This window comes from Amblyomma mixtum, chromosome 5 (genome assembly GCF_055824585.1).
Source record: "Amblyomma mixtum isolate Tamu chromosome 5, ASM5582458v1, whole genome shotgun sequence".
Classification (NCBI taxonomy): Eukaryota; Metazoa; Arthropoda; class Arachnida; order Ixodida; family Ixodidae; genus Amblyomma; species Amblyomma mixtum.
Genome location: NC_143016.1, coordinates 166,381,787 through 166,453,875, shown reverse-complemented (window position 1 = coordinate 166,453,875; position 72,089 = coordinate 166,381,787). Strand labels below are relative to the sequence as shown.

The 72,089-nt window shown below is 47.4% G+C and overlaps 1 long non-coding RNA gene across 1 annotated transcript; it reads right to left on the bottom strand.

The window, feature by feature from the left end:
* Nucleotides 1-33,791: 33,791 nt before the first annotated feature.
* Nucleotides 33,792-42,031, bottom strand: LOC149344514 (uncharacterized). Its single transcript, XR_016283205.1, has 4 exons — nt 41,807-42,031; nt 40,840-40,933; nt 40,219-40,294; nt 33,792-33,907 (listed from the first exon to the last, which is right to left on the bottom strand). It is a non-coding gene; the product is annotated as an uncharacterized LOC149344514 (long non-coding RNA).
* Nucleotides 42,032-72,089: the final 30,058 nt, after the last annotated feature.

Genomic DNA, 72,089 nt, shown 5'->3' with positions numbered 1-72,089 from the left:
CTTTATTTACTGCCTGGTCGCCGCTCGCATAGCTGGCATTTGCTAGCTCCGCTGGCGTCGCGGAAATCGTGCATATCTATTTTATTATGGGACAGGTTCACAGTTAAAGGGGTGACGAGAGTAGTACCTTTTACAGCGCTGACCAGTTCCGAAGCTCCCTCAGCTGCGGTATCGATAGTATCGATGCAAAACCAGGTAGGCTTAGCGACGACCAGGGCCGCCGGCAAGCCTCGATCGCAGCTAGCTTCATCGCCCGGCGCGTCCGCAGGCGGCGTTGTTTCCGAAAGCTCGGCATGCTGCCACTGCTCGAATATAACAGGCAGCCTTTCTGATAGCATGGCGCTGTTCTGTCTTTTCTGGTGCGAATGTGAAATACAGCGGCTGCAGGCCGGCCGGCAAACCTGGATCCCGTCCGCTGGCGTGATAAAAATGAGCTAAATATTTTTCTTCATGTAAATAATAAACTTTGGGAGCAAGAAGTGTGGAAAATAGATCATTTTTGAGGATCGTTGTACAATGCCGAGTTGCTGGTAGAAGCAGCAACTGTAATACGAGCAAATTTGTTGCCACAACCGCCGCTCAGCTGCCGCTGCCTGCGGCCGTTGCGGTCCGGCTTGCGCGCCTGGCGTCCGCTATAAAGCTCCGCTGCCGAGCGCACCGCAACAATGACCATATGTTTTGTTGTGAGACGATGCTGTTGACAGTAAAGCGATGCCAAAAGCAGGCATTTTATAGTAACCCAGGCTATTTCCGAAGCGCTGTCCACCGCGGCTTCGGTGCGAAACAGGCCTAGCGACGACCAGGGCAGCCAGAGAACAGTGCAGTTCGTCGCCCGGCGCGCCCGCGTCCAGCGCCGTTGCCGAAAGCGCGCTACGTGGGCAGGATTGCTTTGTGGCCGCCCGAGTACAGCCGGCAGTCTTTCTGATAACATCGCTATTTTGTCTTTTCTGGTGCGAACTTCAGTAGCCAAGCAGCGCGCAGGCGCTGGTGTGCGGTGGCAAAGTGTTACACCGGATGTGGGCCGGGCATGAGTCAAGTGGCGCAAAGATGCTTGCCGCTCCGTGTCCCTGCTTGCTGTAGGCGGCAGTTCGCAAGCGGCGACTGGTGCGGCGCGCCGTCCAAGTTTTCGCGCATGTGTCAGCTTGAGAGCTAGCAGACTCCATTCTGAGCAGACGACGGTGCCACATTCGAGTCAATATGCGTGCTGTAACCTCGGTCAACTATGGCTAAGCAGGCCTCGCTAAGCCGCCATGTTGTGTTGACGACAGAAGCCTCTGATTGGCTTCTTAAAATGACGTTTTCTGTGAGTTGAGGGGGACGCGCGCTGGGAAACCGAAATTTAGTTTTTTTCGCTATTCAATCAACACAGACGATAAAACGAACCAAAGTATACTATAGAATGAAGGGTCAGAATTCCAAATACACACGTCGTTCAAAATTTTCGGAAAACGTTTCACGACCCCTTTAAGAACAACGCAGCGAGCTATGGATAGAAAAATGATAGGTGTAACGATAAGAGATCGAAAGCGAGCGGAGTGGGTGAGGGAACAAACGCGGGTTAATGATATCTTAGTTGAAATCAAGAAGAAGAAATGGGCTTGGGCAGGGCATGTAATGCGAAGGCAAGATAACCGCTGGTCCTTAAGGGTAACGGAGTAGGTTCCAAGAGAAAGCAAACGTAGCAGGGGACGGCAGAAAGCTAGGTGGGCGGATGAGATTAAGTTTGCGGGTATACAGTGGCGGCAACTGACAAAGGAAAGGGTTAATTGGAGAGACATTGGAGAAGCCTTTGCCCTGCAGTGGGTGTAGTCAGGCTGATGATGATGATGATGAAAGTAGTAACCACCACCACCATGTTTTCGCTTCATTTGTGCTGCAAATTTTTCTACACTAATTCTAGGTGATAAAGGTGCAGAAAATGCGAAAGGGTCACAGAAAGATGGCCCCGGGCGTCGGGAAATAACCCGTCATTGCGTCCCTCCCAATTCAGCTTGCCACTCGCTCTAAGAAGTCATCTTTCACGCGCAGGGGCTCACTGAGCCTGTGTGAAGGTGGCTTAAAGTCATCTCTACAGACAAATGAAAATTCAAGCTAGCTACGGCAAACACGACAGTAACTTTGCGCAATATTCATTGCCGCGGTCAGATAGGACGACATCGTGAGTTCCAAAAGGAAAACTAATGCGTACAGTCACCCACAGACTGAACACGAATAACGGAATGCGTGGCCCGGACTGCCGTCAGCGCCCCGAAGAGATAGTCATCGGTGCGGGATAATGCTCCCTGTATGTTTACGGTGGCTGACGACTGCCGGGAGGAAGACCAGAGATAGGTGGGCGTTCAGTACACGCACATACTCAGCACGCGCTGATCTTACGATGCTGTACAATGAACCATGTCACAGCACAAATAAATGAGTGAATAAACGATGCCGTCACGCGCGGCGACTGTAGTGAGTGGGCGAAAATTGGAACCGGAAGTAGCTGGCAGACTATTTTCCCGTGATTACTTGCGTTCACTCCAATAACGCCCCTCAACCATTTCGCGCGTTACTCATTCATGAGACATCGTCCGGCCAGCGTCCCGCTCCAGTCGCCATCCCCTCATCAAGCCAGTACAAAGTCGGTGTTCGCGCAGCGCGGGCACGAAGAGGAGCTTCGCGAGGAGGACGCTCAGCTCAAGTCCAGATGTGGTAAGCCGATGGTTCTGTCCAATACACTATTTCATTCTTATGCAGTGTTCTAAAGACAAAAGTAGCTGTTCTCCCACAACTTCGAGATCAAGTACGTTTGCACCCACAACTTTGTTGACGGCTACCTCGTTGTAAACAAACTGAATGCGCGTGGAACTGCGATTTCACTACAAAATTACTGTTCCTGCGCTTCAATCACCTTTGGGGCAGTCATTACCAGCGGTATAAGCTGTATTTTATTTCCTAAGCACGCGGCTAATCAAGTAAGGTTCACGCCTCGTATTAATGACTCGTGTCCTGACCGTTACTAAACCGCTTTCTCATTTTTCGGGGTTCAAAGTTCTCTCCGTAGAAATACTGTATTTCTCAGCGTGTAAGACGCCCTAAGAACCCCAGATTTCATTTTGTTAGTGTTGACTTCCGTGTGCTGTTTACGACTGCAGTCTTAAGCAGCTCGAGGGAGCGTGCGCCGTCGTGCAGTCGGATGTCGCACTCCGGCTCAGATTCGAAAAGCCGCGGGCGTATTGGTCGCGTGGTAGAGCCGCCCACTGACTTAACGCGAATGACGGAACGCATGGCCTGGTCTGAAGTCAGCGGCTCGGAGTGATAGTAATCTGGTGCGAGATAATACTGTCGGTAAGTTTACTGTGGCTGACGATAGCTGGTGCGAACCGCGGCAGCATAGCGCGCAATTTTTGGTACCGGCGAAGAGCAAACTGCAAAGAGCGTTGCGGGTCGTGGAGGCCGTGTCGGCGAGCAAAAACGGCAGAAACGCCCCCGTGACGAACGCGCTGTCCTCGCGGCGATCAGGCAGAATCGAAAAAGCAGTCAAAGCGAGCTGCGCACCAGCTGACGTCAGCCACCGCGAACATACAGAGAGCATTATCCCGCACCGATGACTAACTCTTCGGAGCGCCGACGGCAGTCCGGACCACGCGTTCCGTAATTCGTGTTCAGTCTGTGGTTGACTGTACGTATAGCGTTTGCGGTTTGAACTCATGACCTCGTCAAATTGGACCGCGGAAATCAATCTTGCGCAAAGTTACTGTCGTGTTTGCCGTAGCTGCCTTGAATTTTCAGTTGTCGGTAGAGATGACTTTAAGCCGGCTTCACGCAGGCTCAGTGAGCCCCTGCGCGTGGAAGATGACTTCTTAGAGCGAGTGGCAAGCTGAAGTAGGACTGATGCAATATTTCTATGGGAAAACTTGGCCCTTTCAGATTTTCTGCATCTTCATCACCTAAATTAGTATAGAAAAATTCGCAGCACAAATGAAGCGCAAACGTGGGGGGGTTACAACTTTACTGCCACAAAAGGGAAGGGATTAGTTGCTGCTGGAGCCAGTACAGGTTGGCCTCCAGTCGGGGGCGACCTCTTGACCTTGAGTGATGAGGGATAGTGGGGTTGTTTTTCTTGAACTGACCGAGAACCTGCCCCCATTCGTCTGCTGAGGGAGCTGGCAAAAGTGTCGTCGGATGGGGTTTGCTAGCGCATTTTCATAAAATATGGTCTTGGGTAGTGTGCATCCCGCCACCGCAGTGCGTACATACAGGATCATATTCACCGTTAGTGATTAGACATAATCGGTAGGGGCTAAGAATTACTTTTTTTAGGCGTCTGAATGTCGGGGCTTGCGCCCTGTCCAGGTCAGGGTGAGGGGCGGGGTACGTGCATCTTTGCTCGCGATAAGAGTCTGTAACCTCCGCGTACGAACAAGGCGCCTCGGCGGGGGCGTCCGTTCCCGAGATGTATCCCTTCCTCCGGTTGGTTAAACCTTGGGCTAGACAGTCGACTGTCTCTTTTCTGGAGTTAACCGCGTGAGCCGCAACCCATACGAGATTGATGTGATTTAGAGTCCGGTTGCGCAGAATTCGCATTGCGAGCGCGCTTAATTGTTTTTGGCGAAATTTTGAAAGGCGCCCTTAAGGCCGTTGTACGATCGCTTTTGAGCCGATCCGCCAGGCAGGCGGACTGGCGGACCGAACGACCAGACAATAGGCATTCGCCCCGTTCGGCAGGCGAAAGGAAAGTTGGTGAACTTCAACTTTGGGGCGGACGAGCGAACCGCCCGGCGACCGAATTGCAGCGATTGGCTGCTTTTTACGTGACGTAGGCATCCGCTCCTGCCGGGGCGAGATGGCCGTCCGTCGACTGAAGTGGGGAGCGAGGCATAGGTCGTGGCTGTAGAGATGGCACCTATGCCTCGAGGCATACTATATTGACCACATGTTGATATTACGAGTGTTCAGAGCGACTGCGAACTTCTCCGCGTGCAGCAGCGGCGAGCAGCGACAGTTTCCCGAGTTGAAATCGACGCTGATGTAGTCGACAGAGCGCCTCTTCAAACAGACGCAAGACCTACGTGTTGGCGGTGTCACGAAGTGTTTATATGGAGCTGTTTGTGGTTGCTGCAAGCGTTCCTAATTCCTGCGAGGATCATCACGCACATCGGCGAGCAAAAGCTGCTCACGGTGAACTTCTGTGCGTGCATGAGCTGCCTAGCACAGTGACTAGTGTCCGCGTAGTGAAAGTGATTGCGATCGAAGCGAGTGCTTTTACGTCAAGGCAGTGAAATGTGCACCTTCGAGAGCTCACTACGCACGCCGTGCTTTCCGAATGCTGAAATGAACGTGGCGTTGTGCAGCTAGTCGCATTCGTTGCGATGGTTGCAGTGATCGCGACCGAAGCGTGCACACGACGTTGTTGCTGGCTACGCATTCGTTACCATTTTGTTCACGATTCGTGTTGGCACTGTGCTTGAGAATTACCATGTGTGCGACGTGACGCGACGCGAGCTTGGCTGCACGGCCGTAGGACTGTTTTGCGGCGACAACAGCGATGTCGCCATCGTTCTGCGCTTTGGTGCTCCATTCAGTACGTTTTGTGATGATGGGTGCTCGGGTTACGACTCGCCGGAGAAACTGTGTAACCTGTGTTAAAACATCGGCGCAGTGCAAATGTATCTTCGGGAGCGTCATTTCTTTTTATATCCTGCCGGCTGTGCGCACATTTGCCTGCAATAAACATATCGGCGTGATGAATGGGTGACTGAACACTTCCGCTAGCCATTTCGGTTTAGGTTGTAACAACATGGAAACAAGAATCATTGCCGCTTTTGAATCACGACTGATTGACAGTGTACAAATCTCTAATATGTGCCAACTCATCAGTCTGTTTTTCATGAGCATTTCAATTGATGTAGCGCAGAAAAAAAAAGTGTGGCAGCAGCTTATGCAATCAAAACTGACCACAGAGCAAGTTGAGCATAACGAGTCTTGATGAAAAAGAAGAAAAAATATTGAGGAAACCTTTGCCATTGCTTTTTTTCTCTTTTTGCTTGGCAGTGTTAAGTCAATATTGACGAATGCTTGGCAGTATTCAGTTTAAGTGGGATGTTGGTTTTCACTGCAATCAGAAAAATACAGTGGTCTTGAAGCACCTCATAGGCAATGACAGTGTCTGTTGTTGATTTTGCTCATGGTCCTTTTCGATCCGGGGATCAGTGGTACGAAACTGGATGTGTTCGCAATGCTATTGTTGCAGAGCTGCTTGCGAAATCGGCCTTATTGGTGTTAAGTGGTTGTTCAGTGGTGCTTCCTGGGTCAGCCGCAGCACTTTGTTTAACAAGCCATTCTCGAAGCTTTGAGAAGATCTCGTCGATGCACTTGCATATGTCTGTCTGCTACCACCTTCATTTGCCTGTGACTGCTTGCTACAGACATGACTACTTGCAGACTGCAAAATAAGCCCTGTGGAGCTGGTAAAGCTACGCTAGGAACAAAGGCGATGGTAACAACATCACTGCACAGGGTAGCAATTCTTGCTCTGTTGTCGTCCCTTAGCACAGTTTCGACATGCCAACTTGCCACCGGTGCACCCCACAGTACGCTATGATCAAGTTCTGTGAAATTTACAGAAAGCAACAACGGGAGAGGAAGTAGGTTGTATAGGCATATCTAGTGCATGCTGTACAGATAGCTTCCTGCCTTATTATAGCCTGGCCCCTCTGTTTTTAATCCTTCATCACCCAGCACCTATGGCCCTATTTGTGTTATTGGCATGTGCTGCAAATCACCAAACACATTTCATACTCTTGACCCTGCTAGATTGTTTTGGCCCATTAAGTTGTTTGATTCAAATCGGCAAGCTTTTAGAAGACATTTCTGCAATAGCCAACTTTTTCTTGTTCTTCACGACATGCACCTTGACTGCAACATCCCCCTATGATGCTTTTGTTCTTTCCCTATTTATGTGAGGCTGGTTTTCTCGTGCTTTAACTTGCATCCAATAGCTCTAAACTGGATCCAAGCTTACAGCTAGCCTTCGGCAGATTTCCCTTGCCAATTCTTATGTATCTTGCCTTTTCCTGCAATCTCGGACGTCCGCCAAGGCACTCCTTTGGGCCTCAGCTTCTCATTACTTGCATTATTACCGTCCCTTCAGTGTTTTGTCATATGCCTTTACTGACAGCCATATGGTGTGTGCCATATTGCAATCAATACCAGCATTTCAGTTGTTCAAAACAACAATTAGCATGCCCTGGATTGTCCTGTTTGCTAATGTTACTAAGAATGCAGTAATATTGTTTTTTATTGTCAGCATTACATTTTGCCAACTTATAAGGCCTTCCGATAAAGGTATATTCACTGTATACTGGTTCAAATACCTAATAATCCTCATACACCCACCCACAACCTAGGATATTTACACCATGACGTGTTGTTAGTATCACCGTCTTCCAAGTTACTTGCATTCAATTCCCCTGTGTGTCATCAACTTGGGTATTCTAATGGCACATGGCACAAATCTAACTTAACTAGAATCCTTGAATTAGTTCAGTCCTGAGCCGCTTGTTTTATTTTCTCAGGCCATTTTTGAAGGTCCAGTGTGACAGCACCAAAAGTGCATATTTGAATGTCTTCATCTTATGCAGGTTTTTTTTTTGCTCCTTACCAACACGTACCCAACTAATCAGTTCCAACTTGTAGTCTCTCGTGCACTAGGTGCACTAACACTCTTGTGCCTCGTTTAGCTCATATGCCACTGAATTTCAAGATTCGTTTTTGTTCGTGCCACAGAAGGCTGTAACGGTCTTGCATCCCACAAGGCTGTGTATCTTACTGTCCTTCGAAGTGGTTACTACAGAAATCATGCTATAAATTACGAACTCACTGAGCTCCTACCTGGCACACCATTTTAAAGCTCGCTACTAAAGTAACGTCATTTAGGACCACTGAGGTGTGATAAATATCAAAACAAATAGATCTGATATAGTGCTCAGTCACTCGGTCACCTCGGCAAGCCAGTACAATGCTCTCTTATGCATAACGTGTTCATTGAGAACTTTGTTCATAATTTATTTCAAACTATATCGGGGCAGATTTACACAATAGTAGCATTTGGGCTAACATTGCACAAGCTAGCTCTAGCTACCTACATTCGCCGACTGCAAAGCTAAACATGCATTAGTGCACCCACCTGTTGTTGACCAGGCTTCTCTTTGTGCTTGTCTGTTCTGCTCAGCTGAGCAACACACTGACTTCATGATGTGGCTCAGTGAGAATTCTACATGTGTATGCTTATGCATGTAACTTGTATATAGTCACATGTACTAAGGATAGTATTAACTGGGCAATTGGTTCAGCTTAAAAGCTCTCATCATCAGATTGCAGCAAAGAGATAGCAATAAAAGACAAAAGTCATCACTGCCTTTCTGTTTTTCTTCGTCATACTTCGGCCTGACTTCAACTTGGTTTTTTTCCAACTTCCTTATGACTACTGATGGCTCAGTTAATTCGTTTCCTTGCAACCCAGACTGGCAGTGGAATAAGGATATTTTGCTAAGAAATTGGTAATTAGTAACTAGTACGACATTATTCTATATATAACAAGTGGTGCGGATATCGATCAACAAATACAGATTCTCTCTTTTGCTTGCTGCTTTGGGAATCGGAGTTGCCCTTAAAATTTCTCATATTATTTTTTACTGATCAGAAAGGATGTACCTTCAAGATTGCTGTAGAGCTTTACTGGAGAACTTAAGCATCTATGGCCCGCACATACTTCAATGGCTTATTTTTCAATTCATTCTGTCCTGAGACATCATAGCTCTTATTTCTGAAAATTAACTTTTTTGCATTCTGCTTGATATGATTGTGTTTGTTTGAGGTAACTGCAAAATTTGAAGCAGTTCCCGTTCCATTGACTATACAAAGCATTCTATCCTAGTCTCCGCCAATATTTGCTATGTAAACTTTCCAAATCGGTTCTTGCATTTCCTTAACCTCTAGGCCAGTGTACTTACTCCCTTATCTAATTATGTATGGATTAATGAGGATGGCACATGTATACTTTTCTGAAATACGGAGCAACCACTTTGTTTTAAATTCATGGGACAGTTAAGAATGCTTTGTGGTTGTACGCACAATACGCCACCTTGTTTCTGTGCATGTAAACATTGATTGGCTCTCAACAGAACTTTCCACACTTGTTTACTATGCTGCATACTGGTTTGCACAATGTTCACTGCAATGTCACCTCAGGAAGCACTGGTAAAAGGAAGCGGCCTGCCCACTGTCACTGCAGAACAAAAGGGTGCACTTTAGTACAGTGATGCGCACCATATCCGCTTTGAAGCCACTGAGTGGTATTTCTATTTCGATTTTCGTAATGGTGTGAAAAACATGACGAAAAAAATCAGAAAAGAAATCAGTATTATTGCGTCGTCATTTTTCTGCAGTTAACACTGATCTTCCATATTAGTAAAGGTTGGGAACATTGTAATTTCCTCATGTATAGATGCATTCATATCTGATGGTAACATGCTAAAATATGCTGATTTTTTCATGCATGCATAATACGCACATACACATACACCTTTTCTTTAATGAGAGACAGTGGCGTGTTTGATGTCATTTGACCACACATACTATGATGTGGATAGAGTTGAAGTGCGGCGGGAGTGAACAGGGACACAAGAAGAATGATATACAGGTGATGCTGGACTTCCCACAGCTGAAGAACCAAGCTGGGCAAAAATGATCTGGTTTGGTTTGGTTTGGTTTATGGGGTTTAACGTCCCAAAGCGACTAAGGCTATGAGAGACGCCGTAGTGGAGGGCTCCGGAAATTTCGACCACCTGGGGTTCTTTAACGTGCTATGACAGAGCATTGTTAAAGGCTGTGAACAAGCAGTCCACATCAGCAGCAGCAGATGCCCTCTCTACAGATGCAACAACCAATCTTGTCAAGGTCACCTTGACGTCAGAAGCAGTAGCATGGACTAAGCCTCGGTACTATTCCCTTTTATCTAAGAGCACACAGAGGCATCTGCTCTACATCACCTCTTGTGTAGGACAGTCCAGCATACACTGTTCGTGATATCGCTTTGGACAGTTGGCAGTGTCAGTGAGGTGTTTGTTGCGGGTTGTCTCTTTTTGTTTCATGTTAACTATGCGTATCTATTCCTACAACAAATATTTTTGTTTGCATTGAATTGGCATCTAAGCTCAGCCAACAACCAATGTTCAGTTTTGGTTTTTGGCTGTCAGAACATGTTATCACCGAACACTATAGTCAGATTCAATTTAAGTCTGCAGTGAAGCTCTGCCATCTGGACCGCCGCACAGAATTCTTCCGCGCCAAAAAAAGTAGTCCGCTGTTAAAACTTTTATTGTATACTACCATAAGAAGCTTATTACAAGAAAAAATGATAAGCTCTAGAATTCTGATACCTGGATAGATTAATAAAGTCAAACATCGAACAACTTATTTTGTTTACTGTTATTGGTTAGTGGAGTAATACAGGATGCCTCGGGCCATGACCGAGTGCTAACAACTGCTGTTTCTTTGAAGTTTTATCCTACTATACATGAGGTACGCGGTATGTGAACCAGAATCATAAAATTTCAGTCACAGCAATTTCATCTTGCTCAGATGTTTGATGTGTGTTCCACAAGGTCATCATCCTCAAATCCAGCAAACCATTGTCATGAAATGCACCATTATTTTTTTACTTGCAGTTATGTTGTAGGTAGGCAGCCAACGTCTGTGTTAAAGTACTCCACTCAGGATGTCGGTTTGCTTCTGCAAACAATGGAAAGTCACTAAAAGCATGTGTTTGATTGCACAGACGGTTACCAGTTGAAAATAATAACAGTCATATTCACCCGACATCACTGCTATCATTCAGCAGCACAGAGAACCCTATGCAACAATTTTGTGGCAACAAACGACAGAGTGCAGGAACCACTGTGTATACGCATGTATGGAGTGCATGCTGCACGTACTGTTTCTTACTTCAGAATGCTGGCCTTTGCCAGTTACCACCCAGCAGCTATTGCCCCATTTCCATCACTATGCAAGATCAATGCTCAAATGCATGTGCGGTAATTAGTATCCAACTGTACAGCACTGCATACAAGAATTCCCAGTAGGTGTCAGCAGTTCACCCATGATGGCTATCATTAATCCTGCTTTTCAATTATAACCTCAGGAATGCCTTCAGGTACTTTCCCTGGGCCTTTTCACACCTCTGTCCCATTATGGGGACAGTGCTTCTAATTAGCCCCCTCAGTTCATCCATCAATAACTGTTCTCTCTTGAGGCTGTTCACTGGTACATGTTCCTCCATAATGTCATTTTCCACCTGTCTTAGTTGTTTTTTGGGCTTCTCCCAATAAATGCAGACTTCATAATCTCTTTTGTCAGTTAATTTGTTATCCTTTGTCATTGTATGACCGTCGCAGCATTCCTTTCTGAAAATTTGACATCCTTCATTTTAAATGCCCCTAGTATGCGGTCTTGACATTGCGCGCATCCATCCCGGCATCCGTGGGATTGGTACGCGTTACAGATTCCGCAAATATGTGCTTCCGAATTCGCTCACGCGGAAATGTACAGGTCACAGCCTGCCTTAATTTCGAGTGCTACCATACTGTACATGCGCCCGTTTCTTCGCCCTCCATCACGTGCCCCAGTAGTACGGAAGCTCTTTCGCAGCGGCTCAATGCGCGGGCACAGCGGGGAATAAAGGCATCAACCCACGAGACGATTCACTTTGAAACCGGTTCGCATCTCCGTGGTTCGCCGCGTGGCGTCACCTTTGCGTGTGCAAAGTTCGTCCTGTTGCCGGCTGAACTTCGGCACGCCATGGCTATGCCGAAGTTCAGCCTAGGTGCCGGTCGCCGAGGAGCAAAAAAAGACCACGTTTTCGCACCGTCTAGGTTGCCAACAGGAGCATGCTATTGGACAGACGGCAATCCCGGGCGCGCCAATCGGAACGCTTTAAACCATCCGCCTCGTCCGCCAGCTCCAAAATGATCGTACAACACCCATTCCGCCCCACGCCCGAGCGAAGGCCGAAAGCGAGCGGTTCGCTCGCTGGCGGATCCGCCCAAAAACGATCGTACAACGGCCTTTAGAGCCGCTTAGCATCGTTTTGGTGCCGTGATCCGCGATGGCCAGTGCAAGAGCTACTTCCTGTCTCGCGTATAGAGCAAGCGTGAAAGGTTGTGGCGATCACGAGGCCGGGCTTTGGAGTGGCCATACATGCCACGTATGTTCAGCTCGTGGTTCGTTCTCGTACTGTTTCACAAGGGCCTGCGCCCCTGCCTTCCTGCGGGCGTCGTGTTTGTCTGGCACCATGTTCTTCGCTACTGCTTTAACAACTAGTTTTTCGGTAATGTCGACAGATAAATGTGATGTTGCACATACCTCCTCAGCAGGGTAGATGTGGAGTTTGTCGTGAACTACGTATTCCGCAGCAGTGCGCGAAATGCGGGTCATTTGTGCCATCTTATGGAGCTTCTCGAGCTTATGGAGCGAGCGTGTCAAAATATTTCCCAACTGCAGCACTTGATCTGAATTGGCGCATGCCGGCAGGCCAAGGGCCGCGATGTATGCCGTTATAATGATGCTATTATGAGCGTATTCGTCCCTGTAACGCAGGTGCTAGTAAGGTCAGGCGTACGTGATTCGACTTATCATGAACGATTGCATGATCCGGCACAAGTTGGCTTTTCTCATGCCCCTGTGACGGGCGGCAATGCGCCTCACCAGCCCGCGTATCTGGTGCGCCGTTACGCGTAGAGGGCGGATCGCTTCCGTGTTGAGAGTATTCTTCTTAATACACATGCCAAGAACCCTGAGGGGGTATTGGATGGTTGTCAATGTGCAACTCGATAGGTTCCCGAGGGTCGGGTGCTGCCTGTGAGGCTAGTTTTTTCCTGCTAACGAAGTGTTCGGATTTAGCCGGTGAACACGCAAGGCCGTTCCCCTGCACGAAAGAGTGTACCGTGTAGATAGCTCGGTGTAATGACTCTGCAATCTCTCCATCGGATCTGGAGTTGGTTCATATGGTGAGGCCGGCGCATATAGAATGATGTTTATGTGGGATACCATCTAGCAGACGTTGGATGCCACTCATTGTAAGGTTTATGAGAAACGGGGAAACGGGGGGGGGGGGGTGGAGAAACGCGGAAACAATATGCCCCATTACCTTTCTTAGACATGTTGTTAGCGAATCGGGCGGAGGCTCCCAATCCCGAGTCTTTTTCCCGGTTTATGAATGAAAGTGATTTAAGGGTGCTTCCATTCGTCGGGGTTGCTGCCTTCTGTGCAATATCTGTTGAAGAGGTCCGTAAGGTCCTCTACTGATTTGTCCTCTACGTTGCGGAACATCTTATTGGTGATGCGATCGTCGCCGCCTGCGAGGTGGTGTTAATTTGATTAAGAGCAGCCGCCTCGGCTACGGTAAAAACCTTATCCATGTGAGCGTTATCCAACGCTGAATACCCATCCGGGGTGTGTATACCCGGGGAGGTGTATACGTACTGATTTTATTATGTGATCATGCGCTCTTCATGGCTGCCCTGGAAAGCTTGCGCGATCCTCTGTGGGGTCTTTTGAGATTCGGTCTTAGTTTTCGTAGCATCGAGTAAATGCTTGAGTAGAAACGATGTTCTTATTGCCCAGTTGCTCATTATTGCGGTCGCATATCTGATGCCACTGATTTCGGCTAAGCTCCCACATGTATGCCCCGATATGCAACCCCGAGTCCCTTTTAGAAAGTTTAAAAACTGATAGGAATGTTACCTACGGTGGCCTACACGCTTAATAAATAAGGAGATTAGCAGTAATTGCTAAAACGTTAAAAGCCGATTTTAGTTACCAAACCTACTAGTTAGCTCGTTTCAGATGTATTCTGATGCGCTGGACTGCTCGCACTGGTATGCTGAAAAAAGTGCTCTTCTAACTCAAAAACGTATATTTTAAAGTTGCTCAAGTTCTTAGGTGAAACTCCCATTATTATTGTCGTGTTAAGTTCCTTTATCCCATAACTTTCGCGTAATATTTATGGCGACCCACCGGACCGGCTCCGTGGTTTTAACGTTCGGCTGGTGATCTCGCCCGCGGCCCAGTATTTCGATTGATCGAGGCAGAACACATAAACGGCAGTGCATTGTACAATGTAATTTGTAAATAACCGAGCCCTCCTTCACAGCGACCATCGATCATAGCTGATCTGTCCTTCCGGGTCTTTGTAAACCACGCAATTCGCAATGTTTGCAGCCCCTTAGACCGCGGCATCTCAACGAAAAAAAAAATCAAGGACACAAGTTCCGCCTTAAAGCTATGATGCGATAGCGTAATAGGTTAATCCCTTATATGCATAAGGTCGATCCGTTTCTATACATTCATAGATGCCTGGAAGTCCTCATACCCCTCTTCGCGCAGTGGTGCAGCGGTTAAGCGATGCGCCACTGGACTGGGATGGCAGGCGCTTCCAGCAGTGGGCCTTGTGCCGCCCAGGTTTGCTCTTCCCGAGCGACCCGTCATTAATTTAAATTCCACGGTGAGCAGCTTACTCACTATCCGATGGGCAGGTTGCGATGACTCGGTGCAAGGTCACGTGACCTTGCGGCCCACGTGCCTCCTATAGATTGCTCTGTGGGCACCACCTGCCAAAGCCATGCTCGTGAGTTTTCGCTCTCAGCGCAGGCAACGCCGACGCCTGATTTTCTTGGTAACGGGGCCTCAGAACTCTCGCGTTACGATAAAAACTGCCTCATGGTGCACTAACGTAGCAGAGCCTGTACTGGCCTTTTTGCCTTTCGCCTCTATCTAAATGCGGTCGTCCCTGCCCGATTTCTCTCGGACGTCCTTGCGACTAGTAGCCAAACACCACAACCATCAACAACATCAAAGTGTCAAAGAAAAAAATAGAAGCGGACCAACGTCAGGAATATCCGCGACGCTACGCCATCAGCTGCAATGCCTCGCTGCTTCGTCACGCAGTGTTTCACCACTGCTGCGACGGCACGGGAGAGACAGGAACTGCCCCGCGAGTGGGCAAGCGGGGCTCCCAAGACCGCACGAGGAAACACACCCAATCATAAGCTCGACATCACAAACATCACTCTCGTTCAGCCATCAGTTGTGATGCCTTGTTGCGATGCAGCACCAGTCTGGTCCTCCCTGCACATAGCATATTTCCGTGCAGTGCACGATATCTGCCCGTTAGTCTTATATGAAATTCGTTTGTAGGGCTCCCTTTTTTGGTGTTAAACGTGCATATAGCACACAGCAGTGATGTCGACCCCACTGTCGAGAATATGTAGGCATATTCTCGGCGAGCGAATAGCGACAAGGCTGAAATAAGAATCTGTGTATTGCGTGTACTTTGCGACTACTTCAATGCCTGTGATCAACTGCTTAGCCACACTTTGGTGAGCGCATTAGAAAGTACTGTGCTGTTAAGCCACTTCACAGAGGGGTAACCCGCTACGGTGCCTCAGTGGTTATCGTGCTCGAGGTGCGGGTTCGATACACGCCATGACGGTGGAATTTCGATGGAGACAAAATGTTAGAGGTCCATGTACTGTGCGATGTCTGTGCACCTTAAAGAAACCCCTGTGGTCTAAACTATCCAGAGCCCTGCACTACGGCGTCCCTTATCCCTTGAGCAAAAAAAATGGCTGTGGTTTATCTGTGGTTAAACCTGGAGCGACGCGATAGCAACAGCTGGTCGAGTGGAACTCGCTCAGTCGAATTGCAAAACCAGTCTTTCACCGCTCAGTTTCGAAGGGCGTTCCTTCTTCATCTTCTTCTTCCCTGGAGGTGGATTCACTCACTCCCCCCTCTCCACTCCACCCCCACTCGGTTTCGCCGGCGCGCCGCGCCACTGGCAGCTGCTCCGCTCAACGTGACCAGCCACGGTGGCCACGGCACCACCACACTGAAGGTTGGACATGCTAGCATAACGTAGTCGCGCGGCGCGCACTAGATGCGTGATTTGACGTCCCTTCGCGCATGCCGGGAGGCGTCTACACCGCCGTCGGCGCAGGGGCGAGGTGCCCGGCGCGCACTCCAGCTGTACGCTATGACGTCTCTCCGCACATGCGCACAGGCGGAGTTGCGGTGGTGCCACGGCTCAGCGCGCAGCCACGCTGACCTCGCGAAGCAACTGGCATAGTGTAGCTATCGCTACAAAATACATAGGTAGCACATAGCTGCAAGCGGTTCTTCTATGGTTAGCGCATCTTTATTAGCGCTAACCGAAACATGGCTTAGTGATGTTAGTCCTGATTGTTCGATTTTTGTCAGCCAGACGCATTTTAACATCTTTCGTTGCGACCGACCGTGCCGGAGAGGAGGTGATGTACTCTTGGCGAAAAGGGATGATTTGGCAACTGTGCCTCTCATGATTAGTTCTTTTCTTGAGTGTACATGAGTTTCTTTTAAGTGTTGTTCTATTGATATAATTATTGGTGTTTTTTATCGTCCTCATAACATAATTAATGGCTTTTCTTATGAATTTGATCGAATTCTGTGTGAAATATGTACGCGTTTCCCTAACTGTACTATACTCATATTTGGAGACTTTAACTTCCCTAGTATAAACTGGTTCACACAATCCATCACAGCGAGTGAAACTGAAGCTAACATGTTTCTTCAATCATGTCTTGATTTTTCACTAAAGGAACACATTACCAATCCCACACGTCGCACATCGAGTACTGCCAACATTCTAGACTTAATATTAACAATTAATCTCGATATTTGTTCAGACATTATTCAGTTAGAAAACTTCACCAGCACTGCGACGAGGAACAAAGACAGAATAAAGGACAAGGACAAGGGCTACTAACAAATGAAAGTTTATTTGAAAACAACCGATTATATGCACACAACTGACAACCCAAAGCGCCTGTGCTTCCCGCAAAAAGCACGCAAAGGAAAGTTACGAATCTAGATAGAAAATTTCACTCATGTATGTTTACAGATGGTGCGCTAACGCACGTGTCGCTGTTCTTGTGAATGTGATAGGCTTCACACAACACCCTAGTCAGCTGATCTTGATGTCTAAATTTAATCTTAGCCCTGTTAAGCAGTTAAAAGCATGCTTTTTTATTAGACACCTTGGGCACACCGGGTGTGTTCAGATGACAATCTCTGTAATGAAGGGACAGATTTGATGAAGGAGCACCATTCAAAGAGGTTTTATGCTGGCGTAAGCGTGTATTTATGCATTTCCCGGTTTGCCCAATGTAATTCTCGCCGCATTTAGAAGGTATGTCATATACCACTCCCTCTGCACATGGCACAAACTGTGATTCATGATCCACCTGGCACGCATTTTTTCTTTTGCCTCTTTTTTGCTTCTGTTCCCGGGCTCTTTTGTCAACAATAGCACAAACCTTGCCTAGTTTACTAGGGACCGAAAAGAGCATTTTAACCCCATATGTATTGCCAACCTGCTTAAGCCTATGGGATAACTGATGAATGTAGGGTATTACCGCATACTTCGTTCTATCTTTACCGGAATTTTCCTGTGCTTCATGTCTATCAAACAACTTCATCTTCTTCGGGACCTTGTTGCTAGCAAGCGCTATCACATCTTTGTGGAAGCCGAAGCTGCTGCCTAAAGTATAAATACATGATTTATTAAGTGCACATCCTAAACAAGACACTGCTATGCCGCATTTAACTATTTTCGAATGCCCAGACTGATAATTTAGCAAAGGCTTTTCAAGACCGCTGTAGGAAGGACGAACAAACATGATTCACCTTTTTCTCCAATCTAATATCTAAGAATTGCAGCTGATTATCTTCCGGTAATTCATTCCGGTATTCATTTAGATGGCATTTCGGATCATTACGTAATAACAGGACGCATTGCTGGTTCTTTTAACGCAAAGAAAACGACTGTTCAACAAATCAGACGTTACAACAGAGCTAACTATGAAAAAATACATTCCGAATTATAAATTTTTTCCGCCAAGTTCATTAATCAATGTTTATTGCGCACTGTTCAGCAAAACTGAGATTTATTCAAGGGTACTTTTAACAAACTTATCGAAGACCTCGTTCCTCTATTGACATTTAGATGTAGCAGAAGTGCACCATGGTTTACTCAGAAGTTGCGACGTGCGAATAACAAGAAAAAACGATTTTGCCGGCAGGCAGTGAAAAATGGTGTTCTAAGCGCGTTCTAAGTGTTCTAAGGCCAGGGCCAGGCCACTTTCCAAGTGCAAGTCTCTTGCACAAAGTGCTTGGTGCGCCCCCTCACCAGAGACTGCTCTTGTACCAATTTAGGTTTGGTCATCCTCGGGCTCGAAAGCCCTCCCATCGAGCGTGGCGGACTGGCGAACTACTGCCACCCCGATGGTCGTGTGTGGGTCCAACCCACGAACTTCGGAAAGGCGGGGTCGTTACGCCCCGTGGTGCACCTCTGTGATGTGCACCTCTGCCAGACGCCGAAGCGCCCTCGACTTCGGGTAATCCCTTCGCGCCGCACTGCAAGCGGGAGCCCGATTCTATCAACTTTTACTAAGCGTCTTGGATTTGACGCCGGCCCTGCAAGCAGGACCTACCGCCTACGTACCCGCAGTGCGAGTGTGGGCTTCATCCCACACCCGTCCGGTCTCACGACGGTACTACTCACAGACTCTCAAGGGACGCAAGCGCCAGTTCTGCTTTCGCTTTGCCCTCGCTCTCTTAGCCTACTGAGACGCCCGAAGGCCTCAGCGTTTCCCAGAGATGGCCCTGGTTTCCCGGAGGGGGAACGAGGGCAGACCCCAGCAGCGCTCCCGAGTGGTCTTTGGACACGGGTTACACAGGGATGCCCCTACCCCTGATGACTTTAGTCAGCGGGGATTTCCCTGCAGCGAATCTGCTGGAGACTTAGCCACAGCAGCCTATCCCTAGACTGCCGCAGCGTATGAACTCTCTCGCTTTAAGTCCTGGTATAAGATCACCACAGACCCTTCCCAGGATCAAAGTCCTGGGATGCATTAGCATCGCCTCCTATTTCACTGGATTACAGGAGTACGCAACTACTCCCAGCGTTTCGCCTCAGGACTTTCATCGCCAGTGCCATCACACCCCGCTAGGTAACAGGAGGACGCTATCCTTCCGAGTGTTAGCCGCCCTGGGAGCAACCCTAGTACACCACAGCCCCAATCACAGCTTTTCAACTGCGACCAGGTAGCCAACCCTCCGGTTGACAGCCGACAGCAAGCGGTGGTGCTGTGATAGACACAACACCCCAGTCAATCCAGCCCTGACACGAGGCTGCTAACGTTTGGGTGGGGCTTCGGCTCACCACACACCGAGCAGCGCCAGCCGCGAGGCGCCGTACACCCTTTAGGGAGCACAGATTAGCCCTATTTTAATAGGGCCGCCTCGGGTGAGAGTTCACCCATGCGCTTAGGAACCCAACCTCAGCCAGCCTTTGGCTTGCTTTACAGGCTCACGCCAACCGAGCCCGGCTGAAGAGACAGAGAACTTATGCAACACAAAACTCCATCTCCAAGAAGTTTTCGGCCTGCCAAAACAGCCTCCCCCAGCCATACACAGACTAGGCCAGGGCCAGGCCACTTCCCAAGTGCAAGTCTCTTGCACAAAGTGCTTGGTGCGCCCCCTCACCAGAGACTGCTCTTGTACCAATTTAGGTTTGGTCATCCTCGGGCTCGAAAGCCCTCCCATCGAGCGTGGCGGACTGGCGAACTACTGCCACCCCGATGGTAGTGTGTGGGTCCAACCCACGAACTTCGGAAAGGCGGGGTCGTTACGCCCCGTGGTGCACCTCTGTGATGTGCACCCCTGCCAGACGCCAAAGCACCCTCGACTTCGGGTAATCCCTTCGCGCCGCACTGCAAGCGGGAGCCCGATTCTACCAACTTTTATTAAGCGTCTTGGATTTGACACCGGCCCTGCAAGCAGGACCTACCGCGTACGTACCCGCAGTGCGAGTGTGGGCTTCATCCCACACCCGTCCGGTCTCACGACGGTACTACTCACAGACTCTCAAGGGACGCAAGCGCCCGTTCTGCTTTCGCTTTGCCCTCGCTCTCTTAGCCTACTGAGACGCCCGAAGGCCTCAGCGTTTCCCAGAGATGGCCCTGGTTTCTCGGAGGGGGAACGAGGGCAGACCCCAGCAGCGCTCCCGAGTGGTCTTTGGACACGGGTTACACAGGGATGCCCCTACCCCTGATGACTTTAGTCAGCGGGGATTTCCCTGCAGCGAATCTGCTGGAGACTTATCCACAGCAGCCTATCCCTAGACTGCCGCAGCGTATGAACTCTCTCGCTTTAAGTCCTGGTATAGGATCACCACAGACCCTTCCCAGGATCAAAGTCCTGGGATGCATTAGCATCGCCTCCTATTTCACTGGATTACAGGAGTACGCAACTACTCCCAGCGTTTCGCCTCAGGACTTTCATCGCTAGGTAACAGGAGGACGCTATCCCTCCCAGTGTTAGCCGGCCTGGGAGCAACCCTAGTACACCACAGCCCCAATCACAGCTTTTCAACTGCGGCCAGGTAGCCAACCCTCCGGTTGACAGCCGACAGCAAGCGGTGGTGCTGTGATAGACACAGCACCCCAGTCAATCCAGCCCTGACACGAGGCTGCTAACGTTTGGGTGGGGCTTCGGCTCACCACACACCGAGCACCGCCAGCGCCGAGGCGCCGTACACCCTTTAGGGAGCACAGATTAGCCCTATTTTAATAGGGCCGCCTCGGGTGAGAGTTCACCCATGCGCTTAGGAACCCAACCTCAGCCAGCCTTTGGCTTGCTTTACAGGCTCACGCCAACCGAGCCCGGCTGAAGAGACAGAGAACTTATGCAGCACAAAACTCCATCTCCAAAAAAAGGGCCACAAGTTGGGCTTATGCCGCACGAGGCGGACTTATGGTTGCTTGGCAGGGGAACTTATCACTCATCCGCCAAGGCAACTGTTTGGTCTAAGACCCTTTTCCCAAGCATTTCACCCTAGAAGAGCCGAGCACCAGGCCAGGGGAAATCTTGTACCCATTAAAGAAAGCGTTGGGTACCCGGCGGCACTGGGGATCGAACCCAGCACCTCCCGAATGCGAGGCGGATGCTCTACCACAAGGCCACGCTTCGGTCGAAATGACTGCTGCTGATGCTGCTGCGGTGAGCCAGCGGAACAGTGCGAGAGTTCTGTGGGTAGAACTGCAGGACGGTGTGTGTGTACACCATGGCGCTGAGGGAGGCTTTTCCCCGACGAGGGGCTTTCTTTCTCCTCACGTAGAGTGAAAGGCCGTTGCGCTAGGGCGTGCGTGCGCCCAGTGCCAGCGTTGGGGCTTTGCTCGCGTTCGAACCGCGTTGGCCGAGGGGTGCCTACCACCTTTAGCATGCTGCGAGGTTGTTCGAAACTAGGCTTGGCCCGCAAGGGGCACAGCGGGGTTTACGGAGCTTCTCCCAAGCGTATACCCCTAAAGGAAGCCGAGCGCGAGGCCGGGGGACGCTTGTACCCATTTTACCGGTGGGTGTCCGGCGGTGGGTTTCGAACCAACCACCTCCCGCAGCCGAGACGGGCGCTCAAACCGGGCCCCGGAGCCGGAAGCGGAGGTGCTGGGTTAAGGTGAGATGCTATGCATCTTTGGCTACGCCGAGTAGGGGCCTCCCCTAGTGTTAGCCAGATCCGCCTTTTGGTTGTTTGTCTTTTTGCCGTTGTATCTAACTTGTATATGCTGTAAATAGCTGTACATAAACTGTACATAAGTATTCCCTTTATCCCTGCATCTCTACTCATCGTGAGAGCGTCTCTGACGGGGCACCCCTGGTGCAGAGAAAAAGCTTCAGTCTTCCAGTTGGAACAAACCGTCTGACGGGGCACCTCTGGTGCGAGGAAGACAGGGAACCTGTGAAACTTTACTACCTCACTGTCATTGATGGTCGGGGATCAGCCGCGATTCTGTTCCAAACACAATATCAGCCTCTAGTGATTCAATGAGGCCCGCGAATTTGTCTACTTTGTTCACAATGCTTCTGCAGTTTGCGACAACAGCCGCTAGATTGTGAGGCAACGGCCTTTTTGCTAGCAGGGTGTCTATTTTTTAGGACTGAAGCCACTTCCTCTTTTTCTTTGTCCCAAGTAAAGGCCTATTAGTAACGACAAGTCTCGCCGTGCGGCCGCCAGCACGCCTGTTTCAACTCTATATGGCTGCGAGCACCTTGAGTGTGACGACCCAGGTGACAGCTGATTCCAATTACCGAGTTTGCCCGGTCGTAGCGCAGGACCGAAACGAAGGGGCTAAAGTCTTCTGTCCGCAAACCCAGACTGCCTTTTTGGAGTGTCTGCATGTGTCGAACGCCGTCGCCGGCGCCGCGGGGAGACGGACGTCATCTTCCCCAATTGCCGTGACCGTGCGAGGGAACAAAGGGCCTCGTTTCCTATGGCTCTTTGGTGAGCCAAGCACCTCGACGAGCTGGCGGCATCATCCCCAACCCTCGCGAACATCTCCAAGTACGAGGGACCACTTTCCGGCATCACCTACCGCAGTCGACGCAACCTTCTTTCCCTCAATCTGAACGAACAAACGTAGCGTTTAAAACAAGACAGAAGACAGAAGACAGAAGACAGAAGACAGAAGACAGAAGACAGAAGACAGAAGACAGAAGACAGAAGACAGAAGACAGAAGACAGCTTGGTCCCACGGTTCGCTGAAACACTCGTCGGCCCGTTGACGGCAACAAATTGCATTCGATGAGGAAGGAAAACTTCGAGCCATTTTAAAATGTTAGTGTCTAAACCTACCGTGCGCAGTTTTAGTAACAAAAGATGATAGGAAACCTTATCAAATGCCTTCGCGAAATCTAGGAAGATGCAGTCGGCGATCGAGTGACGGTTTAAAATTGCGTGAAGTTTGTGTGTGAATAAGAGTAGCTGTGTTTCGCATGAATAGGACTTCCTAAAACCGTGCTGAGATGGATGAAAAAACGAGTTTGATTCATAGAAATTGACAATATGTGAAAGGAGTATGTGCTCTAAGATTTTACATGGGATGCTGGTATAGATATGGGCCGGTAGTTAAGAGACGAGTGTTTATTACCAGATTTATACACAGGGACCACCTTACCAATCTTCCAATCAGCCGGTAGTTCACCTTTCTCCAATGATTGCTGGAATATTATAGTTAAGGCGAGCGATGAATACATTTTCGTACTTTTCAGGAACTTTGTAGTAATGCAATCAACACCAGCACTGGAGGATATCTTAAGGTTGTCAATTATTTTAACTATACTATCAGGATGAATGACCACGGGGTACATTGGGAGGAAGTTGTTATGATCCAGTTGGGGGAAATCCGTAGTTACACCACTTGAAAAAGCTCAAAAACACATCATTCAATACATTTGCACAGTTAGTATCTGATATAGGTTCGTCACTTGAATTCGTTAGTATTATTCTAGATGTTTCAGAAGGGTTAATGGCGCTGCGAAATTTTCTTGGGTTATTGAGCAACATACTCGGCAGAGTGCTATTCAAGTAGTTTGCTTTAGCGTTTTTTAGCGCAGAATTGTAAGTGTAAGCTGCAGAGCGATAACGGCAACAATGATGTTCAGTGCGTGATTTTTTAGCTGATCGGAAAAAGCGTTTCTTAATGTTAGACAAGCGCTTAAGATGTGTGTTATACCATGGCGCATGCAGGTGATAAGATATTACGCGAGTAGGTATGAAGCGACTGGTGAGATCTTCGCGAGTCGAATTCGTCAAAAAAGGTGGCCAGGAAAGAACCTAGTTCATTATTAGTTTTGTTGAAGTCAGCGCTGTGATACATGCGTATTATTTTAGTGTGACTCGGAGTTTTTTGTATAGGAATGTTCACAGAAAAATTGAGCAACGAATGTTCGCTTAACTGGGGCATGTAGGTTATTTCTGAACACAGTTCTGGGCGTGTTGTTAGTACAAGCTCTAATGTACTTGCTGTAACTTCAGTAATTCTTGTAGGCTGAGTAACAATTTGGATAAGATTAAACAGCGAGCATAAATTAGTGAATTCCTTGCATAGTGTCGAAGATGAGGATGGTTGCACCGAGGACCAGTCGATGCCCGGAAAGTTAAAATCACCCAACAGAAAGATAGATGACGAAGGGTAACGTGTTACGATGACATTAATGGTATCATGAAGCTCTGCAAGAAATGTAGGAGCTGCGGCTCTTTGCATTCACACCTGGAGCAAACTTCTTCACCTTTAGAGGAGAGAGTGTCCATGGAGGAAAGGCCAGAGGTAGTAGTTTCTGTGGCTGATTAATAGTAGGGATGGGCAGGCGCTGCACTGCCTGGCCAAAGCTAGAGTTGCTGTAAGTTAGGTGGACACGGTTCAGGAAGTGCTTCTCCCCTTGAAGAACATGGCGGAGATGGGTACGCATAGTTTCCTGGGCGGCAATCACCTCTAGTGGGAGACATCCTGCCTCCGCTACTCTTCCTGATGCCGAGGAACCCTTTGGGAGGCCCAGGCATATTCGCAGGCAGTTCTTCCGTGCGGCAACGAGAGACTTATTGCTTGATGTGATAATCTTTGAAACAAGGCCGTAAATTTGCTCGCTTAACCCTTTTCCACAAGCTTTATCACCACCCATCACTTCGCCGTGATTTGTTTCAGTCACCTGATGCTCTCTTTCCACGCCGTGATCATTCTTTCAAAGTTAAACGCTGTGGGTTCCTACGTGGACACAGGCCACCACCCACCGCGGGTTCGAGCTTCGCGCGAGCCAAGGGCCCCGATCAGCCGTCACCACACACACACTGGGACACCGTTGCAGCGCACTCCGCCTCGGCTGGGAGGAGAGCGATTCGCCGCAAAGAAATAGGCCTCCAAGTTCACAAAGGAGACGTTTATTCACATCGTCCTCCAGCTGATACACACACACTCAATAGTCACCCCGTCCCGGGGGCGCGCGAGGAGCAAGGCTCCGCTGCGCGCACGAAGCGACTCGAGTAATGCGCACCGCTAGCACGCCGCTGCAGGAGAATGTCCCCGCGGCAGTGCTGTGATCTCTCTCTCGTGTCGACCGTTGGGCCGGTTGCGAGAGAGAGTGGGCATTCAACGCAAGGTACGCCTGTCAGAGGTCGCTGGACCCCGCTGGACAGGCTCGAGCCGCTGCAGGTCAGAGGACACGTGCGGGCGAGCTCGAGTAAGCACTGGTCCGAACGGCAAGGCCGGCACGGACAAACAGTAACGTACGCACCTTACGCTGTCTCGGAGGGATCTCTCTCTCTCTGGGCCCCGCTCGGACGGTCGCGCGGCCGCCCAAAACGGGTCCCGAATTCCCGCCAAAAGGCGCCAATGGCAAAGGCCCTTGGTGAGCCGGGGCGGAGCTGTGGCTAAATGACAGTGATTAGTCACCCAGCCGCCTCTCCACCCCCTGAGGCGGGAGCAAGGGAAAGAGGAGAAACAACGCGGGAGGCCGGCAGCCGCGCAAAGGCGACGGCGGAAAGCCTGGATTCCCACATCCCCCTCTCCTTAAATGCCCTCCTACCCATCGGCAAAGCACGCGGCCAAAATAAAGAAATGAATACACAAAAAAAAATAAGCTACACTTCAGTTCCAAAATAAAGAAATGAATACACAAAAAAAACTAGATACACTTCAGTTCCAGCCAGAACAACGTAAGAAAACAAAGGAAAAAGAAGGCAAACAACACTTGCATACGCTTCAGTAAATCAAAACAGCTTGCAGATTCTATACACGGTACACAAGGCGATGTGAATTCAACTGTACAACTATGTTACAGGTGGATGCCAGCCTCAAAGTTCGATGGCGCGGCCCAGTGGGCCTGTCGGCGACTCACCGCTCGCAGACTTCAAGTTGAACGGGTTGGGGGGGGGGCGACGACTGATGGCGGTCTTCTTTCCGTTGATGTAGGGTGCGTTGATGACGACGGGGCCGCGGCAGAGCACTGACCTCGCGCCCTTGGACACGACATCACGTTCGGGCACAAGAAAGTTAGTGCACCCCTTTCACGCCGGCTGAAACGGGCGAGGACGTTCGGCGGCGTCCAGATGTGTAACCTTGTCCACAGCGAGGGGTCCTTCTCATCCTCGCGCTCACGCAGAAGGACACAACGGCACAACTCACAGGCGTCGCCTTGGCTTATGGTTACGCGCGCACACAGCCACAGCCGCAAACACGCATACACCGGCACGTGCGCGGACGCTGGTCGGCGACAACGATCCCCTCATCAGAAGCGTCCAGAGGCGCCGCGGCGAGGGTCAAAGGGTGCACTTTCCGCCCCCCCCATCGCCCCAAACGCCCCGCCAACTTCCCCTCCATACGGGCCGCACAAAACTCGCACCGCGACACACGGCTCCTTAACGAGCCAACCACCCACAGTCGGGCCGGAAATGAGGAAAGGCTCGCTGTACAAACGACACCTAATCCAATCTATTCCTTCTAGAAAATAAGAGCAAGAACGAGCGGGCTGAAGTTTACATATGTACAAGTCTGGTACGTTAGAACAAAAACAGACGAACCAGCAGGAAACGAAAGTGGCTAGAAAACTGACTAAAAGCAAAAAAAAATAAATAAACTGATAAACACACAAGGCTGGAACTGAGCATGCTGCAAAAACAACAACAGAAAAAAAAACACCGTGCTTCACCTGGGTAGGGCCTGACAAGAAAGCTCGCCAGCTAGCTGAGGCTGCGTGCCTTCGGTTGCGGAAAAGTCCGCCGTCCGGCATCAATCACACAGGTGACCGTCGCCTCAGATTGTACCGGTGCTCCGTACGCTTGCGTTCCGCAGCACCAGTTGTGCCTTTACACTTGCCTTTGATACCAATGGGTACCGGCGCAAGCTCATCAGACCGTGACGCGTAGGCCTTCAGGTCAATGAACCCCTGCTTGCTCCTGGGGAAAGGCCCCATCAAATCGCAGGTGGCCATCTGCCACGGACGCACACTGTCAATCGGTTTCACATTCCAGGCGGCTTGCCACCCCGTGACTTCACCGCTTGACAGACATGGCAGGAACGGCAATAGCGGATAATGTCACGCTTCATGCGGGGCCACGTCACCGATTAACTCAGTTTTGCAAAAACTTTGGAGTCACTCAGATGACCGCCCAGTGGTTCGTCATGAGAGAATCGCAAAAGTGCGCCTCTTAGACTTTTGGGGATAACCACCTAGAACGGGTCGATGGACTCGTCATCGGTGGCTATGTACTTCAGCACGAGCCCGTCATGGTCCAGCAAATATGACTCCCCGGGGTTCGCCGCGACACACGCTGGCTTCTGCCCCCCCTGCGCCCGCTACAATACAAGTAGCGTCACGGCGCTCCGTCTCCCTGAGACCGTCGCTCACCTCGCGACAAAAGGGGTCATTTTGCTGGGCTTTCAGTAGCTCTTACGGCTGAAAACGATTCCAGTCATCCCAGAGGGGAGCATGGTCTCGTCCCCACTCAGGTTTGCAGCCAAAATTTCCGTTCGCGTCGGCACCTCCGAGGCGCTCACGCAGAGCTTTGCCTCTCGTCCGCTTTGCGAAGCGCTGCTCGCCTGGTTAGCGGAATGGGTTAACCCGTTTGCGGGTTCCCCCTCCTTGCCGCCCGGCGGCTCGTCCGCTGTTTCGCCCCCTCCGCCTACAGGCGTCAAGGCGCCGCTGGCGAGTGGGGCACGGGATAGCGCGTCAGCTACCACGTTTGTGCTCCCCTTTCGACACTGCACGGAAAAGTCGTAATGCTGTATCAGGAGAGCTCAGCGCGCCAGCCGACCCGCAGGCTCGCGGAGCCGCATCAGCCAACTAAGCGCACTGCACCCCTGCCTCAGTGGAGGCTTGGGTGGGCTGCACGAACGAGGGAGGCAAGGCTCCTAGTTCGATGAGCGGCGCGGTTTCCACAGGGAACCGGGCCAGCGCCTCGCCGTTCCCAGAGCAGAATTGACTGCTCGCGGGGCACGGCTGCTGCTGTTCGAAACTGCCGGTTGCGGCAGCGTGACACGAACTGCTTTCGCACTGGGCGGAAAGCATGCACAGCTGAGGCATGTGACCAGCGGATGCACCGCAGGGTGCTTCCGATACAGCTCCAATGGGAGCCACGTGGTCAACATTTTGGGTTGTGTCACCGTAAACCCCAATGGGGGCCGCGGCCAACCACGGTGTCTAGCTATTCGAAGGAACAGCAGCCAGCGCATCAAACGACGCTACAACTCCGTAGGGAGCCGACATGTAGCTGCCGAGTGCCCCGCTGGGGGTGGTAGACACGGTGCGCAAGCGTGATCGTCAAGGCGACCTGCTCGGCTAATGTGCCATCAAAGGCGTAAGCGCCAATGACTTAGCACGTTGGGCGCCAGTTGTGGGTTCCTACGTGGACACAGGCCACCACCCACCGCGGGTTCGAGCTTCGCGCGAGCCAAGGGCCCCGATCAGCCGTCACCACACACACACTGGGACACCGTTGCAGCGCACTCCGCCTCCGCTGGGAGGAGAGCGATTCGCCGCAAAGAAATAGGCCTCCAAGTTCACAAAGGAGACGTTTATTCACATCGTCCTCCAGCTGATACACACACACTCAATAGTCACCCCGTCCCGGGGGCGCGCGAGGAGCAAGGCTCCGCTGCGCGCACGAAGCGACTCGAGTAATGCGCACCGCTAGCACGCCGCTGCAGGAGAATGTCCCCGCGGCAGTGCTGTGATCTCTCTCTCGTGTCGACCGTTGGGCCGGTTGCGAGAGAGAGTGGGCATTCAACGCAAGGTACGCCTGTCAGAGGTCGCTGGACCCCGCTGGACAGGCTCGAGCCGCTGCAGGTCAGAGGACACGTGCGGGCGAGCTCGAGTAAGCACTGGTCCGAACGGCAAGGCCGGCACGGACAAACAGTAACGTACGCACCTTACGCTGTCTCGGAGGGATCTCTCTCTCTCTGGGCCCCGCTCGGACGGTCGCGCGGCCGCCCAAAACGGGTCCCGAATTCCCGCCAAAAGGCGCCAATGGCAAAGGCCCTTGGGGAGCCGGGGCGGAGCTGTGGCTAAATGACAGTGATTAGTCACCCAGCCGCCTCTCCACCCCCTGAGGCGGGAGCAAGGGAAAGAGGAGAAACAACGCGGGAGGCCGGCAGCCGCGCAAAGGCGACGGCGGAAAGCCTGGATTCCCACAACGCGTAAACTGTCATTCATCGTCTTATGCCAATTCATTTATTCCCCGTACTATCACTGAATGGAATTGTTTGCCATAAGTCATCGCCACAGAAACTGACAATAAAAAATTCCAAGAGCTTCTTCGCTGTGACGGTTATGTGTAAATGTTTGCTCTTTTTGTCAGTGTTCAATTTTTTTGTGTGATGCCTTATGTTTTAATTAACGTTTTTTTGTTACACTTACTTGTTAAAATGTATCGCGATTACTTATGATTGTACCCCCCCCCCCCCTATGTAATGCCCTCTTCTGGAGGGCCTTTAGGGGTAACTTGAATAAATAAATAAATAAGTAACAGCAGTTGTAAACTACTCTCTTTAGAGATATTATTAAACTGCCATTCTTGATCTCAGAGAACCAGCCGTATGCGCTGCACCCCTTTCTCATTCTTACAGTTATTTCCCTCTCCTGATCTTGATCAGCGGTGACTACCTGCCCTAAGTAGACATATTCTCTTGCTACTTCCAGCACCTCGCTACCAAGTGGGAACTGCTGTTCCCTTGCTAGACTGCTGAACATTACTTTGGTTTTCTGTATATTTTAGGTATTTAAAACTGGTACCATGTTGTAAGGGCCGATTATTTACATGCACTATTTACATGCATTGTAGTTTAAACTTTTTTCCCTGGAGCTAAACACTGTGTATTTTGTTTTCTGAATATTAACAGTAAGCTGGTTGGTAGTAAACCACTTTAGGACCCTGACAAGTTCTTCGTTTATTTTCCTGTTTAGTTCTTAAATTCATTCTCCTATAAATACCAATGCCGTGTCATCAACATACATTAATGCTTAAGGATATTTTAAGGTTGACGGAGAGTCATTCACATACAGTGAAAAAGAGATCGGCACTCTAGTCAGCACGGCCTGCGGTTTAGACATCAAGTTATTCATTACAACTTGCTGTTTGCGGTTGGTGAGATAACTGGTGAATAATTCTGCTATTTGCCCTCTAAAACCGTAATTACGAAGTTTATCAAGTAGGATGGTGTGATTAACGGTATCGAACGCATTCTTCATGTCTAAATACACAACTAGAGCTATCTTGTTTTAAAATTTCTGTTAGGACCTCTCCGGTGTGAAGCCGTGCTGGCTGGCGCTCATTATAATATATTTGCTTACGAATTTCCTGACATGTGAACACAGACATTTTTCAAAAATTGTGTTAATAATACTGAGGACCGAAATTGGCCCGTAATTACTTGGTACTGACTGCTCTTCCTCTTTATGAATAGGCACCACTTTAGCGACCTTTAGCTTTTCAGGAAATGTTGAGCTCTGAATCAGTGATTAAACAGGTGTAATAAATGCACGGCTAATAGATCTCATATTATCTTGAATTAATTTTACAGGGATTGTGTCGAGTCACTCCTGTGGATTCTGATACAGATGCACTTTCCAAAATAAACAGAGTGTCCATAAAAATGCAGTATTTAAACTGAAATTAAGCTGAAATCTCCTTAACAGTTAAACACGGCTTTCAATCCCAGTTATCTACAACCACACAGTTGGAAGGAATAACTTACGACATCGAAAATGCTGTTTATGTAAAGGGTCAGTTAGGTGCTGTCTTTCTAAACCTTTCTAAGGCATTTGAATTACTTCCTTATCAATACTATAGGGATTTAAAACAACGTAATTATAGAAACTGACTGCCTTTTGAGGAACTGTAAACAATGTGTTCTTAATATGCATGAATGATATCCATTTATGAGCTGACCCTGGGGTACCAATCTAACTCTTTGCGGATGACTGCATAGTGTAGACAAGATCCAAAATTCCATACATGTTTCCATATAAGATCAAAAGTTATATGAACGTTAAATGGATATCATCAATTCAAACTTCGTGCATTCTTTGGGGAAAAAAACTTAATGTTGTCAGAACAAGCAGTTGTCAGAACAAGCATGAGAAAGTGCCACTGCACAACTGGGAACAACGCATAAATAACAAAACTTAAAACTAAGGAGGCTCAGGGAAAGTTTCACTTCCTCAGAAGAAGATTTTGCAATGCTTTTCCTGCTGTAAAACACTCGTGAGGCCAAGCCTAGAATAGACTGATATTTTTCGGAAACCTCACCAGAAATATTTAATAGGCAAATAAGAAAAAAATTTAGAAACTATTCAAACATATCCAACCTACCTAGCTACCAAGTCTTACCTTGAGGCATCATCACCACAACCTGCCCACTGCATTGTGAGCAAATTGCGTGGCAGTTAATTAATTACTGGCAGACTCATGCTCCAGACGCGATTCAGAGATTTGACAATCCAAATTTTATTTTATTTTACAAATGTGCATACAGTCTTTAGGATGAGCCACAGGCCAAAAGCTAAAGAAAATAGCATGAAAATGCCTGTGGCTCATCTAAGAGCCATTACAAAAAAAATTCAGGGGGCACTTTGACTGTCTAAAGTGGGTAGAGGCGGAAGCGTTTTCCGCACCACCTTCGCTGTTTCTGTGGCACTGGTGGCGTCACATACAATTGAGTACTAATTACTAAGTGATGACAAAGCAGTAATTAATAGTTAATTACTGATTAATGTCTGAATACTAATTAACCGCTAATTAATGACGCGTAAGCTTTGCCTTTAGGAGTGGAACGCGACAGCGCGTTGTAGCGCTGCCAGGGAGTCCACGGAACACCACCCGTTAAGCGCGATGCCTTGCCCTTTGAACGAACGCTTTTTGAGGAAAGAAAATGGCACAGTAATTCTCTGTCATCTCGGTGGACACCTGAACCGCACCGTGGAGGAAGGGAGGAATTGGGAGTGAAAGAAGATAGATAAAGAGGAGCCGTAATGAAGAAAATGAAAATTGTATTTGAGGAAAGGAAATTACGCAGTAACTGTCTCACAAAATTCAGGGGGGCATTTTTTTGACCTAAAGTGTGGTCACTGATGCCCCAAGAGTGGAACGCGACAGCGTCTTGCAACGCTGCCAAGGAGTCCATAGAACGCTATCGCCCATTCGGTTCTACGCCTCGCTCGTCAGTAAATTGGTTTTTGAGGAAAGGAAATGTATGTCTCTCATATCTCGGTGGACACCTAAACCTGGCCGGAAGGGAAGGGGGGAGGATGATAGTGAGCGAAGACACCGTATTCACTAGACGCGCCTTTGTTCGTTACAAATTATCGAGCTGGCATGGCGGAGTGGATAGCATGCTCGTCTCTCACGCCCGAGGCCGCGGTTCGATTCCTGAGCACGACCAATTTCTTAATCAATTTTATTTATTTATATGGCCTGACTAGTAAAGCTAATTAGGCTAATTGGGTAATTAAGCAATTAACTAAGCTCACTCCCACTTACTTGGAGCATCACTGTACGATCCCTTCAATTGGTTGCATGGTTACTAGCACAAGCACAATTAGCCCCGTTTGAAATTCGCGCACTGTGACGTCACGACCGTTTCCACCAATTTAAAAGCGTGACATTTTCTGTCGACAACTGCTGCTTACAACGATGAGACATTAAAGGCTTCCGCCTTAATAATAAAATAAACACATGCATACAACGGTGGCAGATCGCATACGAGCACACTGTAGAAAGAATTTATAATATTTACGATTGAACTGATGGGTACACAGGGAACGGCCTTGCGTGTTCACCGGCTAAATCTGAACTCTTCGTTAACAGGAACAAACAAGCCTCACAGGCAGCACCCGACCCTCGGGAACCTATCCAGTTGCACATTGACAACCATCCAATACCGCTGGTAGCCATGGTCAGGGTTCTTGGCATGTGTATTAGAAGAATACTCTCAACACGGAAGGGATCCGCCGCCTACGCGTCACGGCACACCAGACACGCGGGCTGGTGAGGCGCATTGCCATTCGTCGCAGGGGCATGAGAAAAGCCTACCAATGCAGGATCATGCAATCATTCTTAATAAGTCGAATCACGTACGCCTGACCGTACTACACTCTTAGAACTAAAGGAGTGCAGAGGAGTGCCCAGAACACACTTTGAAGGAGTATTCGCTTGTCCCATATTCCACTCCTTTTTCCAGAATAAAATTACTCCCTCTGGACAAAGAGTGATCCAACACCTACTCAAGGAGTACTGTACTACTCCTGCAATAGAGTACAGGCACTCCTCCGAGGGAGTAAATCTACCACATTGAAACAGCATCCTACTACTCTTTCAGGTAGAGTTCCAGGACTCCGTTTGTTAGAGTGACTATACTCCTTCAGGGAGTATCAGCCCAGATCTTATTTTACTCCTTCAAAAGGAGTTTCACGTGTTTTCAATGTATCCTACTAATTTTCTTATTTCACATATTCTTCAGAGCAAGTTGGTCATATGTTTTGCAGGATCCACCTGCGCTACATCTACAAAAGAGTAATGAGCAAAAGGGATTATAATCTTTGAGTAGAATAACTTTTGCTCATACAACTACTTTATGGCTACACTACAGTTTGCACATTAGTATGGTGCTCTGTCTGCGTTGGGAATAACAATGGTTCAAGAAATAATGACACAAATGTACAACACTGATAACTTTTATTTCTCAAGTCATTGCTGTGATTGCTGTGGCTGCCCAAAACACGCTCGGGAGGCGCTCGCTAGGATCAAGCCCCATTAGTGTCTCAAGCAGCAGACAAACCCGCTTTGTTTTTGGGGTGTACTTGCCAAGAACACTGCCAAAAGCAAAGTAAACCCATCTACCAAATCCACCGCAGTGAGCTGTAAGCGCTCAAAAGAAACTAAGATGCTGGATGATGCCGTAGCTTGCTCGGCTGAGTGAAGGAGCTTTGGCTATGCGTGCATTTCTCCGGGTGCCTGCAAACATGAATGAAAATAATGCAAGTAAGAGTCAATTCCAATGCCCTTTTCATACTATCCTGCATATAACCCCATGGAAAAAAAGAAAGAATACAACTAGAATGTACTGATCGTGTGTGTCATGTCGCCACTAGTGCGTACCTATATTGTGACCAAGTGCAGACACCTTTCATTGCAAACCTTCATTCAGAGCTACAATTTTATTAAGCCCAATACAATTATCACTATCCTAGTCCTTTCAAAAGCTGTGTGCATGTAAAACAAGCACATATTTACCAAATGAAAATTTTAACATGAGCAAGCTCTTCTGCAAGTATCATGATCAGCCTGACTACGCCCACTGCAAGGCAAAGGCCTCTCCCATGTTCTGCAATTAACCCTGTCCTTCGCCAACTATGTCCACCGTGTTCCTGCAAACCTCCACCCATGGAACTTTTTGCTGCTTCCTGCTACGCTTGCCTTCTCTTGGAATCCACTCCGTTACCCTTAAGGACCAGCGATTATCTTGCCTTCGTCTTACATGCCCTACCCTAGCACCCTTTTTTCTCCTGATTTCGACTAGGATGTCTTCAACCCGCGTTTGTTCCCTCACCCACTCCGCCCGCTTCCGATCTCTTAACGTTACGCCTATCATTTTTATTTCCATAACTCGTTGCGTTGTCCTTAACTTAAGCTGAACCCTCTTCGTTAGCCTCCACGTTTCTGCCCCATAGGTGAATACCGGTAGGATACAGCTGTTGTATACTTTTCACTTGAGGGGTATTGAAAAACTGCCATTCATGATCTGAGAGAACCTGCCATATGCACTCCACCCCATTCATATTCCTCTAGTTATTACCCTTCATGATCCGGATCAGCGGTCACTAACTGCTCTAAGTAAATGTATTCCCTTATCACTTCCAGTCATTTCTAAAACCACACCTATTGTGCTTGACGGTTTCTTGTCACATAATACATTGTGCAGTTTAAAATATAAGGTAACCTTGAATCGGGAAAACACCTAAACCAATGACAGTTTTCTTGCTGAAGAGAAATGGCTGTTGCAATTCCTGTTTCTCAGATACCATTAACTGAATTTCATGCTCTAAAATAGTGAAGGAAAAATTCAAAATTTTTCATCTCAAAGAGGCAGACAACAAATTTCAGTTTGGTTTGGGTTGGTTTATGGGGTTTAACGTCCCAAAGCGACCCAGGCTATGAGAGACGAACTTGCTTTGGGGCTAGTTGGTTCATGATTGAAGTTCAGAATGGCGCAAAAGACACACACAGGAAAAAAGGGGATGACACAAAGAGCGCCTACTACCAACTGAATTTATTTCAGAAACACCCTCTTTTATAAGGCAAGACATATCAAACACGAACCGGAAGCAGAAAAAACACATATTCATGGTTTGATTTCACATTTTGAAACACCATCGGCAGAAAAGAAAAAGCCACAAGAACAAAAAACAGAATCTAGAACTACACGTGCCCGTCTAAGAAACCCAGCTCCTGGCGGCATAGTTTAATCGATGAAGTGCTAATGCACGTGGACCCAGCTTTCTGTATATGGTATGCTTCTATAATCTCTCTTTCAAATCGCTCCTTGCCTCTGCCGATAAACGTTGCCTGTTCCAGCATCGGTCCGCAATCTCTGCACTCCCTACAGTGATCCGGCAGGTTGCCCCTGTCATTGTTTTTAATTGTTCTTCTGTGCTCGCTAGCTCTCTCATTGAAACACCGGCCAGTCTGGCCAATGTAGGCGGATCCACAGCTGAGCGGTATGCGATACACGACTTCGGACTTGCATTCAGTGAACCGTATCTGATGTTTGATAGCGCATCTTCGGGGTCGTCTGTTCATCATGGAGCAAATTTTTGCAAGTTTGCATGGTGCTGAAAACAACACATTTACACCATATCGACCCCCTACCTTCTTGATATTGTGCGCTATCTTATGCATGTACGGAATTACCACCACAGGCCTCTTGTCTTCCTGCTTGCTTTGCGTATCACCGCTAGAAGTGACCTTGATTCTTTGTAGCAGAGATTCACATATCGCTGTTATCATCATACACGGGTAGCCAGCGCTACCCAGTCTCACTAGCTGCTTGTCAAAGCCGGCCTGCACACAATGATCGCAGGATTTCGAGAGAGCTGCGTGTAGGCACGTGATGGCAATGCTGCGTTTGACCAGTTTGGAGTGGGCACTGCTGAACGGCATGAGGCTTTTCTTAGAACGGGGGTTGTACACCCAACACACATGGTCTTTTTTAGAAAAATCAAACAGAATGTCCAGGAACTGGATTTTACCCTCTTGAGGCAGTTCCCAAGTAAAGGTAAGGCCTTGAGAACTGTCTCTAAAAATGTTAAGAACATCAGCAACAGCATCGTCAAAGATATCTTTGACGATTAAACTATGCCGCCAGGAGCTGGGTTTCTTAGACGGGCACGTGTAGTTCTAGATTCTGTTTTTTGTTCTTGTGGCTTTTTCTTTTCTGCCGATGGTGTTTCAAAATGTGAAATCAAACCATGAATATGTGTTTTTTCTGCTTCCGGTTCGTGTTTGATATGTCTTGCCTTATAAAAGAGGGTGTTTCTGAAATAAATTCAGTTGGTAGTAGGCGCTCTTTGTGTCATCCCCTTTTTTCCTGTGTGTGTGTCTTTTGCGCCATTCTGAACTTCAACTATGAGAGACGCCGTAGTGAAGGGCTCCGGAAATTTCGACCACCTGGGGTTCTTTAACGTGCACTGACATCGCACAGTACACGGGCCTCTAGAATTTCTCCTCCAAAGAAATTCCAGCCGCCGCGGCCGGGATCGAACCCGCGTCTTTTGGGTCAGCAGCCGAGCAAATTTCAGTTCCACATTTTTTTTTTAATGATGCATAAGGCATTACTATGCACGGATAACCACACAGTATTCGCCTATGACTGCTAAATAATTTGTAATTAAATATCTTCTCTCTCCTGCTTCACTTTTAAAAACTGAGCAATGGCATCAAAGGTCAGTATAAGCCAGGGGAGGCATGAGGAAAACTGCAATATAATTGCGGCTTCGTCATTCATTGTGATTCCGACTCTTAAGGCAGGCTGGCTTTAGCATTGTAACTAATTAAAATGATGAAGTAGCGATATCGTAGCTTTTTTGTGCCTTCCATAACCTATACTGAACACTGATGTCATAGCAATTGCTATGCTATTGAAACAGGGAAGAAAAGAAATCTGGTTGTAATTATTTAGCGATTGGAGACGAATACTATGCAACAATTCTATGTATACGAATGCCCAGCACGTCGCTACAAAGAACACACATAACCAAAAATTTGGTGTTTATACTCATTTAAGATAATACTACTTCCCACGCAAGAACACGACAGCCATGTGTAAACTTTTTGCTTTCATAGTAATAAAATCTATCCAACGACAAGTTAGGCACAGCATGTCTGCTCTTTATAAATATGCAATACTGACAATGTTTGACACTAGCATTTGGCATGAACGAGATAACTGTGATTACTTCGCACATTACGTGCCAGTCCATACTATTATGCACAATTTAGATTTGCAAATGTAATGTGTAATTCTCTATGACTGCCACGTTAGTGCACTGCAAACCAATGAAGTTGTCTTGCATTTGCAATGTTCTCACTACTTTTATACAACACTGATCACTTCAGTATATCTGCATCATTCTGTTAGACGGCCACGGGATAGCTAGAATTAAGGCTATTTTATGTGATGGAAACCATTGACTGGACAACAAAGAAGAAAAGCCTCAACTACTGTCCTGGTGCTGGGACGTCTAATAAGAGCTCAGAAAGACTCGGTTTCAATACGCCAGACCCTCCGCATAACATTACCCTGTGCGAAAATACCCCACCCCACCCTAGCTTAATTTCTGTCCACATGCACCAAGGCTCACTGCACCTGTTATAAATATTGCCCTAAATATTGCAATCAAGCTGCCCGTGTATGCATAGGCTATCTGTGCATGGAGAAAGAAAGAAGTTGTTAGGAATGTTTCACACCAAAAACAGAAAAAAAGGCAGCCTGTTTCTCAGAAACAGCTAAGAGCATGAAATGGTGTGTCCAAAAAGATTAGGCTGCTTTGTACTTATTTATGACAACGAGAACTGTCAGAGCTGCGCTTTCAAAAATTCAGGAGCTTTGTGCACAAAAGTAGCTTCCGTATGCACATCTTGCAGCACCAACGTTTCCGAATTGAAACGACCGATGAATATGCACAGGAAAAAGCAAATAGAGAGCGCTTGAATTTAAAAGAAAAGCTACCTTGCACAATCAGAAATTTCGCGACAGAACCTTCCAAACAGTGACGTGTACTGGTTGCGGTATACCGAATATATACCTAGCAAATAAGTGTGCGCTTTGTTCACGAGCGGGATTCTGTGGCGGCAATGCTACAGCTCCAATTCCGAAAACCTAACGCTGCAAAAATTGAGTTTTCAAAATACGTGCGAATGCACGATACACTTTTGCACACATTTAGAACTTTCAGTAGTGAAACACAGACAACGAATCTTGTGTATGCGTCTTCCTTGGCTGGTAAAAAAATTCTTCTATAAGTCTCCAGTTTGCCTGTGTACTCCACAAATTCTAGGATCCCTGTCCGCTACATGTCAAATTTCACTGAAGCGAAAGTAATACAACCGACAGCTGATGATCTGCTAGGGCAACAGGATTTCAAAAGTTTGAGAAGGGCAGTGGGAGTCCAATCTAGGTGGAGTAGTGAAATTTGACTAGTAACAGACAGGGATCCTCCAATCTGTGGAGGAAGCCGGCAAATTGGAGACTTACAGATGAATTTTTTTACCCGCCAAGGAACACGCATGCACAAGAGAGAGAGAACCACAGAGGACTACGGCTTTTACCAGCCCTTGTCCTGTGCGGTTCTCTCTTGTGTATGCGTCTTTTTTGGCTGGTAAAAAAATTCTTCCATAAGTCTCCAATTTGCCTGTGTCCTCAACAAACCGCAGGATCCCTGTCCACTACTAGTCAAATATTTCAACTCCACCTGGCTTGGACTCCCACCGCCCTTCTCTGTGGAGAAAGGGTGACAGCAGCTGGCAAAGGACAAGGTTAACTGCAGATCAACTGGGGAAGCATTATCCTGCACTGATTTTGACGGCAGGTTCACAAGACAAACAAAATCAACTCGAGGAGCGGGGTGCACATCATGCGACTGAATGTCAATGGCCAGTGAAAATGGCACCAGCACTGTGGAATGCACATGCAGAAAACGAGACGCATTTTTTTGTCAACTTTGAGTAGCAGTCTACTGCACTTTTAAAGAGCAAAGCTCTCAAGTATGGCAACACTGGCACTTTTTGTTTTACTGGGGTGAGGGTCGTCGTGAGGGTTGAAGTACATATTTCTTTTCGATCCACTGTGTTAATTGCGAGCTATGTTTACCTAATAGGGGCTGGGCATCTAACATCACCGTTATTTCTTTGCAGCAGTTAAAACAATACAGCATACATTTTATAACATGCTTAACGAATTTTTGGGAGCAGCATGCTTTTACCCTTCTACTATTTGTTGCTACTGAATCAGTTTGGCGTTGACAAAAGATCTGTAATAAGGAGTAATTACTCATTGACATCCACTCGAGCACAGCCAAATGGCTACAAAGGAAAGCTATACAGCTTTCACAGAAACTTCGTAGTTAAAGAAAGATTCGTCCTGGTCCGGTGTTCGAGCTCAGAACCACCACTTCACTGGAGCAGTCGCTCTACCAATTTGTCCAACCTGGACGGCAAGCTTATGGTAGGGCGAGAGCGAAGTGATCAATAACTCGAGTGGGAACTGTGTTGGTCCAATGTTTTAGGACCCCTAAAACATTGGACAAACTCAGTTCCCGCTTCATGTTACCTCTAAAACATTGGACAAACTGAGTTCCCGCTTCATGTTACAATACTGAGTGACATTTTGGTCTATACACCAGAAATACCGGTAAAGCATCATGATAGAACACAATGTTTTTTAAAGGGATAAAGGAATATGTTCGCCCTTTCAGAGGGCACATATGCATAAGAGGCAACATGTGTGAAATAGTCACTGCACCTGAAGCAGTGTAAACTCCATTATGTTAACAGCAGCAGTCAAAAGCTTCATGAGCGACTATTTCATACAGATCATGCAATTACATTCATGTAATTCAGGATCAGATTCATGTGATTATACAGGGAGGTACTGCTGCTAAGTGCACGTAGAGCTCTGCATGCATTTCTAAACCCGGCTGTGAGCCTATGTCTACGAAATTTTTCTAAATAGGCAGGTAAGGTATGCATCACTGGAAAACAATACCTACCACAAACAGCTGAGGAGAGATAGCACAGCCAAAAGCTGGAAGCACGAATGGCCCAGTAGATACTGGCAGCTGGCAACTGCAAATAAATATGTCAGAGCAACTGTTGTCAGTGGCCGTAACAATGTCATGAATGACAAAGAAGAAATTGTCTACTGCTTCATAAATTAGAATAAGGTATTCACATAGGAACACAAAAAGCAATGAGATGGCCCATGACAAAAGAAATGAACAGATTGTATGTGATGCACCGATATACATTTTTTCAGTAGATTTACATGACTGTCACAACCGCATAGAAAGATGAGCAGGCTGGAATACCACTATTTTTATGCATGATGAAAAGAGCGTAACTATTCGAATATAGCATGCACAGGATTTAATTATTACTACTAGGGTGCTTTGGAGCAGCACCGAAGGTATTTTTAAATTGAACGTAGCGACCAGTAGACTCGTCTGCTTTGCACAAATGACGAGAGGATGGAAAAGGCATGCATTCATTAGCAAGAAGCACGATATCTCACATCACAGCATGAAACGAAAATTGGTATTGCATTTAACAAATCTGCACAGAAATAAAAACTGCCTAGTGGCAATGCAAGTAAGAGCAAGGGAAAAAAATACCGAAGAAAACTGGTGAGTGTGGTGCAGGGAGGTCTGTGGGTAGGGTCTCGTGCCTGGGAATAGTTCCGAGCGCGGAGAATCGCCGGCAGCACAGCTGGTGGCAGTCAACCAAGAATAAATAAGAGAAAGTGAAAATCAATAACAAACCATCACCGATATAGCGAACGACTTGAAAGCGGGCCGCACAAACGAGGGATATAGCAAAAAGCTTGAAATCCTAAATAAGTGCGCAGTTGCATCCCAAACAGTTCTCAAAATCTGAAGGCGAGGAAGCATCGACACCTACACCTCAGGGCAGACGCAAGAACGATCTAACTTTGACATAATACTGTGTCAAATTCTGTTCCATGGGGAAGCACAGATAAAAATTTACAAATGACTAGGCAAGGGATATGCCCCAGCCTTTTACACGCGATCATTGTCCCCGAAAAAATTGTATGACAAATATTAAGGCGTAAGCACTAATCCCACGAGTACACACACTGAGCACTGTCTGTTGGCAGCTGGCCTAGCGCGAGTGCTCTGTCGCGCGGCACTGCCGCTCATCGTCATCTTCTAAGTAGCACAAATCAATCCGACGGACACCAGCCGCGAGGCAACTCGACCGTTGTCAGTTCCCTTGTCTGTCCGCAGCTGGCCTAGCAAGAGCGCTCTGCACGCTCATCATCCTCTCCTACGTAGCACAAATCTATGCTATTGGAATGTAATAAACATTGTCTGTTGTTTTTCGCAGCGCTAGCAAGCGACCGCATAACTCTGTTGTGATAACTGGTGGCCGCGGCCGACAGCGCGCCTGAATACGTAGTGCGCGGGCCGCGGGCCAACGGACCGTCGTGTGAATCGGCCTTAACGCATTATAGCTGAGGCAACCGCACGCAGACTGCCTGCACTGCCATCCCTATATAGGCGCACACTAATAACGCGTGCGAATAGAGATCAGAAGTAAAGAAACGTACACGGGACTCACCGTTCAGACGGCTCATCAAGGCTTAGCAAAACCGCACATTCTTCTTCGTTGCCTCTCCAGATGACAAGAAGTCGTAGCGCTACCTTTCTTCACGGCTTTACCCGTTCAAAATCACCAGTGTTGACAGGGCGTAATTCTCGTCGTTGGTTTCCAAAACACACTTGTGTTCTTCATACACGTCCACCGCACGAGCACTCAAACAATGCTACGAAAACCCAAATAACACAAAACGTGACGATGGCTGCAGTTTTGCTTCGTTGAAAAAACCTACAAATGCGCTTTTTTTATTACTAATATTTGAATTGTGTTCGCAACAAAAGCAACTTATATTTTTTCATTTTATTTCTTTATTAAATGCGAATACCAAAGCGCTTTTAGATACTTTTGCTGACATGTCGTTTGTAGAAGCTGCGATCCTGTGATCCCATCCCCGGGTGTCCTAGCAGACGACGGCGCAGACGACGCTGTTGACGGAATGCAATTTCGATTGACGGCAGCGAAAATCCCTTAAATGCGACAAAAAACGCGAAGAAACGCACCGTATCGCAAACTGGTCCATATCAAGGATATGTTCGACGCGAGCGGTAGGACAAAGAGCTGCTGCGATGCATTACTCAACGCGACACTGGCATGCTCGACGGAGATCTACATGAAACAGAGCTTAAATGTGACCCGTACAAGCGGATTACTGTGATATCAACTGCGTTACGGAACTACGACGATACTTGCTTCACACTTTAGCTTATATGCAACAGCGGCCCGCACTCGCCGCATCCTGTTCGAGTGTACTTTCACTAGCAAAAGCCCACATGCATGGAAGCCGACAGAAGCAACTGTCTTTTCGAGTTCAGATTGTTCCGAGAAATACGAGCAGCTTACTTTAGCACGTACTCGAATTTAAGTTCTCAGCCTGTGTGTCACGTACGGTGACGATGGCGTCGAGGACGAGCTTAAGAATCGCCTTAACGTGGCCGCAACGCAGCCGGTATCCCAAGCATTCGTGCGCTAATTGTTGTTCACCTGTACTGCGAACGTGCGCTCAGTCGCAGGCCAGCCGCTAGCTGCTCGATTTACCAGCCTTGCGAGTACAATTCGCAAGTTTCTGAGCCAATCTGTGAGTGAGCCGAGCTTTCAGCAATGACGCTGCTCGCGAGCGCGCCGCGCGACGAGCTTCGGCCTGCTCCCTGGCTGCCGTATTCGTAGCTAAGCCTAGGAGGTTTCACTTCGATGCCAGAGCTGAGAGCGCTTCGAAACTGGCTAGCGCTGAGGTGCTACTCTTTGCATTGTAAGTACGTTTTATTGTGAACTATGTCTCGTAGTGAAATAAAGATATGCTCGGGTCGACCCGAACGGTGATGATGGCGTCGAGGACGAGCTTAAGAATCGCCGCAACGCAGCCGATATTCCATGCATACATGTGTGCTAAATTTGTTCACCTGTGCTGCAAACGTGGGCATAAAGGCTCGCTCAATCGCAGGCCAGTCGCTGCTCGATTTTCCAGCCTTGCGTGCGCGATTCGCAAGCTACGGAGCGAATCATTGAGCGAGCCGAGCTTTCGGCATCGACGCCGCCCGCGGTCGCGCCGGGCGACGAACTGTGCGCTGCTCGCTGGCTGCCCTTGTCGTCGCTAAACCTAGCCGATTTCACATAGATGCTGTAGCTGAATGCGCTTCGAAACTGGCCAGCACTTAGGTGCTACCCTCGGCACCGTTTTACTCTGAACCCCGCGTCATAGGGAAATAAATATATGCTCGGTTTCCGCGACCCCTTCAGGAGCGGAGCTATATCAGAGGCCAGGCGAACTCCAGAGCAGCAGCAAAGCGGCTATGGGAGGAAATTTGTATGGCTGTTATCGCTTCTACCAACAACTCGACATTGGCTAATGATACTCTATCCCAGAGCTTTGGTCGTGAACAAACAATACCAGTGCATTTTTCTGACGCCGGCATCCAGGCTGGCAGGCCGGCCCCGAGAAGCTAGCGCGCCCTTACGAATGTATGGCCGTAAGGGCGGAGGAGTAAAACAAGCACTGAACTCCCTTGAAGTACGCAGGAGTGGAAATGCCATTTTACTCTTTTGTCAAGAGGAGTGAACAGGACCTTTCACTCTTTCTCGTTTGTAGAGAGAGTAGATTGAGACCTGCAGGAGTAGCGAGGCTCTTTTACTCTTAATGGAGGAGTATCAGTTCTTAGAGTGTAGCATCTGCGTTGCAGGGACGAATACGCTCTTAATAGCATCATTATAACAGCATACAAGGCGTCCCTTGGCCTGCCGGCATACGCCATCTGAGGTCAACTGATGTAGTTAGCACGCTCGCTGATCTAATAGAAGCCCATATGATGGCACAAGTTACCCGCTTGTCGCGACAGCTGCCGGACGCGTAATTCTCCACAAACTCTCCATCCACCCTGCTGAGGAGGTATGTCAAACATGAGATTTATCAGTCGACATTACCAGTAGAATAGTTGCTAGACCAGTAGCGAAGAATATGGTGTCAGACAAAGACGACGCCCGCAGGAAGGTAAGGGCGCAGCCCCTTGTGAAACAGTACGAAAACTAACCACGAGCAGTGTCGCGGACGCATATCAACACATAAAAGGCGGAACATACGTGGCATGCATGGCCACTCCAAAGTCAGCCCCCGTTATCGCCACAACCTTTCACACTGCAAAATACGCGAGACTGAGGAAGTAGCTCTCGCACTGGCCACCGCGGATCCCCGCACCAAAACTATTTTAAGCGACTCTAAGAGCGCCTTTCAAAGTTTCGCCAAAAACTCGGTAAGCGCGCTCGCAATGCGAATTCTGCGCAACCTGGCTCTAAATCACAACATCAACCTCGTATGGGTTTCGGCTCACGCGGGTAACACTGGAAACGAGGGGGTCGACCGTCTAGTCCAAGGTTTAACTAACCGGAGGACGGGATACTTCTCGGGAGCGGAAGCCCCCGCCGAGGCACCTCGCTCGTACGTGGAGGTTACACACTCTTATCGCGAGCAAAGATGCACGTATCCCGCCCCTCACCCCGACCTAGACAGGGCGCAAGCCACGACATTCTGACGCCTACAAAAAAAAGGTAATTCTTAACCCCTACCGATTATGTCTAATCACTAACAGTGAATATGACCCTGCATGTCCGCACTCTGGTGACAACACGCACGCTACCAAAGACCATATTTTATGGGAATGTGCTAGGAAACCCCCTCCGACGACACTTTTGCCAGCTCCCTCAGCAGTGAAATGGGGCCGGCTATTGACCACGTCGAGAAACACAACCCCACAAGCCCTTATCAAGCGAGGTCAAGAGGTCGCCCCCGACTGGAGGCCGACCTTTACTCGGCCCAGCACCAACTAATCCCTTCCCCTTTTTGTGGTAGTAAAGTAGTAACCTACAAGGTATTTACTAAGGTAATCGCTGATAGAGTCATGACAACCTTGGACTTTAGTCAACCAATTGATCAGGCAGGCTTTCGTAGAGGATACTCGACAATAGATCACATTCACACTATCAATCAGGTGATAGAGAAATGCGCAGAATATAACCAACCCCTTTATATAGCCTTCATTGATTACGAGAAAGCATTTGACTCAGGGGAAACCTCAGCTGTCATGCAGGCATTGCGGAATCAGGGTGTAGAAGAGTGCTATGTGAAAATATTGGAAGATATTTATAACGATTGGGGTGGAGCGCATTTGCCAGGTTCTCTCAGATCATCAATGGTAGCTTACCAATATTACTGAAGAGAAAAGTATACAACAGCTGTATCCTACCGGTACTCACCTATGGGGCAGAAACGTGGAGGCTAACAAAAAGGGTTCAGCTTAAGTTAAAGGGGTTGTGAAAAGAAAATGAAGATGCCTGATTTTAATTTTTGCTGCTTCCATAAACATTAGACATGCTAATTCCGAAATATTTCGACTCAATATTCAGTCTGCATTTAATAAAGCCCGTTCGAAATCGCTGCCTTTTTCAGCTCATGAAACGACCATGCGCCGCCGTCGGCTGGCACACGCACTACTCGACTACGTCACTTTAAGATCTTCAGAAACGTAGAGATATCTTCAACTTTCGTTTGCACTAAAATAATAGATTTATCAGAAATTCAGAAAGTGAAACAAGGTTTTCCAATTATTTGCACGCGTAATTGCACTCTGTTAAACTGCAGTGTGTAATCATACATCAATCACTGACCTGGGGCCAGTTTCGGTTTCGGTTCTGGCTTCAGTATCAGCGGCTCGACATAGCCTTGCTTACGTGAACCTATCTAGGTGGTGTTCCTTGACAGCGGTGGTTTGAGTCAGAGAATCGAGCTGAGCAAGGCCAGCCCATCTCGACGACTCTCTCTTTACATGAACTCGATACGAACGAGTCAGCTATCGCGGCGCGCATCGGCTCCGCGCTTCTGTTCTTTGCTGCAGAAAAATATATTCCAGAAGCGTGAAGAGGGTTAGGCATAATTTGCAGATGGGGCTGCGAGTCAACCCACGCCTTGCGATAGAGATGATGACTCGAGTCCACGACCGGGTTCGGAGGTTAACGTTCGGGGCTCCCGCAGGCAGGTGTGTCGCGGTCTCTCGGCATGACTGCTACTTGCCGGGCGCGCGACGTGCCGTTTCGAGCGGCGTAACAACGACTGACAGCAGCTCGCCGCCTGCGCCCAACCGATGTCAATGACAGGCCGCACGCGGCGCGTCGCACTGACAAGGGGCAGAATGCGAGCGCGCAGAGCGCCAGCGTCATAATGACGTGGGGACGCGTTTCTCGGGGCCGGCCTGTCAGCCTGGAATCCGGCCGCAGGCGTCAGAAAAACACGCTAGTATTATTTTTTCACGCTCATAACAAGCACTGGAATAGATGAATGCCAAAAATGAATCATTTTTGAGGATCTTTGGCTGATGCCGAGTTGCTGGCAGTATTCAATTCGGCGATACAAGCAAATTTCATCCAATGACCGCTTTATTTACTGCCTGGTCGCCGCTCGCATAGCTGGCATTTGCTAGCTCCGCTGGCGTCGCGGAAATCGTGCATATCTATTTTATTATGGGACAGGTTCACAGTTAAAGGGGTGACGAGAGTAGTACCTTTTACAGCGCTGACCAGTTCCGAAGCTCCCTCAGCTGCGGTATCGATAGTATCGATGCAAAACCAGGTAGGCTTAGCGACGACCAGGGCCGCCGGCAAGCCTCGATCGCAGCTAGCTTCATCGCCCGGCGCGTCCGCAGGCGGCGTCGTTTCCGAAAGCTCGGCATGCTGCCACTGCTCGAATATAACAGGCAGCCTTTCTGATAGCATGGCGCTGTTCTGTCTTCGCTGTTGTCTTCGCTGTCGCTGTTCTGTGCGGTGGCAAAGTGTTACACCGGATGTGGGCCGGGCATGAGTCAAGTGGCGCAAAGATGCTTGCCGCTCCGTGTCCCTGCTTGCTGTAGGCGGCAGTTCGCAAGCGGCGACTGGTGCGGCGCGCCGTCCAAGTTTTCGCGCATGTGTCAGCTTGAGAGCTAGCAGACTCCATTCTGAGCAGACGACGGTGCCACATTCGAGTCAATATGCGTGCTGTAACCTCGGTCAACTATGGCTAAGCAGGCCTCGCTAAGCCGCCATGTTGTGTTGACGACAGAAGCCTCTGATTGGCTTCTTAAAATGACGTTTTCTGTGAGTTGAGGGGGACGCGCGCTGGGAAACCGAAATTTAGTTTTTTTCGCTATTCAATCAACACAGACGATAAAACGAACCAAAGTATACTATAGAATGAAGGGTCAGAATTCCAAATACACACGTCGTTCAAAATTTTCGGAAAACGTTTCACGACCCCTTTAAGAACAACGCAGCGAGCTATGGATAGAAAAATGATAGGTGTAACGATAAGAGATCGAAAGCGAGCGGAGTGGGTGAGGGAACAAACGCGGGTTAATGATATCTTAGTTGAAATCAAGAGGAAGAAATGGGCTTGGGCAGGGCATGTAATGCGAAGGCAAGATAACCGCTGGTCCTTAAGGGTAACGGAGTAGGTTCCAAGAGAAAGCAAACGTAGCAGGGGACGGCAGAAAGCTAGGTGGGCGGATGAGATTAAGTTTGCGGGTATACAGTGGCGGCAACTGACAAAGGAAAGGGTTAATTGGAGAGACATTGGAGAAGCCTTTGCCCTGCAGTGGGTGTAGTCAGGCTGATGATGATGATGATGAAAGTAGTAACCACCACCACCATGTTTTCGCTTCATTTGTGCTGCAAATTTTTCTACACTAATTCTAGGTGATAAAGGTGCAGAAAATGCGAAAGGGTCACAGAAAGATGGCCCCGGGCGTCGGGAAATAACCCGTCATTGCGTCCCTCCCAATTCAGCTTGCCACTCGCTCTAAGAAGTCATCTTTCACGCGCAGGGGCTCACTGAGCCTGTGTGAAGGTGGCTTAAAGTCATCTCTACAGACAAATGAAAATTCAAGCTAGCTACGGCAAACACGACAGTAACTTTGCGCAATATTCATTGCCGCGGTCAGATAGGACGACATCGTGAGTTCCAAAAGGAAAACTAATGCGTACAGTCACCCACAGACTGAACACGAATAACGGAATGCGTGGCCCGGACTGCCGTCAGCGCCCCGAAGAGATAGTCATCGGTGCGGGATAATGCTCCCTGTATGTTTACGGTGGCTGACGACAGCCGGGAGGAAGACCAGAGATAGGTGGGCGTTCAGTACACGCACATACTCAGCACGCGCTGATCTTACGATGCTGTACAATGAACCATGTCACAGCACAAATAAATGAGTGAATAAACGATGCCGTCACGCGCGGCGACTGTAGTGAGTGGGCGAAAATTGGAACCGGAAGTAGCTGGCAGACTATTTTCCCGTGATTACTTGCGTTCACTCCAATAACGCCCCTCAACCATTTCGCGCGTTACTCATTCATGAGACATCGTCCGCCCAGCGTCCCGCTCCAGTCGCCATCCCCTCATCAAGCCAGTACAAAGTCGGTGTTCGCGCAGCGCGGGCACGAAGAGGAGCTTCGCGAGGAGGACGCTCAGCTCAAGTCCAGATGTGGTAAGCCGATGGTTCTGTCCAATACACTATTTCATTCTTATGCAGTGTTCTAAAGACAAAAGTAGCTGTTCTCCCACAACTTCGAGATCAAGTACGTTTGCACCCACAACTTTGTTGACGGCTACCTCGTTGTAAACAAACTGAATGCGCGTGGAACTGCGATTTCACTACAAAATTACTGTTCCTGCGCTTCAATCACCTTTGGGGCAGTCATTACCAGCGGTATAAGCTGTATTTTATTTCCTAAGCACGCGGCTAATCAAGTAAGGTTCACGCCTCGTATTAATGACTCGTGTCCTGACCGTTACTAAACCGCTTTCTCATTTTTCGGGGTTCAAAGTTCTCTCCGTAGAAATACTGTATTTCTCAGCGTGTAAGACGCCCTAAGAACCCCAGATTTCATTTTGTTAGTGTTGACTTCCGTGTGCTGTTTACGACTGCAGTCTTAAGCAGCTCGAGGGAGCGTGCGCCGTCGTGCAGTCGGATGTCGCACTCCGGCTCAGATTCGAAAAGCCGCGGGCGTATTGGTCGCGTGGTAGAGCCGCCCACTGACTTAACGCGAATGACGGAACGCATGGCCTGGTCTGAAGTCAGCGGCTCGGAGTGATAGTAATCTGGTGCGAGATAATACTGTCGGTAAGTTTACTGTGGCTGACGATAGCTGGTGCGAACCGCGGCAGCATAGCGCGCAATTTTTGGTACCGGCGAAGAGCAAACTGCAAAGAGCGTTGCGGGTCGTGGAGGCCGTGTCGGCGAGCAAAAACGGCAGAAACGCCCCCGTGACGAACGCGCTGTCCTCGCGGCGATCAGGCAGAATCGAAAAAGCAGTCAAAGCGAGCTGCGCACCAGCTGACGTCAGCCACCGCGAACATACAGAGAGCATTATCCCGCACCGATGACTAACTCTTCGGAGCGCCGACGGCAGTCCGGACCACGCGTTCCGTAATTCGTGTTCAGTCTGTGGTTGACTGTACGTATAGCGTTTGCGGTTTGAACTCATGACCTCGTCAAATTGGACCGCGGAAATCAATCTTGCGCAAAGTTACTGTCGTGTTTGCCGTAGCTGCCTTGAATTTTCAGTTGTCGGTAGAGATGACTTTAAGCCGGCTTCACGCAGGCACAGTGAGCCCCTGCGCGTGGAAGATGACTTCTTAGAGCGAGTGGCAAGCCGAAGTAGGACTGATGCAATATTTCTATGGGAAAACTTGGCCCTTTCAGATTTTCTGCATCTTCATCACCTAAATTAGTATAGAAAAATTCGCAGCACAAATGAAGCGCAAACGTGGGGGGGTTACAACTTTACTGCCACAAAAGGGAAGGGATTCCCCCCCCCCTTAGCAACTGGCGCGCCAATGGGGGGGGCGCTGCTGTGCATAGCAACTGTAAGCGCGCGCGCGCGCGCGTCGGCGGTGGCAGCTACACCACCGCTTCTTCGCCAGACGGCTCGTTGCAGTCGAGTGAGTCAGACGCATGGCCTCGAAGTGGCCCAGTGACTCCGCGCCAAGCGGTTCGGAGAAGCGGCAGTGGGTAGACCATAAGGCTTTCGCCATGCACACTTTAGAACTTCCAAAGTGTCTTGCGTTTTTTTTTTTGGAAGAAAGAAATACGCAGTATCTGTCACACATCTCGATGGATACCTGGACCAGAGGGAAGGTGTATAACTCTGCTCTCTTGGAACAGTAGACACCTCAATCGTGCTTTAAGCTACGTGGCGGTAGTGACGGATGTGCGCTACATGCTTTGGCATTGACAACGTTGTGCCAGAAATACTGTCACCTGCCAGGGTGGCAGGGTGGGTGGGGACTTTAATGTAGATTGTTGGGACCCGCTTTACTCGTCCCCTGTGGTTCGCTTCCGCGCAGTGCACCCTCAACTCATCCCTGGTGATTCGCTTCCCCGCAGTGGACTCTCCTTAGTTGTGTTACTTTAACTAACAGGTGAAAGCGCTGGCGTCGCAGCGCCACGAGCGCCACGGATGGCGTGTTTGCTGCGCGAGCGCGGGGCAGAGACGGGCCTCTTCTGCTCGGGACCGGGGAAGCGCACGGACGTTTGGCGCGAGGCTCGACTCTTCGTCGGCGGGCGGCTTCGTGGTGGGAACATCCTCCCGCCAGCCGCCTTGTCCGGCCTCGGAGTTACCCTCGTGCTCCGGCGCAGGCGGACTTTCGCTCGTAACCGTGCTGGTGAGTCGGACGTCCTCGATTCATCAGCCTTTTTTTTGCTTGCTGGCGCTATTATTGTTTTAGCAATAACTGCCTTGTTTGTGTCAGCCAATGTGTCGTTCCTTTGTTCCCATAGAGCAAGGCCCGCCGTAGTTGGCGTGCGCTAGTGTTGTGTTGGGTTTAATGGCGCATAAGCGTCTAAGGCTATCATGCATCAAGGTCAGGGTATAGAAAATTGTTTTATATAGGATGTCATGCAAAAGTCTAAATGAACGGTGGCGTAATGGGCCTAAAAAGTTATTTCGTGCAACCTAGTAAAAATGTAAGACAAGATTTTACAAGTGACTTATGGTAAAAGCTTTAAAGAACTTCAGGTACCTTTGCAACCATAATTGGCGGCAAAAGTATGTCGAGGCTCCCGACAAATGGAATAAAGACCTCAGCTATCTTCTCAGGACGAGAGAGTGACTGAGGTGTGGTTCAAAAAAATGTGCTTGTTGTAAAATACTGATCAGTTAGCACATCTACAATCTGTCTAAAACACCTTCTATGTTTAAAAACTTAAAAAATTGTGAAATGTCAACAAGTGCATGTCCACCTAAGAGCAAAGTTGGGTGGAATGGTACGTCTTCTTTATAAAAAAAACTTTAAAATGCTTCTTCCTCAGTCTTTCTAGTTTTCTGCATGCGAATAAAATATGGTTTATTGTTAGCTCATCATGACATAATTCATATTGTGGCTTTCCCTGTTTTGTTAGTGGAAATTATGCGTGAGAGGTGTGTGTGCCCTATACGAAGACGACACAAAATGACTTCTTTGAAACGTTCCTGGTGGGTGCAGGACTGCCGCTCACCTAAAACTGGCTTTAACAGGTGCAGGTTGCTGTTTACCTGACTGTTGTAATATTAATGCTATTTTTCACTGAAATTATGCTGTATTAAGTTCACGCTATCCGTAAAGGGCATATTTACTTTATTTCCTTGCCACGAGCTTGAGCAGCGCAGAAGTATGCTCTCTCATTTCCTTTTATTCCGACATGACCCGGGACCCAGCAGAGTTTAATGTTCTGTCTGTGGCTATTACTATGTTATGTATGATGTCACCAAGTAACGGAGTGAATGCACTTCTAGAGTGGAGAGCAGTAAGTAAAGTTAGGGAGTCTGTGTAAATAATACTGTTTGTGAGCTTTTTTTACTATTCGCTTAGTGGCTACATAGATGGCATAACATTCGGCACTGGCGATTGATGCAGATTGCAGAAGCGTCACTATTTGATTCCAATTGCCCTGTACCACTGCGCTTCCAAAGTAAACATCTGTTTTTGAGCCATCTGTATAAAAAGGTGTAAAAGTACTGTATTTTTTGCTCGAGTGTAAAGAATTCTTGTATTATATGCTGATGCGGAGTATGTTTTTTACGGAACTTTGTAAGAGTGAAATCGCATATTGAAGGAAAAAGGTACCATGGAGGTAATGAATCTCGTCTTGGAGCAATGCCAGGTAAAGTGTCTAGAATGCCGAGGTTTTCGCACATCTCCTCGAAACGCAAGAGCAGTGGCCTACTAGTCTGTGGTTTGTTATTAAATAATGTTCTTGATGGGTACTTTGTGACTATTTGGTGACATATGTGTTAAGGTAGTGAACGGATTTTTAAAATATATGCACACGTGAGCATCGTTCTTCTGTCTGTAAGTGATGGTTTGTTTGTTTCTACATAAAGACTGCTTATAAGTGACGTCCTGTATGCACCACTGGAAAGACGCAAACCTAAATTATATACCGGGTCCAGTAGTTTCAGGTACGATGGCCTCGCTGACCCATACACTATTCATCCATAATCCAGCGAAGAGCGCACTACAGGGCGATAAATTTGCAAAACACATGTCCTATTAGAACCCCAGTGTTTTTGGGACAGTACTTTGAGTGTGTTAAGGGATCGAGAGGCTTTCTTTTTTAACGTGTTTATGTGAAGCAGGAAAGTGAGTTTTCTGTCAAATGATGTGTCTAGAAATTGATGTTCATTTTTTACGGGTAACTTTATTTCGCTCAGGTGTAGGGTGGGATCTGCCTGTAAACCTCGTTTGAGCGAGAAAAAAATGGCCACTGTTATCTCTAGAGAAAACCGGAAACCATTTCCATCCGCCCATGTTGCCAGTTTATTTATTGTTAACTGTATTTGTCTTTCGCACGTTAATATGTTGGAGGATGTGCAGGCTATCTGGACGTCATCTACATACACCGGATACATAACGGATCTTGGGATTATTTTACTAAGAGAGTTCATTTTTACAACAAAGAGTGTAGTGCTTAAAATACACCCCTGTGGTGCCCCATTCTCCGGGACGAAGTTCTTCGAAAGGGTTGCACCTAGGCGTACATGGAATGAGTGGATGGACAAGAAGTCTTAGGCAGTTCAACATTCTGCCTCGGATGCCAAGCTCTGCAAGGTCTTGAAGAATCCCGAACTTCCAGGCCGTGTCATATGCCCCCTCCGAATCGAAAAACACAGCAAGACATTCCTGCTTGGGGGCAAGCGCTCGTCGAACCGTATTTTCGAGACGAATTAAGTGATCTGTAGTGGAGCATCCATTTTTAAAACCAAAGTGATGGCTGTTGTGTTGTGTGTTGGGTTTAATGGCGCCTAAGCGGCTAAGGCTATCATGCGTCAAGCACAATGTGTAGAAAAAAAGTCTTCTGCAGAATCTTATACGGAAGTGAAAAGCGATCGGTGGTGTTAAGGGCCTAGAATGTTACTTATTACTGCTTAGTAATGATGAAGGAAGGAAATTTTTAAAGCATTAACTAGTAAAAGCTTTAAAAGGGGTTGGTAACCTCTGTGACCATCCTTGGCAGAGCAAGAATCTTGAGGCTCCCAGCCAATAAAATAGACCTCAGCCTTTTTCTCAGGAGTGAGAAATTGGCTGAGGTGTATTGTAAAATCAAGCGGGGCACTGGGTAAGAACTCAAAATTTGTGAAGAAAACCTGTTTCTCTTAGAAAACTGAAATCATTCGACGCGTCAACAATTGAATTATCACTTAAGAGCAGGACTGGATTAAAAAGTATGTATTCATTGTAAAATTTAGTAAAATACTTCTTTCTTAGTTTTCCTAGTTTTGAGCATGTGAACAAAATATAGTTTAATGTGACTTCCTCTCCACATTATTCACAAACTGGTTTGTCATGTTTCGCCAGCAAGTAGTTGTGAGTCAAGTGTGTGTGTCCTATGCGAAGGCGACACAAGATTACTTCAATGAAACGTTGCTGGTGTGTGCATGACTTCCATTCCCTCAAGGTGGGCTTTATGAAGTGTAGCTTGTTAAGTTCATTATCCCACTCTTTCTGCCATTTATTCTTAAATTTACTACGTATAAACTTCAGAAAGTCTTTATAAGGTATCGCATTTATTTCGCCATTTTGAGCTCGTACTGCTGCTGAGTCTACTCTCTCATTACCCCCGATACCAACGTGGCTCAGGACCCAGCAGAACCTTACCATATGTCCTTGTGTTGCGACTTTTTTTTCTTTTTTTATGTTTTGTATGATGCTGCCTACTAATGGTTCAGCTGCATTTCTTGACTGTAGCGCTGTGAGTAGGCTGAGTGAGTCAGTGTAGATTATAGTTTTTTCGATGTTCTCATGTGCTATTTTGTCCAGAGCAATACACACTGCATGACATTCGGCAGTAAAAATTGATACATAACTTGGCAATCTTACTATTTTGTCCTCTTTGCCTTGTACTACTGCACTTACAGCGTGTGTTGTTGTTTTGGAGCCATCTGTGTATAATTCCATGTAGTTTGCATATTTTTCTTTCAAGGCCTGGTATTTTTGTGGTAAATATTCATGTTGTGTTTTTTTAACGAACCTGTGTTAATGTGAAGTCGCACACAACGGAAAAATAGTGCCACGGCAGCAGTGGATCGTGTCTCGGGGCAATTTCAGGGAGAGCTTCTAGTATTCCTAGTTCATCACATGCCTCTTCAAAGCGTAATAGCAAAGGTCTGATTTATTGTGGTTTATTGGCCGCCGAGGTAGCTCAGTAGTTATGGTGCTCGGCTGCTGACCCGAAAGACGCGGGTTCGATCCCGGCCGCGGCGGTTGAATTTCTTTGGAAGAGAAACTCTAGAGGCCCGTGTACTGTGCGATGTCAGTGCACGTTAAAGAACCCCAGGTGGTCGAAATTTCCTGAGCCCTCCACTACGACGTCTCTCATAACCTTAGTCGTTTTGGGACGTTAAACTCCATAAACCAACCATAAACCGATTGGGGTTTATTATTGAACAGTCTTCTAGATGTGGACTTCGTAACTATGGGGTAACAAAGTTTTGTTAAGGATCTTATTTGCAGTACATATGCACGTGTAAGTCTTGCTCTTCTGTTTGCAAGAGATGTTTCATTTGTTTCTACATATAGACTGTTTATGGGGATGTTCTCTATGTACCGGTTGATAGACGGAGACCTAGGATTTCTACGGGATCTAGTTTTTTGAGGTATGATTGACTTGCAGATCCACACACAATGCGTCCATAGTCCAAAGTGGACCGTAATGCGGAGCGTTAGATCTGTAAAAGGCATAACCTATCGGACCCCAGTGTTTCCGTGAGAGTACCTTCAGAATATTTAGAGGTCGGGACTTTCTTTTTGAGGATGTTTATGTGGGTTAAGGATGTGAGCTTTCTGTCAAAAGTTATGCCTAGGAATTTATACTCTTGTCTTACTTCTAGAACAATTTCATTCAAGTGCAGGGTCGGATCGACGTGCACGCCTCTTTTCAGTGAGAAAAGCGCGGCAACTGTTTTTTGCGGAGAGAACTTAGATCAATTTTGTTCCGCCCAAGACGCTAGTTTGTTCAGTGTAAGCTGTATCTGTCTTTCGCATGTTGATAAGCTGGATGATGTGCATGAAATTTGGATGTCGTCAAGATATACGGAGTACATGATGAACTTGGGGATTATTTGCGATATTGAGTTCATTTTTACAACAAAGACTGTGGTACTCAGAATACACCGCTGCGGTACGCCATTTTCTTGGGAGATTTTTTTCGAGAGCGTGCAACTTAGACGCACACGAAATCAACGGTCAGAAAGAACGTCTTTTAAACAGTTCAGCATCCTTCCACGGATACCTAGGTCCGTGGCAGATACTACAGATACCTAGACACTGCCAGACAGTGCTGTTTGTGTATGAATGCTTCACGGACTGTGTGTTCAAGACGGTCGAGATGCTGATTTGTACAACATTCTTTTTTAAATCCACATTGGTGGATATCACGAAGTTTGCGTGATTGAAGGATGAACATTAACCTAATATTTAGCACATTTTGAAAACTTTTAGCCAGACAACTCGTAAGTGCTATTGGTCTGTAACTACCCACCGAAGTTGGCGGCTTCCCAGATTTGAGGAATGGCACAACCACGGCCTTTTTCCACGCCTGTGGCATTTTTCCAGACTGCCATATTTTATTAAAGAATTTCAGAAGAGCTTCTACAGCATCTTCAGAGAGGTCAGCAAGCATTTTATAATGAATTTCATCTGGGCCTGGCGCCGTCTTTTTGCTGGCTGACAGTACTCTGCGGATTTCGTGCAGTGTAATTAAAATATTTTAATGTTCATTTGTGCCGCCACTTGTCGGTAGTCTTTGTTTCCCGGCTTTATTTTTATATCTTAAGAATGGCTGCGTGTAATGTGAGGAACTGGAAATTGTAGAGAAATGTTCTGCTAGTATATCTGCCCGTTCCTCAATACTTGTTTGTGTATCCGGAGCTGTTAAAAAAGGAACTGTGAACGGAGAAATGCTTCCATTATGTCTGCGGACTTGTTCCCTCATTTTTTTAGATGTGACTGAACTGTTTATAGATGATTCATAGTTTCTCCAGGATGTTTTTTTCGGCATTGCGAGGGATGTACCGTGCTTTCGCTCTCGCCTTTTTACAATTAATGACATTGTCGTGTGTGGGGTATCTTCGGAAAGTTCTCCAGGCTTTATTTCGATTCTTTTTGCTTCTCCCCGCAGCGAGGCGTCTGCAGCATGCAGACTTTGGTGAGTGGCGACACCACGGGGTTAACCCGAGCATCCGCAGACACATCCCCGCAAGGGGACGATGGTGAACAATGCGTCACCACGGACCCGACCATCCGCGCTTAGCCGTGCGTGGCATCGCCGTGTCCGGGGAAAAGGGGATCCTGGTGGTTGAGCCGATGCCGAGCGTTTGGACCCTTAAGGCCCCTCGGCGGAGGCAACACACCACTTTGGCCCCAGCTTCCTGTAGACGGCACCCCCGGCCTGACCCGACCGGGGGAAATCGGCAGTCGCCTTTTCCTATCCTCCCCTCTATCTTTCACTTTCCTATCCCTTTCTTACAACTCTCCTGTCTCCTCCTCTTTTCTTTGTTTTTTCCTCTTTTTCCTGGCGGCGAGGGTTAACCGTGTGTGACCAACTACCCTGAGTTGAGTCATATTAGGTTATAGTTAAGGTGTACAGCTGGCGTGGGCAGGAATTGCTCGCAAGTTCCTGTCCCGTCCCCTTGTTGGGCTCCATGGTGGGTGGCTGGCACCATGACCGAAAAACTAGAATTTTTATGGCTCCCCCTTTTTCCAAACTAGATCGCTCTCTCAAGAGAGGGCGGAACGAAGCAGAAGAGTTTTTTCAAAAAAGAAAAGTCAGTTTTCCTTAGTACCATATGATCCATAGTGAAGTACAAGATAAACAAGCTAGAATCCTGTCCCCCTTCCTAGTGTCAAAGTGTTTGACAGAAGCCTTGGGCATTGGCTACAAGGTATCTAAAATGGCTAGCGGTGACTTACTGCTCGAACTGCGTGACAACGTCCAACACTCAAAACTCGTAAACATTGTATCTGCTGGGGATATTCCTGTCTCCGTGACGTCACACCGATCTCTGAACACCATCCGAGGCGTTATATCCGGAAATGACTTTGTCCACATCACTGAAAAAGAGATGCTCGAAGGTCTGAGTGACCAAGACGTGATAGATGTTCACAGAATCAAGATCCGGAAGGATAATAAGGAAATAGACACAAAACACATGATCCTGACGTTCAACACCAGCACACTGCCCGACACAGTCGAAGTAGGTTATCTGAAAGTTAACGTAAGACCATACATTCCCAACCCTCGCCGATCTTTCAACTGCCAACGGTTCGGCCACGGCTCACAAAGTTGCCGCGGCCGGAAAACGTGCGCGAAATGCGCCTCGAAGGATCATTCTGATCAATGTGACGCAGCCCCGCACTGCGCAAACTGTGAAGGTGACCATGCAGCATACTCCAGGGCGGGTCCGTCCTGGAAAAAAGAAAAGGAGATAATCACCTTAAAGACAAAGGAAAACATTTCATTTAAAGAAGCGAGAAGGCGTTTTGCACTCACCAACTCATTCTCCTTCGCAACAAAACAAAACTTCGCCGATGTGGTGCGTGGGCGCGGCGCACCACACCAGGCTTCGGCACCTGTCCCGGTCACACGTAGTGAGCCTGGGGCGGGGCCATCCGCGCCGTCTGGTGGAGTAGCTCACGCTACTCTGCCAACTCCAAGTCAGGCTGCGCAGACCCCCGGGTCGGCGGGCCTCAAGACCTCTTCCCACAGGTCGAGGTCAAACTCTAACGTGAACGTGCCTTCTCCACGGTCATCCAGCGCCTCCGCAGAGGCGATGGACACGACCCCGGGCAGCCCCGCGCCGTCCACGTCGGACGGTCGGCGGAGCTCTCTGGATCGATCAAAAAAAGGCAGGCCCCGAGTCACGGGGCCATCAAAAACTTGATCTAGTTTTTCACCCGATACAAACACAAAAATAAGATGGCTTTCATAATACAATGGAATTGTAGAGGACTTTTACACAATTACAGTGACATAAAAGACATACTAGGAGCACATGCTCCTGTCGCCTTATGTCTACAAGAAACAAATTTAGGTCCCCAAAAAAATAACTTTCTAAAGAATTACACTGTTTTCCGCCACGATCGGGAACAGGCGAGCCGACTATCGGGAGGCGTAGCCATCATAGTTAAAAACGGCGTCCCGGCTCGAGAGCTTAAACTAAAAACAAGACTTGAAGCTGTCGCAGCCACTCTGGTTGCCCATAAAACCATCACAGTGTGCTCACTATATATCGATCCGCACTTTAATTTAACACTACATGAATTAGAGGATCTTTTAGAGCAGCTACCAGAGCCATACCTGGTAGTTGGAGATTTTAATGCACATTCACATTTTTGGGGAAGTGAAAAAACTGACGCTAGAGGCCATCTCATAGAGGATTTTATTTTATGCAATGACGTCTGTTTAGTCAACTCTAATAAGCCTACATACTGCTCCCCAACCTCGGGGAAAATGAGTGTTTTAGATTTGTCTTTTAGTTCACCGTCTGTTTTTAACGATTTTAACTGGAGTGTTTTGGACAATCCATATGGAAGTGATCATCTCCCTGTCGTAATAAGTCTTTCATCCTCGCTAACAGTTATTCCCACAAAACCACGGTGTTGGAAGCTAAATTTAGCTGACTGGCAACTTTTTACAGCACAAGCTACATTAGAGAAAATAGTTTTAGAAAATGTTGACATCAATGAGATAAATGAAAAATTCACGAATTGTATCTTAGCTGCCGCACATATAGCTATTCCTCAATCCTCTGGAATAGTAAAACAAAATCACAAATACTGGCACACAAAAGAATGTAAAGATGCAAAAAAGAAAGAAAACAAAGCCTGGGGCATTTTTCGGAGATATCCAACACATGACAATCTCATAAACTTTAAAAAAGCAAGAGCAAAAGCACGATACATCAGACGCAACGCAGAAAGGGCATCATGGCAACAGTACATATCCTCGATAAACAGCTCCATAACATCCAAAAAAATGTGGGAGCAGGTGCGGAAATTCACTGGAAATTTTACTCCTTGCACATTTCCAATGCTAACAACACCCGGTACTCAAACAACATTAGAAGAGCAGGCCAACATATTGGGTGAGCATTTTGCTACAGTATCAAGCTCAGCCAACTACACACACTCCTTTCAAAAGCACAAAACAATAGTAGAAAAACAAAAACTTCCCTTCAGAACATGCATACATGAAGACTACAATCAGCTTATTACAATGCAGGAACTAAACGCAGTAGTAACATCCGGTAAAAAGACAGCACCAGGCCCAGACAATATACATTATGCCATGCTTGCTCACCTCTCTGAGACTGCCATAGAGGCTCTCCTAAAATTTTTCAATAAAATATGGATGAGTGGAGAAATCCCCCAAGCATGGAGAGAAGCAATCATAGTACTCTTACTAAAACCTGGCAAACCACCAACTAGTCCCACCAGTTACAGGCCAATAGCACTCACTAGCTGTATAGCAAAATCATTCGAAAGCATTCTAAACATCAGACTAACCTTCACACTTCAGTCCCGGCAACTTTTAGATATACACCAATGCGGGTTTAAAAAGGCATGTTCCACAACTGATCACCTTGTTCGCTTTGAGAACACAGTCCGGGAAGCGTTCATCCACAAGCAACACTGTATCGGGGTCTTCTTCGACCCGGAGAAGGCTTACGATACCACTTGGAGGTTCGGTATCCTCCGTGATGTAGCGGACCTAGGTGTCCGCGGCAGGATGCTGAGCTGTTTGAACGACTTCCTAACCAATCGCACGTTCCGAGTCCGCCTATGCGCAACCTTCTCCAACACTTTTATACAAGAAACTGGCGTACCCCAGGGGTGCATCCTCAGCACGACCTTATCATCATCAAAATGAAGTCCATAGGAAAAGTAATCCAAAAATCCATAATGTACTCAGTTTACGTAGATGACCTCCAAATAGCATGCACGTCTTCCAGCATACCTACCTGTGAGCGACAGATACAAATAACACTAAATAAACTGGCCACCTGGGCAGATAGAAACGGATTTAGATTTTCTCCTCAGAAAACAGTAGCGGTTCTATTCTCTTTGAGACGAGGCCTACAGGCCGACCCCACACTATATCTAAACCAGACCCCATTACCTGTCAAACAAGAGCATAAATTTCTAGGGGTAACTTTCGATAAAAAGCTCAGTTTCTTGCCACATATAAACAGCCTAAAGAAAAAAGCTTCCCAGGCCCTCAATGTACTGAAACTACTGTCAAGAAAACGCTGGGGGTCTGATAGGGCATGCCTGTTACATATATACCGTTCTCTGGTTCGCTCTAAGTTAGACTATGGGTCCATCGTATATGGCTCAGCAAGACCATCCTACATAAAACGACTGGATCCTATCCACAATCTTGGTTTAAGGTTGTCTTCAGGTGCTTACAGAACTTCACCAATAGCAAGTCTGTATGTGGAAACGAATGAACCTTCCTTAGAAGATCGAAGAACTGCGCTAACTTGTACATACATCCTCAAAATCCTTTCACAGCCCAAACATCTCTGTTCCCCAATTGTCACGAAATGCCCATCCCGAATGCACTTCAACAACAAGCCCCATGCAATTAAGCCGTTGCTCTTGCACTTCGAAGAAAAATGTCAAACCCTGAACATACTAAATGAAATCAAAAATATTGCCCCAAGACACGAAGCGCTACCACCATGGTACACTCTCCCCACAGTGTGTGACGTCACACTAACACGCTTCAGTAAAACCTGTACGCCACACGACCATATAATACAAGAATATCTAGCACTACAAGAAAAATACAGAAATTACACTGCATTTTATACTGACAGGTCAAAAACTCATGCTCATGTAGGAAGCGCAGTAATACAAGGAAAAAATGAAAATGCAGTACGACTGCCCTCATGTGCTACAGTTTTCACCGCGGAGTGTTATGCTATTAGTGTTGCGGTACAGAAAATAACAAATGAAAACATCAAAAAGAGCATCATTTATACAGATTCACTGAGCGTCCTTACAGCATTAAACTCCAAAAATGCCACAGAGCCACTGATTGGAAGCATCATACACAATATAGTAAAGGTCACAACACGAAAACATGTTATAAAATTCTGCTGGGTTCCCAGTCACGTTGGCATTAGGGATAATGAGAGAGCCGACACGTGTGCTGCACAAGCCAGAGCCATGGAGGTGAAACATGTGGGTTTGCCTCCGAGGGATTACATAAAGTTAGTGCATAGCAAACTAAGAGCCAAATGGCAAGCTTCTTGGGAAAATGAAAGAAACAACAAGCTGCATACTGTAAAGCCTATTTTGAAAGAATGGAAATCATGCCGTCATAAAGAACGTTTTATCGAAGTAATTTTATGTCGTTTACGCATAGGCCACACACACATCACCCATAACTTCTTATTAACAAAAAAAGACAAACCTGAGTGTGAAATGTGTGGTGAGGAGCTCACAGTGAATCACATTTTAATCTCTTGTTCGCATCTCGAAGAACTTCGAAAGAAAATTTTTACGGTATTGTACAATGAACACATTCCATTTCATCCCGCATTACTTTTAGGCGAGCAAACACTCGTCAAGTTTTCACTTGTTTGTAAGTTTCTAAAGAAAGCCAATGTTTTAAATTTAATATAATTTAACTTCTATACACTTAACATAACATCATCTAACCTTGTGTTTGGCGCATGATAGCCATAGTTGCTTATGTGCCAAAAAACCATATAACTAACTAACTATCATTTTGCTTCTCTCCAAGAAATTTTTACGAGAAGGTCCCAAGTTGGTCCCCTGCGGACACAGTGCTACAGGAGATAGAGAATTTAAAATATCTGTTCGGAATCTCTGTCGGAATCGCTTTGTTTTCTTTTCGGATTTTGATTCTGTGTACATTAGTTACGTTCTGATCGGACAATCCTTCAAGCATTTCTTCCTCTGCCATCTCGAGAAAGTCGTTGTCACAGATGACACCACGCACAGTGTTCAAAGACCGGTGTGGTGTTACGAAAACAGGGATATCACTAAAGTAGAACGTGTTGTCGGGCTAGTTGGTCCAATACTTCAGACATGGCAGGTGCGCGAAACATACAAACACACAAGACAGGTTACGGGACGAGCGCAAACTTACAACTGATTTTATTCAAAAACACAGTAGATATTTAAAGGAATAACCTGTCCCGTAACGTGTCTTGTGTGTGTTTTCGCGCAACTGCCATGTCTGAAAAATCGCCAAAAGTTTCGATGCTTGCCAGCTTTGTGATCTGAATTATATCCAGCAATTCTGGCAGGAGGTCACCGCTAGCAGATTTGGTCACTTTGTACTTAGGGCCCAAGGAATCTGTCAGAACGTGTGACACTACAAAGGCGGATATCACTCTAGCTGTCTTTTCTTTTTGTTCACTGTGAACAATATGATACTTAGGGAAAGTTGCTTTCTTTTTATTGATGAAGTTGGAGGTCACATCGGTCCGCCCTCGTTTTAGAGGGCGATAATTTGAAAGGAATGAGGTAGCTATAGAAAAAAAATGTTCTTCGGCCATGGTGCCAGCTACCCACCATAGAGCCTAACAAGGGGACGGGACAGGAACTTGAAAAACAAGACCTGCCCACGCCAGCTGTACGGCACTGCTTTAACCAAATATGACAAAACTAAGAATAGTTCGCCACACAAGGTTAACCCTCGCCACCAGGAAAAAATGAATAACAAAGAAGGGAGGAGGAGACAAGAGAGTTGTAAGAAAGACAGAGGAAAGTGAAAGATAGAGGGGAGGACAGGCAAAGGCGACTGCCGACTTCCCCCGGTCGGGTCAGGCCGGAGGTGCTTTCTACAAGAAGCTAGGGCCAAAGTGGTATGTTGCCTCCGCCGAGGGGCCTTAAAAGTCCAAACGCCTGGCATTGGCTCAACCATCATGATCCCCTTTTCCCCGGACACGGCGATGCCACGCACGGCTATGCGCAGGTGCTCGGGTCCGTGGTGGCGCACTGCTCACCATCATTCCCCTGCGCGGATGTCCCTGCGGATGCTCAGGAACCCGTGGTGTCGATACTCACCAACGTCTGCATGAATCAGACGCCCCTGCGGGGGACGCTGATGGCTGTCAAGCAGTTCACACGAATGATGGACAAAAGTTAATCTTATGTTAAGGACACTTTGGAAAGGTTTCGCGTCGCAAATGGTCAGGGCTGTGTGTCTATAACTGCTAGGAGAGGTTGGCGGTTTCCAAAGTTTAAGAAATGGTACTATAAAGCTCTCTTCCACTTAGGTATTTTACCTTCTATGAATATTTTGTTAAAGAAATTTAAGAGCGCGGGAAAAACGAACGGACGACGAAAGACACAACACAAGCGCTGTCGTCTTTCGTCGTCCGTTCGTTTTCCTGCGCTGTTTTCACCATGAATCATTACCAACAAGCCCAAATCGCAGCCTTAAATTTAAGAGCGCCTCTACGGCAGGCTGGGAAAGATGAGCAAGGATTTCGTAGTGTATCTGGTCGGGTCCCTGTGCAATTTTTTTCCCGGCAGACAGTACTCTATCGGTTTCTTGAACGGTAATTAAATTATTGTACTTTTGGTTATCTCCTCCACTTGATGGAAGTAATTTTTTCTCGGCTGTGTTTTTGTATTTTAATAAAGACTGCGTATAGTGTGATGAACTTGAAACTGCAGCGAAATGTGTCCTCAATATGTCTGCCTATTCCCCGATGCTCGTTTGTGTGCCAGGTGTTGTCAGAAGAGGAATTGTGAACCGTGAGAAGTTGCCATTTAATTTTCGTACCTGCTCCCACATTTTCAAATGTGATTTTACTTAATAGATCAAACATTACTCTGCCATGAGGCTTTCTCAGCACTGCGATGGACGTACCGAACTTTAGCTCTCGCCTTTTTAAGACTTAAGTGGTTCTCACGTGTTGGATGCCTTCGAAACTTAACCGAGGTTCTATTTTGTTGTTTTTTTGCTTCCTTGCAGTCTTTTGTCTACCGCACTTTGCCGTCTTGTGACACCACTCTGGACGACTGCGGAATAGCTAACTGTGCGGCGGTTACGATAAAATTCGTGAACATTTAGTATATCTGATCGATGCTTAAATTTTCTAAAACTATATTTTATAAAGTGGCTTTTCCTCTAAAAAGTGCCCAATCTGCTAAATGTAGCTGCTGGCGTCGCGGCCTTGTGGGAATTATTTCCGGTAGAGATGATAAAGTGATCAGTATAGGGAGGTGATCGTTGCCATATGGATTGTCAATGACATCCCATTTAAAATCATTAAAAACAGAAGGTGAGCTAAACGACAAATATAAGCAGGTCATTTTCCTCGAGGTAGTGGAGCAGTATGTGGCTCTTTCTCTATTTAATAGACATACATTATTTTTAAGAATGAAATCTTCGATCATTTGACCCCTAGCGTCACAGCGTTCGCTTCCCCAAAAAGGGGACTGAGCGTTAAAATCGCCAACTACGAGACATGGCCCTGGAAGTTCATCGACAAGTTCCTGTGGATCACGGACTGTTAATGTTAAATGCGGAGGAAAATATATAGAAAAGATTGTTATGGTTTTGTAGTTGGCTATGCTGACGGCAACTACTTCAAGTTTTGTTTTTAGTCTGATCTGTTGAGCAGAGACGCAACTTTGAACGACAATCGCGACGCCTTCTGGGAGTCTATTTGCCTGCTCGCGATCGCGTCTAAATGTTATATGTTTCAGGATATTCATGTGTTGTGGACCAACATTTGTTTCCTCTAGACATAAAGCCATGTTTAGAATTGTAAAGGGAGTTTACTTCTGATCTGTGCCCGTTATGAGGGCCCGGTCCTTTTTCAGCTCAAGAGATCTGTTCCGGCGCTGTAAAGCAGGCGGGTTCGGGGTTCCATCACCTCATCAGAGGTGCTGGAAGACTGCGGGGAAGCCGCGGGCATGTGGGTTTCAGGCCTCCTTCGACGGGGGGAAGCCCTGTTGGATGCTGACCCATGGAGCGGCGCTCCCTGCTTTGAAGATGGCAGGGCAGCCTTCGCTGTCCCTGCATGGAGCGTGGATGGCCCTGTCTTAGGCTCGGTGAAAGTGGCCTCGACAGGTGCCGGAGTGCTCCGTGGTGCACCGCCCATGCGCACCACATCAGCGAAATTTCATTTTCCTGTGAAGGAGGACGTGTTCGTAAGTGCGAATCGCTTTCTCACTTCTTCAAATGAAATAATTTCCTTTGTCTTCATGGTAATTATTTCTCTTTCTTCCAGAACGGACATGCCCTGGAATACGCAACGTGGTCTTCACAGTTAGCGCACCGTAATGCTTCGTCACATTCCTCAGAATGGTGGTCCGTCGAAGCGCAATTCGCGCAGGTTTTGCGGCCGCGGCAACTATAAGTCGTGGCCAAACTTCTGACAATTGAAACATCGGCGGGGATTCGGTATGTAGTGTCTGACGTTGACTCTCAAGCATCCAACTTCCATCAATGCGGGCAAGCTGCTGGTGTTAAATGTGAAGACCATGTATTTAGTATGTATTTCCCTGTTATCCTTGCGGATTTTGATCCTGTGAACGTCAATTACATTTTGGTCGGAGAGTCCTTGAAGCATTTCGGCTTCTCTTAGGTAGATAAAGTCAGCTTCTGAAATAACGCCTCTGGCTGTGTTGAGAGATCGGTGGGGAGTCTCGGAGACAGAGATGGCCCCTATGGAAGCAATGTTTAAGAGTTTCAAGCACTGGATGCTCTCCCGCATTTCAAGGAGTAGGTCGCCACTGGCCATTTTTGATACCTTGTAGCCAGGGCCTAAAGTATCTGTTAAGCATTTGGCAACAAGAAATGGGGATGTTATTCGGTCTTGCTTTTCTTCACAGTTACTGTGTATTACATGAAACTTTGTGAAGGTTGGTTTCTTTTTTACAAAAACATTTGCTGCCTCGTTCCGCACGATGCATCCCCACCGCGCCAAGTGGAGCTGATATGGGTGCCTGCGCACTGCAGGAATTTCGGAAACAAGGCCGCCAACCTTTTAGCCCGAGGCTCTTTAAACCGTGCTCAGGTGGTCTCAGATCGGGGGTTCACGAAGGAGCGCATGCACTCATTCAGTGAGCTGATGCAGGCCTACAGAGAGAGCCTCACGCCAGCTCTACCCTCCCGCCGCACCCCTCCCTAGATAACGAACAAGCAACAATCTGGCGCATATTAGAGACACACTCTCTCCCCTGACCCCTTACCCTAGCCCGCTATCATCCCTCCTTCCCGAATTCGGCATTCGCCCTATGCCCAGAACCCTTCTCCTCTTCCCTCCACATCCTTTCACTCTGCCAGGCGGACCCTCCACCGTGGGGCCCAGAGAACCTCAAGACCTGGGAGGACTGGGAGACCCTGCTGCACATGGAGGACCCGGCCGTGCAGGCCATCGCCACCGGCCGGGCTGCCAGTGTTATGGACCTTAGGAACAAACACTTGAGTGCAATGCGGTAGTGCAGGGATCTTGGCGCGTGCCCCGAATTCCCTTTACAATAAAGTTTTTGGTCTCTCTCTTCCGCCCTCTTTTGAGAAAGCGATCTGGTTTGGAAAGGGGGAGCCATAAAAAATTGTTTTTCGGTCATGGTGCCAGCCAGCCACCACGGAGCCCAACAAGGGGACGCGACAGGAACTTGAGAGCAAGCCCTGCCTACGCCAGCTCTACACCTTAACTATAACCAAATATGACGCAACTCAGGGTAGTTGGCCAGACAAGGTTAACCCTAGCTGCCTGGAAGAAGGAAAAAAGCAATAAAAGAGGAGAGGACAGGAAGGTTTCGAGACAGAAAATAGGAAAGTGAAAGATGCAGAGGAGCACGGAAAAAGGCGACTGCTGATTTCCCCCGGTCGGGTCAGGCCAGTGGTGCAGTCTTCAGGAAGCTGGGGCCAAAGTGGTGTGTTGCCTCCACCGAGGGGCCTTAAGGGTCCAAACGCTCGGAATCGTCTCAACCACCAGGAACCGCTTTTCCCCGGACACGGCGATACAATGGACTGCCAGGACGGGGTGCGGGGATGGTCGGCGGATTCTCGGCAACCCGTGGTGTCGCCACAGACCAACGTCTACATGCAGCAGATGCCCCCCTGTGGGGAAGGCATAGAAGGGGCTAGTATCATTTTTTTGTAGCATAGTCCACCTTTCCTAGTTTTTTTTTTGCGTGGATTACATGCATGTTGTGTGCAATCGCTTCGCCAGAACCAGAACATCTATGTGGATAAGTCACAAAACACGCTCTGAATACTCTCTTCGTCATATACCTCACATAAATGACAGGCTGAGGCAGATCACTCCAATTTGGGAAGTCAGTAGGCTTCCGCCGCCATTGTCAGAATTCAAATTCTCAAAACCATCGGAATGGAGAGTGGCCCTTGTTTTACTCTCTCGGTGTTTTAATATAGTTCCTGCCTCGAAAATATTATAAGAATGGGATAAAGTTTGTTAAATTCATGTATTTTTGCTTACAATCTTCGATCCCAATGGCAAAAATGGAACATGTGAAAAAACAAATGGTGGCTTTCTTGTCTGAATACCAAGCTTTTTATGGCAACCAATACATGTCATATAATGCACACGTTATTTTGCGCATGGTGGATCATGTAAACCAATGGGGATACCTGTGGGGCTTCTCGGATTTCCGTTTTTAATCAATGAATGGTAGAGTGGTGCGCTTTGTGAATGGAACGCGGTATGCGGAAATTCGGCATCCTTCAAAGCTTTCCACAAGTTTTGCCTGCAATGCAAACAAAACATGAAGTTGTCAGTGTTTTCGTGCGTTCCTTACTTAAAAGCTATAATTTAAGAAGGAATGGCTCCAAGAATGGCACGGTGGTGCTCTACGAAAAAGTGAATGTCGATGCAAGTGGAACTAAGTACAAGAAAGCCTCTGTTGGCGCTTTAATGTACTGTGTAAGTTCCGTAGACAATTGTCGAAGGAAGAACTCTTATTTTCTCGCTTATGGAAGTACATGGACGGGTAATAGAGATGGTTGCACCCAATGATGAGCATTTGCCTAGCAACAGTCATGTTCTGTTCAAATTAAAAACTAGGTGTACTAGGCCTCTTTTTAGAGCGTGTATTCGGGTGCCATTCAGTTCAGTGTGTGAGTGTTGAAGAAAGGAATGAATATTCTCTTGTCCGTGCATTACATGTGAAAAAGTGCATTTTGCATTGCTCTTCTCAGAAGACCGCTTTGTCAGCAGTTCATGAAGCTTATGTTTTAGAATCAGATTAACAATACTTGAATGAGCGTTAACCTCTCAGATATTCGAACTTTTACAGGCCGATGTTGGTCACCTCCTGACCCGATATGCGCGGGTAATTCCTCGGTAATACACACATTGGTTTTATATTAAGAGCAGGCATACCTCCAAATGCCTGTTTAAACACTGTGGCAAACATCATTACTGTCCACAATAATAATGAGCACAGCTGCTTGCTGATATAGAGCCTTGATTTACTTGTGATATTGTGAAAATGTATCCATGCGACTATTTCTTGATATTTGTCCAAAAATCCAGAGGATAACCTTCATTCGAATGCGATTCGGATGGCTCATAGTGCGAAAGTAGGTATATATTTTTCAGTTCCCTCACAAGCACCCCTCGGACAGAAAAAAATTATTCATAGCATATGTGCATAGTGCTTTTTTCTTCTATGTTTCGATTAAGATGTCTGTGTTGCAACCGCTGATATCGTCTGAGTGCATAGTGTAAAACGCCTTAAACTGTGTATCTTGCGAAGATTTGCAGAAACTGTTGTAGAAATACACGTAACTAGGAGAACAGAGCCAAGCAAGCCTAATTTACAAGTACAAAAATTTGGTGGTCGAACAACATGGGCATCCTATCGAGCTTCCCATTGAACAAAGCTGGCACCCCATAGCATGAAAGTGATTCATTGACTCCTGGATTAGTGTAACGAGGACTGCAGAAAGGCTAGTTTAGTGTGGTCAGACTATATGCTAAGTGCCTCTAAAACTATTCTTGTAGCATATCTACACTGCTAGCAACTGTGAGGTGACCGCCTGGATATTTTTTTAACTATCAGAGATAATAATGTCAAGTCAAATGTTTGCACTGTTAAGTCACCCTATTCTAATTTGTGCCTTGGTGCAGTGACGAGTTGTTCTCAAATCTGTGTGTGTAATCAAGCAGCTATATTTGCTCTCATGAGAGTGGATCATAAAAAGTTCAACTATGTAATATGTTTTTCCAGTGTCATATGTGTACAGAGGACAATGATACCAGGTGAGAAACAATAGGCCATTAAAAGGACATAATTTTGCGGAAACAAATTTCACTAGCAACGTCATTCAAAAAGTTCGTTCTAATTATCCTGGTGTAAACTATGTACGTTATTTTTTTTAACTTCCTTTATGCTATTGATGAGGCTGCTGAAAGGTTAACGAGAAAGAGGAGGCGTTTCAGACAGAACCTCAGATCTATATCGCATGGTATGGGCCTGCCAAGAGAACATGGAAACAAACATGAAAAAAGAGCCAACGATTCTGCGGCTCAAAGAAAAGCTGGACAGTAAAGGCCCAACAGTTCAGCAGGAGCTGAACATTGAAACCGGTCCTCTTATAATGGCTTTGTTTAAACCGCTGCCATTAGTGAAAACAAGAAAAGAGGGCTTAAGGGCACAGTGTTAGAAAAAAGCAAATCCTACGGTAGTACTCATGAAGCATAAACCTTCACAATCAGTAATATAGCTAGGATTTAGGGAAAAAACATCGTGGTCTTTGCATAGTCTGTTATCATCCTGCTGCAAACTGTTCCTTGCCGCCGCGTTGGCTCGGCTCAGTGGTTGTGCTCGGCTGCTGACCCAAAAGACGCGGGTTCAATCCCGGCCGCGGCGGCTGAATTTCTTTCGAGGAGAAATTCTAGAGGTCCGTGTACTGTGCGATGTCAGTGCACGTTAAAGAACCCCAGGTGGTCGAAATTTCCGGAGCCCTCCACTACGGCGTCTCTCATAGTCTGAGTCGCTTTGGGACGTTAAACCCCATAAACCTAATCCTAAACCATACTGATCCTTGATATCTGTCATCGCAGCTCCACACAGGCAATGCAGGGGCTTGTGGAGCCACTGCCTCATTCCACTGGCAGTGATATTGAGGGAGAATCCTGGGGACAACAGTGAAAGAAATTTGAAATTCTCTAGTAGGTTTTTGCATTCTTGTAAGCCACATACTTCGCAGTCGGCTTTGTTTCGCTGTAAATTACACGTAAAAGGAAAGTGCCTTAATGATACTCGTCTTGCAGGTGCAGTACGTGGGCAGAGTTTCTGGCAGAATGGTTAGTTGGTGAAACAGGCGTACCAAGAAAAGTTCTTTAGTATAATGCAGAAAAGTGTGTGTTGCACTGTAGGCCAAGGATGTCGCAGAAAAAAAAAAGATCTCACAGTCTGTTCCTTGCTGAGAGTGTGCACGTTTTGTTCCCACAGTCCAAAGCATTGACAGTAATGTTAATTGTGAGACTGCTTTGCCTGCTGCCTTCCCTTGTCCCATATCTTTTGCTAAAGATTTTTCAAGGAAGTTTGGTGAACTGAGTCATCAATTTCCACGACTCTAAAATGCTTGGTCTACAGGAATGCTGGTGACGGAAATGTGGTGCAGGGGGAAAATCAAAGAAAATACATCTGGCTGTTGTGCTTCCTATATATTCTCGTCAGCAATGCCTGCCACGTCACTTGGCCGACGACTTGATGCACAACTTTAAGATGATGACGTGTCACCTTCAGGTGCAGAGTAGAACTGAATAATTGAAATAGTGTTGTTATGCTGTTATTTTTCCTGAACTACAAATGTTTTATAGAAATAATGTGCGATTTCTACGGTCATTTTCAAGATCCTTTTTATGTGTTACAATGTACTCTAATTTATAATACTCAATATAACATATGCTAAACCAGATTTTATTGTACTGAACCCAAGAAGTTCCCGTTTTTTGCTCTGTCTTATATGACATGAATGAACTGCGATATTTTTTGATCTCGGACCCTTATAGCCCATGTCGCTTTGGGAAGTTAAGCCTCATAAACCCTCAAAGCAGTCACCGCTTGTGTAAGGTTGGCTGCAGAATTTTTGAAATATCATAGTAGAGTTTTCCGGCAATTAACGTCCCAAAGCAACTCAGGCTATGAGGGACGTCATAGTGCAGGCAGGTATGGAACGTGCACCTTTGGGTCTTCAGTCTGGCGCCATAACACCTTGCC